This window comes from Ixodes scapularis, unplaced genomic scaffold, assembly GCF_016920785.2.
Source record: "Ixodes scapularis isolate PalLabHiFi unplaced genomic scaffold, ASM1692078v2 PGA_scaffold3__209_contigs__length_174095766, whole genome shotgun sequence".
Classification (NCBI taxonomy): Eukaryota; Metazoa; Arthropoda; class Arachnida; order Ixodida; family Ixodidae; genus Ixodes; species Ixodes scapularis.
In genome coordinates, this window is record NW_024609868.1 from 89,429,720 (window position 1) to 89,498,542 (window position 68,823).

Sequence of the window (68,823 nt, forward strand, 5' to 3'; positions counted from 1 at the left end):
CTTTCTTCGAGCGGAAGAAGAGTCCCGTCAATTGAGAAGTGTCGCAGAATCACCCATCACAGTCCGCCAGGTGAAAGATCTACAGAGGTCTGCTAGACAATGTTTCTGTTGCGGGAATACAAACCATGTCAAAGACAAGTGCCGGTTCAAGTCTGAGGATTGCAGAGCTTGTGGAACCAAGGGGCACATTGCCAAGATGTGCATGCAGGAAAGGACAGTCTGGCAAATCCAGATCAACAAGGAAAGGGACGGTACAAGCAATCGCCAGGGTTCAGTCTGTTTTCGATCAAGATGGCAAGTTTCTGGAATGTCAGACTAAAGGCAAGCGAGTGGAATTCCAAATAGACACGGGTTCACAAGTGGACATTACTGGACATTCAGACTTGGCGTCTCCTCAGAAAACCAAAGCTGAACGAACTCCGTACAAACTGCAAAGTTTCAGCAAGGAGGTCATCAAGGTCAAGGGCCAATGTGAGCTTCAGGTTGAATTTGAAGGCAAGAAGTACAGTCTACAGGCTATTTTTACTAACACAAGCCAAGTCAACTTGTTGGGGAGGATCTGGGTGGGAGCTCTGAAATCAGATCTCAACAACTTGTTTGTCACTCTTGTGAAAACAGAAAAGAGCCTCAAGACGCAGCCGACTAGGTACGCAGTACTATTCAGAAACGAACTTGGTCGATGCACGAAGATCAAGGCTCAACTTCACTTCAAGGAGAATGTCATCCCGAAGTTCATGCGGCCAAGACCACTACCGTTTGCATTGCGCGAAGGGGCAGAGTCTGACTTGAAGAGACAAGTAGCCAACGGCATATTGACTCCAGTGGAAACAGCACAGTGGGCCACTCCGATCGTCGTTGTCACGAAGACCAGTGGATCTGAGGGTATGCGGAGATTTCAGCGTGACTGTCAATCCTCAGTTGAACGTCGCGCAGTACCCGCTCCCACGACCCGAGGAACTTTTCTCGAAACTCAACAGAGGGCGGAAGTTCTTGAAACTGGATCTGTTGGAGGCATATCTTCAGATGGAGCTGGAGGAGGATACAAAGAAGTATCTCCTCATAAACACTCACCAGGGATTGTTTCAGTTTAACCGGATGCCTTTTGGCATATCATCAGCGCCTGCCACCTTCCAGCGAACAATGGAACAAGTAACCGCTGGCCCGGGAAGCGTGGCATGCTACCTGGATGATATAATCGTCACCGGAAAAACTGAGCAGCTGCACATCAAGAACATGGAGCTCATGTTCCTACGACTCAGACTATCGGTTCACACAAAAAAAAGAGAAATGTGCGTTCATGTCTCCAGAAGTGGAATATTTGGGTCAGATTCTGTCAGCGGAAGGAATACGTCCCTCTCAAGGGAAAGTTGGAGCCATACTGAACATGCCGGCACCGTCTAACCTACATGACCTACGGACATTTTTGGGCACGGTTCAGTACTACGCTAAGTATTTGCCAGGGTTAGCCGACCTGTGCGCACCGCTGAGTAATCTACTCAAGAATGTTCCTTGGCAATGAAGTTTGCCTTGCGTAGAAGCCTTCGAAGACATCAAGATGCGTCTAACGTCCATGGAGACGCTTGTTCACTTCGATCCAAGCGAGCCAATCTATTTGGCGGCTGATGCTTCATCAGTTGGCGTCGGAGCGGTCATCTTCCACAAGATAAAAGGAAAGGAACGCCCAATTGCACATGCATCGAAAACGCTAACTTCCGCAGAGAAACGATATGCCCAGATTGAGCGAGAAGCTCTAGCCATAATTTTTGGCGTAAAGAAGTTTCATCAGTATCTGTGGGGAAGAAGATTTGTCTTGTATACAGATCACAAACCACTGACAATGATTTTTGGTCCAGTAAAAGGAATCCCTGTGACGGCTGCCAACAGACTTCAACAGTGGGCATTGATCTTATAAGGGTACTGGTATGACATTAAGTATACTCCAACAACTCAGTTTGGAAACGCTGATGGCTTGTCACGACTACCTCAAGGACCCGATGCAGAGTTTGACGCGGAATTCCAACAGGGGGAGTCGCCGATGTTGTGAGCTTCATTTCTTCAGACATCATGGCATTTGTTGACGAAAATATGACCAAACTTCCAGTCAGGGCATCCGACATCGCGGCGGAGACTGCTAAAGACAAGACACTGTCGAAAGTCTACCGGTATGTCATGGAAGGATGGCCATCGGTTGAACGCGACGCAGAAATGCAACCGTACACGTCGAGACAGTCGGAACTCACTGTGGCAAATGGCTGCCTAGTTCGGGGCATGCGCACAGTGATCCCTCTTAGGTTTTGACGTAGTCTTCTGTATTTAATACATGGAGGACACCTTGGACAATCAAAAATGAAGATGTTTGCCTGTTCCTACGTGTGGTGGCCAAACATGGACAAAGACATTGAAGCGAAAAGTCGGGCCTGCGAAGCTTGTGCTTCAGTCCCTCACAGGAACGAAAATGTTCCCCTACACCAATGGGAAGTGCCAAAACGACCCTGGTACCGAATCCATACAGATTTCGCAGAATAAATGTAAACATTTCAGCGGAACTCCGCCTGGTTAGGTAAGTAATAAGGAAAGTACTACGTAGACTCTAACCAATTTCTTCAATGTGCCCGACGTTTCGAAGCCAGCTCGGCTCCTTGTTCACGGAAGACTGTATATGGGTCGTCGTTTTCTTCTCCTCTCTCTTAGCTTTGTTTTCTTCTTCTGTTTCTGTGTGTGGTCGTGAACACCTCACCTGTGAACAAGGAGCCGAGCTGGCTTCGAAACGTCGGGCACATTGAAGAAATTGGTTAGAGTCTACGTAGTACTTTTCTTATTTCGCAGAATACCAGAACACCATGTACTTGGTGGTGATCGACACGTACAGCAAGTGGCCTGAAGTCACTTTGATGCCGTCGACCAGAGCTGAGCGGACGGTGGAAGCATTCAAGGAAATCATCCTTGTTCACGGACTGCCGGAGCAGGTAGTCAGCCATAATGGACCACAGTATACTAGTGCCATTTTTAAGAATTTTCTAGAGGAACAAGGAATTCAACACATCTTAACACCACCGTACCACCCTCAGTCAAACGGCTTAGCCGAAAACTTTGTGAGGACATTGAAGTCTGCCTTGCGAAAATTGAAGGGAGAGGAAAAGGAAGGACTGAGACAGTTCCTCCCCAAGTATAGGGTGACACCACACTCTACGACGAGACAACCCCCATGCGAGATGCTAAACAAGCGACACTACAGAACGACGATGGATTTGATCAAATCAGGCCAGTCGTCCGATGGTTCTCGTGAGCGGGCTCGCCAAAAGAGCAACTACGACAAGAGAAGTCGCGACCGGACATTTCAAATAAATCAGAAAGTCTGGATGCAGGATAGGTTAAAGAAGAACCATTGGATCGAAGGTGTGGTCGTCAGCCAAGAAGGACGGGTTATGTTTGAAGTAGTGACGGAAGATCACAAGCGACACCGGGTACATGCAGATCAGACGAAGAAACGAATCTGCGAAGAAGACTGAACTGCATTGTATGCCCCAACGCCGGTGGACAACTTTTCCGCAGCTGAACCACCAAAAGCAGAGGCAGATGGATCGGACACAACTTTGCAACAATCAGCTGATGCTTCCGAGTCCACTGCGGTTCGTCGGTATCCGACCAGACTACGCAAAGCTCCTGATGTCTTCACATTCGCCTGAGGAGGGAGGAGTGTAGTAGCATAGAAGACGAGAAACACTTGAGACGTAGGACCGTGCTGGGCTCACATGAATCGAGGGATTCGGATCCTGGCACGTATGAAGAACGATCTTCGCAGTGCAGTTCTGGGGCCCAAAGTGCATTTATCCTGCCATACGGGTCCGTGTCCACTCCGCTACAGGTGATATGATTTGATGTTATCTTTGCCTTTATATATTAGTACTCTTATCTTGCTTAGTTTCCAATCATTGGGTACCTCCCCCTCTTTAATTATTTGGCCAGTCACCTGTATTAGCTTTAATTTGCTTGCTTTACCTGGGGCATCAAGCATCGAACATCAAGGCCATGTTCTAAAATTTACTCAATCCTACTCCAAGGTAAGGGTTTTGTACCTTGGCGTTCCAAAACCTACCCATGTCCTGCACTTTTCAGTCTGTGTTGTTACGTGACACGACCCGCCAGAACTCGGATCCCTTGGGTAAGATTTGGAACACAGCCCAAGATTCCTTGATGTCCGATGCTCATAGCAGTTGGAAGGCCGTCTTAGGTCTCGCTTTTGAACAACTGTTGACTTTGTATGTCACCTTCGTCCAGAGAAGTCAACCGTTTTAGAGCGCAGCTCTTAGGGGCCCGTTCCCGGCTTGAGCGGCGTCGCCGTCGGCGTCGGCGTAATCGCAACCCTCGTAACCCTCGTGAGGGTTACGAGGGTTAATCTCATGAGGGTTACCCTCACGAGGATCACGAGGGCCACGAGGGTTACTTACCCTCGTAACCCTCACGAGGGTTACGAGGGTTAGTTACCCTCAAAAGGGTTACCTTCACGAGGGTTACCCTCACGAGCGTTACTTACCCTTGTAACCCTCACGAGGGTTACGAGGGTTAGTAACCCTCGTGAGGGTAACCCTCATGGTTACAAGGGTAAGTAACCCTCGTGAGGGTAACCCTCGTGAAGGTAACCCTTTTGAGGGTTACGAGGGTTAGTAACCCTCGTGAGGGTAACCTTCACGAGGGTTACCCTCACGAGGGTCACGAGGGTTATGAGAGCTACCCTCACGAGGGTTACTCACCCTCGTAACCCTCACGAGGGTTACGAGGGTTAGTTACCCTCACGAGGGTCACGAGGGTTATGAGAGTTACCCTTACGAGGGTCACGAGTTACCCTCACGAGGGTCACGAGAGTTGCCCTCACAAGGGTTACTAGGGTTACCCTCACGAGGGTCACGATGGTTACCCAGGTCGTGACCCCCCATGGGGTCACGTGACCTGGGGATACCCCCCAAGGTCACGTGACCCCCCATTGACGTCATAGGCACTGATGACGTCGTCAGTGACGTCACTGATGACGTCACCGGCATCCGCATCGTCATCGTCATCATCACTGATGACGTCATTAGTGACGTCACTGATGACGTCACCGGCATCCGCATCGTCATCATCATCACTGATGGCGTCATCAGTGACGCTACTGATGACGTCATCGGTATCGTCACGTGGCCCCAGGTCACGTGACTCCCACAAGGTCACGTGACCCACAAGGTCACGTGACCCCCCCACCCCCCGAGGTCACTTGACCCACCCCCCAGTACCCTTCCCTCCTCCTCCTCAAGAGCTGCGCTCTAATTCGGCGTTACAGGGAGTTGTAAACGGCTTTCATTTTTATGTTTCCCTTTCAATATACAATTACCGTGCCGATTCCAGCCATATGTGCCTCACGACAGCTTTCTTCATCATTTCTTTGCTGTCTCCTTGTGCAGATTTGAAACCCATAAAGCCCACACAACGCGAGAGGGAGAGTGCATACAAGTGTCACTGCTTTTATTGCACAAGCCAACAGTCAAAATTTTGTATCAAGTAAAAATGCAACTGCCCATTTGCCTCCACTCAACCTTAGTAAAAAATTGTGACTGTACAATTTACAAGGAATTCCAGCTCTTTATTAGAACACCGAGCATAGCACTAGCTCTGTAAATTTAAAACCAACATTTGCAGACATCGACCGGCACCTAACATGTGCTTTTACACTGCAGTTAAAATATGTCTAAAACCTAAAGTTAAGAGACTGTCATAATTATGAGTCACAAATTATTCCAGCAGAATCGAGTGTAGCTGCTATGCTCTTCCTCACATCTGCCTCCCCTTGGTCAGTGATTTTGACTAGATGCTCGACAAGGAATTCATTTTTGCAAACCAGCCTAAAGGCATCCAGAGATCTCTGGTCAAAAGCAGTCTTAAGCACAAACTGAGCAGCACGGTTCAAGAGGCACCTGTTCCGAAGCACAATCTCTCGAATGGTGAAGAGTCCCTTGAAGTATGAAGTTGGGTTAGAAAAGTCAAACTTCACTAGAACATGATTGTTCCTGAGACACTTTGAGAGCTTTTTCTGACCTCCACAATTAAGGTACTGGTTCTCAAAACAAATAGTGTGAATTGTTCTGTTCACCTGCAGCATTTCACTCACAGCTTTGGTCATTCTTCTTGACATAGAAGTACAACTAAAAACAACTTCTTGAACAGTCATATTGTTTGTGAGACTGGCCAGAATCAATGGCGCAACACGGTCAACTTGAACTTCTGTACTTATTTTGAGTTTCTTCAAAGTTTTGGTGGAGCGCAGTAGGCCTGCTAGGCCCTCGGCCAATGCGACATTCAGTAAACTTCCGTTCTGCATGTAGAGTTCAGTTATGGTATTGTTCGTAGACAGAGCAAGAAACACGTCTAAAATGGACGCCTCTGAGGCATGTTCAGACCAGCTTAGATACAACTGGTGGCCTGAGCCTCTATCGTCCCTCAATTCTCGTGCAAGCTGCAGAAGCCCGTCAGTGTTCCAGGCCACCATAAGTCGTCTGCAAACGTTGTGTCCATTATTTGTTACTTGGCACGCAACCTCCTCAGGGATGGGAATAAAACCCAAACGAACTGACTCAACAACGTTGTTGAGCTTCAGTGCCTCCACAAACTTCTCGACAACGTTAATAGTGAAACCGTAGTTGTCCAGAACAAGCTTTTTCAAAGTTCTGTTTGTTTTTAGTGCCTCTGCAAGCCCTAGGGCACCATTTACACGAACGCTGCTCCACGAAAGGTCGAGTTCTTCTAGCATAATGCTATCTTTTAGCCATTTAGAGAGAAAAATGGCACCGGCATCATCCAGCTCTTGTAGAGAAAGTGTCAGCTTCTTCAGTACAGAGTTGCTTGCCAATGGCTCCAGCTCTTCACTTTCCATGAAAACCGAGCGGGACGGGTGTTGGCAAATGAGTGAAAGCTCCCGAACCGAGCTGTTCTTTTGAAGCGATGTAAGTATAACTTTTACCGCACTTGAGCACGTTCCAGTCACGGACAATTTTGCTATGGTCGTGTTCTTAGCCAGCACAGCGGCAAGACACTTGGCATTGCTAACTAGAAAATGCTCATAACCATCTATCACTAATGAGGTCAAGTAAGAACACTTGCCGACGGCACGCAGGATCACATCTCCGGCCCGCATAGACAGACCGTTGTAGAGAACCAGTGACTGCACCCGACTTTTCTTCAAGGCACAGGCTATGTCCCTTGCAGTCATGTGGTCCACAAGCAAGGATGAGAGGTGCAGCTTTTCGAGCCCGACCTTGTGGCTCAGTGCAGAAGCAAGAGCTACAGACGCACGCGTGGAAATGAACCGACACTTTATGTCGACCTCGACGAGCCCAGGTGCGAGCTCTATGGCCTTGCCGAGCATCGCGGGATTGGTCCGCACTAGGACCGACTCGCAAAGGCACACCCTCTTGATACATCTGTGATTCCTGAGCAGCCAACAAATGAGAAAGACGCAGTCCAAGAAGGTCCTGTCCGATAGGTCGTCGCATTCGTCGACAGCATCAATGTACGTCACGGCAAGCTTGCCTGGCTCGTACTCTTCGATTTCTGTGTGGACCGAAGTCAGGTGTTTGTTGAGGGTCAGCAGGGAGTCGACGACCCAGCAGCTTGTTCCGTCGTCCCTGCTTGAACAAGGTTTGAGAAGGTCTGCTCCCTGAGCCCTCAGTCTGTCTCTGAGGGATGTGATGCTCCTTAGCACACGGAAAGGGTCCAGGGACGCAATACTGTAAGCATACTTTTCAAGTTCGGCCTCAGAAATTAGATTGCAGTCATCCATGTCCACCGCACCTGTGAATGAGAAAAGCGGACGCCCATTGAACATGATGCATCGGGCCAGCAAACAAAATCAAATGTAAGTTATAGACCAACTTATGTTTACAAACAAACCGGAGCGCCAATAGCGGACGCCATTGGCGCCGCGTAGGCGCGATAGAGTGTGGGCAAGAAGCTCGCCATCGCCCATAACAAACCATTGAAATGCGATGTTGTCGGCACCAGCATGAGTCCCTATGCTCTTTTTCGCGTTAAAATTGTTGATTCTACATCTTCCTGAGCGGCCTCAACGAAATTACTGGAGCTCGTTAAACCACGAAACTTCGCGTAAATAATGTGACATGCGATGATTCCTTCCGTGTGGGCGCCGCAGAATGGACGCTAAAGCCTGATTCGCATGATGAAATTCCACTCTCAATTTTCAGTCGCGACATCGCTTGGGCTGCCAAAGCGTGAACTGTAGCTGAGATGATTGACGCCAATACTGAAAATCGCAAGCAGAATCAGACCAAGTGAATCAGAAAAAAACAAGTCGATGATGGTCACTGGTAACAATGATCAACATCTTCTTGTATCTACTGTTTACACTGAGCCTGCCTACTTCAACCAACCTTCAAACTTAAAAGTCTTTTGAGGCCTCACTTACTTCTTATCGCTTTTACCTGGCCAACATTTGGTTTACGGACTGGTGTCGTCTGAAAGAGCAGACGACAAGCAGAAATGTTTGAAGGAGCAGACGACAATTCAAACAATCAGGTGGCCGTCTGAACTTGACGACGCGCTGAACGTAGTCTGCAGGTGGTCCGGACAATTTGATGGTTTTCCCGCGCTCATGTCGGAACAAAACAAATAAATCTGATGACCACAAGTATCCGTGAATTCATCCCAAAGTGCTTCCCGCCCAAGCACTTGTGGTCCCACGGCGCCTGGTTTTCCCTTTTCACGGCACATATCCCGTTCTCGGCGAACCGAGCACATGAAAACTGACCTTCAAACCTTTGTCGACTCTTTTGGTACATCTGCAGTCGTGGCGTTTTGATAAGAAGGCAGGTTTTTGTCTAGTTTCTTCCAAAACAAAGCAGGAATGCATGTCTTGCATGGTGACTTCCGCCTGCAGACCCAGACTGGAAGTGCGCTCGACGCGCCGTAACGTAACAAAGTTAAATTTGCATATAAAAAAAAAAGTTTATATATTTATGGCTTCATTAAAGTAAAAACATTTTGTAAATATCTCAGAAGAAATCTCTGCAGTGACGTTGCATGATTAAAACGGTGTCTTTGATGGAAGACAGCTTCATTTACGTTGCTGTTATGGTGTCAACTGCTGCCATTAAGGATGTGGTTTAGATTGAGAACAGAGAGGGGCTAAGTTGCAAATGATGCAGCAAGATAACGAGTTGTTGTTGGGAACATACACACATCAAGGAAAGCAAGTGTTGGGAAAGTACAGCCATTCAATGAACTCTGAGATGGTGCATATTTTTCTTAGCTTAGTGCACAGAAGAAGTAAAAAAGGGCAATTGTTTGAAACAATAGAGACAACCAGTGAAACTTTTGGGTATTTCATATAAGAGTACAATAGTACAGACCAGCTTACACTGTTGACAGGCCAATGTCAACGAACCATGAAAGAAGGATAAGGTAAAAAAAAAAGTCAGAGGACACCTAAGCACTTCTTATGAGTTGTGAATGCGAAAGCATGAATGTCATTCTTCTGATCTATTAGTCCGTCTGCAGAGTAGTGGCGTGGCCGTGCCGCGCTGAGCTTGTCGTGCAGCCCCTCCAGAGTTTGCCCGAGCAGGCCATGCGGCCAGGCCCACACTGTCGCAGCTCTTACCCGCGGCCAGGCTGCTGTGTGCGCTGTGCCGGCATGGAGAGGCCTCCTCTGGTGGCAGCCCTTGGAACTACGCCGCATAAGAGCCAATAGGAGCCCCCTTCCTTCATGATGCGCACCAGCCAATGGGAGCCTATCCATCACATTTCTGCTACAGACGACAGGCTTCGCTCCATTGGGACAGGGGAAGGTGTCATTTGGCATGGCTTCAAAGTTGATGACGTCAGTTCACTTCATAAGACCAGTTATTGCTTTCGGATTAAAACAGAGTGTCTAGAGTTCCGTCCAGACGGAACAGTAGCAGACGCAGTAGAGTTCCTTGTCCAGATGAAACAATAGCAGGCCCAGCAGAGTTCCGCCCGACAGAACGCTAGCAGGTCCAGTAGGGCTCCGTCCAGATGGAACTACAACAAGCCTTGTAGAGCCCCGTTTGTATCGTCCCGAGGGCCCGGTCGAGAGTATTGTTCCTTTTCGTGTCCAAGCTAGAGGAACAATAACAATCTCTCAGCCAAGTTTTTGGGATGCCAAGGGTGTTTTTTTCCTGTGATTATTTACAGGGTGGAGCCACAATACCAGGTTATTATTATGCAAACATAATTACAAAATTATGTGCTGCAATCAAGGAAAAACGCAACGGGAAGGGGAGAACGAGAGTGCTTCTTCATTACGACAATGCACCCAGCCTCCAGGTTTTGCATTACAATGTGCTGTGTATTTGTAAGCCCTCAATAGATAAAGCCACCGACCCGCTCCGTAACGACTGCACCGAGGAAGGCTAAGAAACTCTTGTCAGAGGGCTTAATCGTGTGAACAGCTCGTTCTGCCAAGCCATTAGATGGTGAATGAAAAAGGGCAGTTCGGAAATACTTGATATCCCATTTCCCTGAACGAAGTCTTGGAAGGGCTGACCAGTGAGCGGACTTCCATTTCTCAGTGATGTGATTGGCCTAAGCCGTTTTGGAGCACCTTTTGGAGCAGCCAACACGGTGTTTTGGAGCAGCAAAAGTGGCCTTTGGAGCAGGTAAAACAGTGTTTTGGAGCAACAAAAGTTGCTTTTGGAGCAGCCAGAACAGTGTTTCGGAGCAGCAAAAGTGGTTTTTGGAGCAGATATTCTTACAAAAATAAAAATATTTGTTTTAAGTGCTGGACGAAGAAAGGGCACTTCACTCGCCGCAATAAACAAATTATGGTCAAGTTCAACCACCTGGGTGTCTTTCAACATGTAACTGAAATGCCAATGACATGACACATTTTGCAATGCTTCAGTTAAATTATACATGTATATGTACCGTTATTGATAAATAAGAACCAAACTGCACATATTAAAATTTAATTGAAAATGACCACATTATTAGTAAATAAGCTGGTCTATTAGTAAATATGCTAGTAGGTTGACTACCGTAGTTACATAATATAATAAATGGAAGCAGTCTCCGACTGATGAAACACGTAACTACTGCAGTGCAATGCGAAATTGTACACAAGACAAAGGTGCTTTTCTTTTTTCTTTTCGAAACTTTTTAGTAAAAGGCTGCTGCAAGCCTCGCTTTGCCTTTGACTAGTAATGAATTCCCACTTTCAATGTCTCCAAAGAGACATTGAGACATCCCAGAAGTGAACAGTGCTGTGGCCGTTGCCGAGCGATTCCGAGAAACCGCTTGCCACCGTTTAATTGGTTCCCGACGTGCCAGATTTTCGTCAAAAGTAAGCAAACATAAAACAATGGGTTGCAAGTGTCCCGGCTGGTGCCTCTGTTGTGCAGTCATGTTCGCATGCACATGAGGGCAACTTCGGCAGGCTTGCATTTGCACGTGCTTCGTCGCGCGAGCGGAGATGGCTGTTCGATCGAAACAGACACCATGCCACTCCGCTCCGTCGCCAACTGGTTCCCAAAATTGTATGAAAAATGTAATTGTCCAGCATACGACAAAAACCAGTCCAGCGGCAAGTGCTTGCCAGGCCGGCAGGCGAGGTACAAGCTAAACACACAGAGAAAAAGAACCTGAGCGAGTCAGGTCAAAACAATACATCGCGAGTCAGGGTCAAAAATGTACTTGGAGCGCTTTGTACAACGACTGAAGCACTGAAGCGTCAACACACGCCCACGTCTATCGTTGAAATTGTTTTTAAAAAGACGCGAGAAGAGACCACGGTGTAGACGAGACACATGAACGATGAGCGCGTGAAACGAGAGGTGGCGGGAAAAACTATACCGGATGGACGATTGATACAGGGTACTTCTTGTTGGGCGGCCACTTGCACAACCTAGCTCATGCATGCTAAGTTACGGTACTCAGTTTAGTTTTGGTTTTGAAAGACGACCAAAATTGATCTTTTGGCGCAGGCTTGGCGTAGTTTACCCATATTTTGGCAAAATGTAGCAGGATGTAGCAGGGTTCACCCCTTGGCGCAGTTTGGCGCAATTGGCACAGCAATCACATCACTGCTACATTTTCAATCACACTTTGGTAGTCCAAACCTTGCAAAAATGTCACATAGGTGTTTTAGGGTTTGCTCGGATGTGGCACCTGCCACGACAACGACTTCGAGCCATTTTGACTTCGCATGTACCAACAGCAGTAGCATCTCTCCGTCGAACGGTCCTGCATAGTCGAGATGCAGATGCTCCCAACATTCCTTTGGCCCAAGCCAGGGTACCGGTTCTGCTTTTGGTGGCATTAAGGAGTTCTGGAGGCACTGGGAACGTTGTTGTGAACAGCACTCTACTTCTGTATCCGTGTTCGACCACCACACAAGAGATCTCAAGCTCCGGCTTGCTCAACGGTTGCTCATTTTCATACCTCGGCAAATTCATTCATAAACTCGCTCACTCACCTTCATTCACATTCACGGCGTGAATCTGAATGGCTCTGAATGAATTCTTGAAATCGAAAAAATCATGATGTGATGGTGAATGACTTTGTGAATTTAAATGAATTCGTGATGTGATGGTGGATAACTTCGTGAATGTAAATGAAATCGTGATGTGATGGTGAATGAATTCGTGAATTTGAATGCATTCGTGATGTGATGGTGAATGAAGTCGTGAAGTCGTGATGTGATGGTGAATGACTTCGTGATTTTGAATGAATTTGTGATGTGATGGTGAATGAAGTCGTGATGTGATGGTGAATGACTTTGTGAATTTCAATGAATTCGTGATGTGATGTTGAATCAAGTCGTGATATGATGTTGAATGAAGTCGTGATGTGATGGTGAATGACTTCGTGAATTTGAATAAACTCATGATGTGTTGTGATTGTGAATGACTTCATAAACTGAAGAGAATTCATTGTGATGTGAATAACTCAATGAATTCGTGACGTGATGGTGAATGGCTCGTGAACACGATTGATTTGTGATGTGAGTGGCTCGTGAAGTTGACAAGTTTGTGATGGGAAGTAATACCGTGAACTTAATTCTCGACGTGATAGTGAATACGGTTATTAATTCAGAATAGGTGGAAAACATGTTACGCAGGTGCTTGTTTGCTTGCTGGTTGTTTTCATCCTTCACCGCAAACGACAGGAACCGATTTTACTTTAGCGGTTTGGGCATCAGTCTCGCTGCGTAGCCGTGCGCGCCTCAGCGCAGTGGCTCTGTGTCGAGCACTTTCAAAGTACCAGCTGTTTATAAGGGGAGTGCGGTGGCAGTGGCAATGAAGAGACGAAGACGAAGCCAACGTCACGAGCAGGCGCACCTGATCCGGCGCCGAGACCATATCAAGTGACCTGCCGGTTCCGCGTGGTGGCGCATGGAACACATTCACGTGACACAATCGCAGCGCGGCATTGGCTGGGTCGGCGCTCTATCAATGTGTATTGAGTTTTGCGCACTCGAAATACCCCACTTCCCCGACGAAGTCAGGTCCTGGTTTCAAGTGGCAGACATAAAAAGTTGCCACAGTCCTATTCCGCAGGAACTGCGAACTCGTGAAGGGCTACCAGCCGTGAAGTCAAATTTAGTCAGAATGAACCTGAATGAGTTCGTGAATTATGCGGAATTCGTGATGTGATGGCGAATTCCGGTGAATTCGTGTTGACCGTGATGGTGAATAACTTTGTGAAGTGATGGTGAATTCGGATGAATCCATGATGTGATGGTGAATTCAGATGAATTCGTGATGCGAGGGTGAATTCGGATGAATTCATGATGTCATGGTGAATTCGGATGACCTCGTGAAGTGATGGTGAATTTGGATGAATTCGTGAAGTGATGGGGAATTCGGATGAATTCATGATGGGATGGCGAATTCCGATAAATTCACGATGGTGAATTCCGATGAATTCGTGGTGATGGTGAATGACATCGTGAATTGGTGATGTGATAATGAATGACTCCGTGAATTTGGAGGCGGCGGTGATGTGATGGGGATGAATTCTTGGCGTGGTTGAACGCCGTGATGTGAAGGGGAAGAATTCTCGGCGGAGTTTGAAAGCCGTGATGTGAAGGGGATGAAGTTTTGGCGCGGTTGAACGCCGGGATGTGATGGGCCGTGACTTTGGGAGGTCGGAGTCCCTTGTGACGTGAATGCGAATGAATTTGGAGACGTGATTTTGTTCGCGATGTGATGGTGAATGAAGGGGCTCTAAAATGCCGACCTATGCATTTATTGCCGAGCACCTCATCCAAGCGGAGCATCTCCGGCAAAACAGGTGCTGGCTTATCCAGTGAAAGCAAGACTGGACCTCTGTATTCCCAGGAGGGCTGAAGAGGCAATTCTGGATCACTTGCCGACAGAATGTAGACAATGGGCCGAGCAAAAAAAAAGAAAAAGGGACTAAGCCACAAGAAAGGGGACAAGGTTGCAGTTCGCAATTTCGGCAAGAGACCTCGATGGTGGTTGGGCGAGGTGTACAACACCAGCGGAACATCCATTGCGACTGTATCAACTCTGCAAGGAAAAGTTCTCCGCCACAACGATCAAGTATTCCACACTTGACCACTTTGGCATCCCTGGGGAACAACTGCCACCTGACAAGGACCAAGGCTATGCAACGAGCGAACCAAGGACAGTGGAGACTGCAAGGACGCCCTGTAGAAGACAACCCACACAAACTGTTTGCAAGCCCCTAAGATTCACATAGTCTTCAATAAGGAGGTAGCCTTCATTAAGGGAGGAGTGCTCTGCATTTGTACACCCTCATTAGACAGCGCCACCGACCCCTTCCGTAACGACCGTGCCGAGGAAGGTTAAGAAACTCTCGTCAGAGGGGGCCGGCTTGGGAGCCGTGTGGATGGAAGGCTGCTGTCATTCCGGCCGCTTGTTATTATCAGGGATGGGCAAAATACATGCAAATATGTATCGAAATACAAGTACAAAATACTTTGTCAAAAGTGTATTTAATTACAAATCTAATTACATTTCCAAAAAAGCATTTAAGTACAAGATACAAATGCAACCAAATGTATTTGGTCTCCTCCAAATACTTTTCGAAATACATTCCTCAAAATTTGCGTCAGCGACTTCGGGCACCTGCAACGGGTTTCTGGGTATCTCATTTTAATTTTGCATCGCACATTTGGGAGCTAGTGTGCGAGACTCTAGTAACGTAATAGAAATATAATCACAAAAAAAAGTAATCAGCTTAGACGTAATAGGTGAAAAAACTACAGAGCTTCAAGCAGCTTTTTTTGTCGATTACATTTTGGTATAGATGCTTCACACACGCGCCAGATTGAGCCGCCATAGCCGCCCTTCTCTTGTCTTACCGAGATGCCGAGCCACTGAAGCGGGCGTTGACGGGTCTTCACAAGGGCCTATGCTGGGCACAAGAACACAGTAGCATCTAAAATGGCAATAACCTGTCCTGCTGTAGTAATGATGAAGTGAAGCGAACGGAATAAGAGGGAACAAAAACTGAAGGTCAGTTATGGCGGCACCCATGCACAGCTGCTGTAAAGCGTCTATAGACCAAAAAAGTACCGAGACTACCAAGACGCGCAGCACTAGCTAGAGAATTTTTTATTGTTGCAACTTGCGCCAGTTACGAAAATCTGGACGACCCGCGCATTTAGTATGTTCCAGGCAAAAATATGGATGGAAATTAGGCTGGAAAACATCACAAGTTGTCGCAGGCACTTATTTAGCCAGTCTGCCTGTGAACGTCAGTTTCGTCACTATTCTTGCCCTGGACTAGCACCGTAATCACAGTCACTAAACGCTTCTGCTTGACTGAGAGACACTGCATTCGGTGCAGAACGTAGTTTTCTTCCTGCTCTGGACACGTCTTAGGATGAGCAAAATGAGTCGTGACAGTAAATTTGAGGGATGTATTTTCGCCCACAAAATTGTATTTAATTACAATTGTATTTCAAATACCCATGTTTTAGTATTTAAATACACACGTCAAATACATTACCCAATTTGTAATTAAATACAAATTCAAAATACATAAAGTATTTGAAATACATATTTCAAATACTTGTATTTGAAATACTGCCCATCCATGTTATTAGTTAATAAAGTATTATGTTAAAACTCAGCCCCAAAGTACATAACAAAATGGTTTTTGTTCATAAATAAAGCTTTGAAAATGATATCCATCGCATTCACTGTATCTGGCTACCAGTAATAACAAACTTAAAAAAAAAATATTTAAGATACACCTGCCTGGGATGAGATTTTTAATGGTTATATTAGGTAATAACAAGTCTTGCATGCACATCACATTAGCCGCCATTGCTTCGTACCATGCTCCTGTTTCCGTACCTTCTGCAGCATACATTTGGCACCATCGAATTTGTATTTTCGGCAAGGTTGGCCGAGAAAAACAGATTTGATAGTGCGAAATGTATGCTACGCATGTTACGGAAACAGGAGCATGGTGCGGAGCAATGGAGGCTGGAACAGTGCCATATGACGTAACGTGCAAGGCTTGTATAGAAGCCGGAGATGCATGGTTTGCAGAAATTGGACAAATTGTTGTCCAGGAAGCACTATAAATGTTGTAGGATTGCCGAGACAAATAAATTTACCTTAAAAAAAAAATAAACCTAATTAGAATTAACATAGAAACACACTGATCTCTATGTCTATATGCTGGATCGCGTTTGCCCACTTTGCAAAAGCAGCCACTGGCAGCCATATTTTTGGTAGAGTTATATTACCTCGAGCCAATGTACAGATGGTGCAGCCACTATTATTCATCCATGGCAGACAGCGTTGTGGCAGTTGTGGTGGCAGGCTGCCATAAAAAATAGTCGTGGGTGATATTTCGTTCTTGACTGAAATCGTTCGACAAAACATATTATTGAAACCCGGTGTGAACGGCAGCCTGATCTTTAAGGACCCAGTGAAAGTTTCACGAAATCGCAGCACCAGGAAAAGGCAGCACAGCACGCATCGAATGTAGACGCCGGTACGGCATCTGCTTTCGATGCGAGCTGCGCTGCTTTCCCCCGGTACTGCACTTTCGTAGAACTTTCGTAGAACTTTCGCCGGGTCCTCAAAGATGTTTGTGCCGGGTTTCAAGAATCTGCTTCATCGAACTACCTCAATCAAGCATGAAATATCACCCACGGTACACTGCTAGACCCACGGCTATTTTTTTGGCAGCCTGCCGCCATAGCGATGTCCGCCATATGACTATGATGGCGGATGATATAACCCTACCAAAAAGATGGCTGACCGTGGCCGAATTCCCGTCCATAGGCGGAGCTGGTCAAACGCAATCCAGCAAATAGACATAGAGACCAGTGTAGGAACACTGCCAGTGGTTACTCCAGAAATGGGTCAGGGTTGGAGCACATAGGGATCAAACCTTGTGTACGCTGAACGGAGCTTCAGTGGCACATTTCTCTTCTGTCTGGGCGGAACTTAACTCTAGTGGCGACTGTCGTTCCATCTGGACAGAACTTAACTCTAGTGAAGACTGTCGTTCCGTCTGCACGTAACTCTAGCGGTGACTATCGTTTCCATCTGGACGGAACACTAGCGGTTCCATTTCAATGAAACTGGAACTCTAGTGGTGACAATTCTTCCGTCTAGGGAGCCTTCATGCACAAGAAGGCTCCCTAGTTGCGTCTGGACGGAACCCTTACACCCTAGCCACAGTAAAAAAAAAAAAAAACTGTATGTTATTCATGTGCTCCTGAGAACGCAAAGCCTGACGTTGCTTTGCGTTCTCCTGACCACGCTCAGACACCTAAATTAAAGGCTGTCTTCCGTTCACTACTCATGTTTTAAGGGACCATGGGACACGGCGGCAAAAGCTAGACAAATTGGGCAGTGTAACCTTCTCCTTTAGTGTCTGTACTTAAGAGCACCAGTAATTCAACAAAACAACATGCTGAAGACCAGACGTGATCACTGATTACCAAACTGAAGACGGTGTAAATGGAAAAGGAAAAACAGCTGTATGTACAAACGACTTCAAATAGTGTCAAGCCTCAGGCCTTCATGGCATGAACTTACCTTTCTCCGGTGCCGTGGTTTTCCTGAACGGAAATAAATAATACTAATACTAGGGTGGGCATCCCTTCTCACTTATGCCATTCCCAATCAAGTGATGTAACTGTATACTCTCGGTGGGAGATCGAGATGTCGCAATTTCTAAAAGTATACAAGCATGGTTTACGTACCAGCTGCGTCCACAGCTCTGCTCCAATCAGTTCAGGTGAACTTCTACTTCTTGTACCGAGATCTAACACACAAAAAGTCGCAAAACATTTTCCAAGCGCTCGTGAATAGAAGCTTTCGGTGAACGCTTCAACATGCAACGCAGCCGACGCAGCCCACTTCTCTGCGGTGCATGCCAGCCAACGTTACACTGGTTACACCGTTACCGCCGTTACCACCGTTACACTTTGATGTCTTTATAATTAAACAAAAAAACAGAAAATATTTAGCATAACAAACTTGCGTATTATTTAAAATATAGCAAGGTCTGCAGGATTCAACGCAGCTCCCGTCCCCTTATTATTCACCATTTTTATAGTTTAGATTTCTACACCTAGGAAGCGCAGAACACCGCCCGATTCGGAATGTTTTTTTTTTTGCTGTACTTATCCATTCAAATTGTAGAGAAAAAAACAAACAAAAACTTTTTAAAAACTCGCTTGTTCGGGCAAGGAGGTTAGAAGCACTAGGAAGGGGCACGTTGCAATATTGGTTTAAACGATTTTGTGCCCAGCGTGACCGCAGATCTGTCTGGCGATTGGTGCGCGTGACATATCACGTGCGAGATGGATGGTTGATTGTAAAGGGTTCCTTGCAAGCTTGCACGCGCTCCGTCCGGTAGGTTTTATCAGATCGAAGGCTAGAGCCTAGACGAAGGCTAGCTACGGTCACGTGATGTGGTGAGAGCAAGGAGGAAAATGAGAAAGAGGCGAGGCGTTTAGGGAGCATGGCTTGTGGAGGCTACGCGGCTGACGTCATGCCCTCTCCGACCCTTCTATTCTCCATGTGTTCGGGCGTTTTGCCAGGTTTTGCTAGTGAACCTGGTGAACCGCTCAGTGCGCTCAGTGTAGTGAACAGTGCAGTTGAGGGGGGTCCCTACAAGAAGATGGGGGGATGGGGATGGGGGTGGTGGTTTGGGGGGGGGGGGGGGGGGGGGAGGGGGAGGGGGAGGGGAGGGGAGGGGAGGGGGGAGGGTTTTGACGAGATGTAGATGCAGATAAAATAAACCACACTGCTGACTCTGCCCACACTGTACCTGCCTCCAACCCTCGAATTGCTAATCCACAAATGTCACATCCCTGAAAACAAGATATGATTTTAATTTCACTAATGCTGGGGCTGTGGAGAAGGGTCCCAGACCATCCGTTAAAATCAGGGGGGAGGGTCCGAGACCCCCTGAGACCCCCCAGACTTTAAGCCCTGCGTGTACGTACAATGGTATCAACTAGGGTGCCCGGCGGAAACATCTAGGCACCCTAGTGACCCTAGTACCAACAAGTTGTAACGGTTGTAACCCCTCAATGTTCTTACCACATTCTTACATTTCAAAACAAATCCACGATTTGCAAAAAAGCTGCTCTGCATGCGTGAGCGGAGTGTTTGGTTGGAAAACAAATGGGGCGTGCCGGCTATTCCTACGCTGCGACAGAGGTGCGGAAGCGAGTACGGCCGGGCGAGAGTTCGCGAGTCGCTTTGTTTGTCGTCATGCCGGCCCACTGTGTTGCGCTTGGTTGCACGAATTACTTCTACGGCAAAGTACGCCGAGTTTTTTAGATTTCCGTCGGCCAGGCTGTATCCTGCGGAGAAGCTTGGATAGCTGCCGTGAGAAGAAACACGGACGGCTCACGCTCACCATGGCAGCCGAATGAGCACTGCCGGATCTGCAGCGCGCATTTTGTCACGGGTACGTCGATTTTGCAGCACCCGGAAAAGAGAGAAAAGGCTGCACAAACGGACAGCTTGCGTGCACAAGCTTTACGCCCACGTGTTTGAAGGCAAACCAAATCTATACATCACAAAGCCTCCAACCACCTTCCAGCCTCGCACCCATGTTTCTGGCGTTGCGCGATAGGTGGCGCATACTATTTTGCAAATCGTGGATTGGGCTGTGTGTTTTTTAATATAGCCTAGAACTTGGTCTGCATCAACGAGCGACGAGTCTCTCAGCTGTAGATGGGAAATTTAGCCAGTGCAGAACAATGCTCATCCAGATCAAAACGGGCAGGGGTGGGGATTAAACTAAGGATCCCGGGTTCTGCAGCGTGAGCTTTCGCTCCACGTGCTTAGAGCTGGGGCCCTAATCTGGACACTTGGCGGAAAAGTCGGTGAGAACTCTGGCGGCTATGATTGGCCGGCATCAAGGTTAAGTGCGGCGTTGGCCAATCACGGCCGCCAGATTTCTTGAGACTTCCTCGCCAAATGTCCAGATTAGGACCCCTGGTGTGAGCTAGCTCACTCTGCCACTGATCCCTTTCAAACAAGGGTTTTGATGTAAAGTTATAGAAAAGTTCATGCTATGTAGGGCATTTTCTGTGTGTTTCTGGTTCTTATTAATTTCTTTGTTCGCATAACTGTGATGTCAAGGAAAACGAGCCAGTACCAGTAAAGACGCACAAAAAGAGAGGAACGCGATAGCATTATCGGGTCCCGTTCGCATCGCCAGCAATTGTGCCTTGAGTGGCCTAGTTAGTAGCGTGCTTGGCTCGCAACCGAAGGGTCGTGGGTTGGAATGCGGCAACCTTTAATCCGCGTTATATGAAATTTTAATCACTCATTCCACGCGTGCTGTCAACGTTTCACGTGAGCGTTGTTTGAAATTCCCGCGCAAGGTCATGAGGCTGACTTTATGACCCTAGAGCTCTGCAGAGTAGCGTAGAGCCGTATATTGGGAGTGTTTGGCCTGTGGGTGTGGCGACAAAGCCGCCGGAGAGGAGAAAAATGAAGGAAAAGGAGGAGAGCACCGAAGGAGCGAGAGAAATAAGGGAGCAAAGAGGACACGACCGCCATTTTGACGCAACGCTGTCGGCGCCGAGCACTGTTGAGGCTACACATCGTCCGCTACGGGCTTATTTCTTTTTCGCTTGGATCAAAGTTTACATTCAAACGTGGAGAAAGCTAATTCGTTAAATTTTTAAGCCACCAAGGAATAACACTATATCATTTGTTTGCCAGACCCTGCCAAATAATAGGAAAGAACCAAAATTTAAATGTCAATTTCATGCATTCCGCCGGGCGAATGAATGAAAAAGGCGGCCCTCTCCGCTCGGCTGGGAGCAGCAGCGAGTTCACGTGCACGCTCTCATGCCTCTCGCTCTGCGCCGTGTGCCGATTGGCTCACTTGGGAAGGGGGCGACGGCGAGAGATCATAGACTGGCCAAACTCTCCCCATAAACACCTTTCCAAAAAACGCTCCTAGGCCGCCGCCATATTGCTGATGCTGATGAGGCTGGTGCGACTCTCGTGCCCTCTATCAGCTAGATATTTTCTGCCACTCTCCTGGACTGTGAAGACCCGCTCAGCGTGGTTCTCTACCCACGTTTTTGCGGTTTTGCATTCAACATTTTCTCGCCCCTCTTAAAAGTTTCCACTTAATTTTTTTTATGCGTGCTCCGTGCCCTTTTTGTGTTATCTTTCATTGTAAGAAATAAGGCTGGTAAGTGCCAGCCATTCAAGCTTTTCTGCTTGACCTTCACGGGGAACGAAGGAGGTGAAGGACGTCGAACGACCCTCGACGCGATTTTGCGAACATTGCTCTCCCCCCTCCCAGAGATGATCCACGTCGTCATCTCAGTCATCTCCAAAAATAGTTGTCCGTGTTGGGGTGGGAAACGGGTCAGTCGCGTTCGTTCCTTTGGCTTGGTGCTGTTGCGAAAAAAGGAAGCCCTCCACGAAACGTGCCCCAAAACAAAGCGATCTTGGATTCCGTCCGATCGTCAAGATGTGACTGTTGTCGACTATGACAGCGTTATTTGAGATCTTTCTTCAAAAAATTATTTTCGGACAACGCCGCATCGTATGGTACATACAATATATTGTTCCAATGTTAACACTTTCTAAATTGTATGTCCGTGTTCTGTTCATCAGTAAACACATTATTTGTGAGCGTGAAAAATGCATGCCTTTTGGCTCTCTTCTGTTGCAATTTATTTTTGACAGCTAAGCGCTTTGTCGTTTGTCATGCGGAGAATCGTTCGCAGCCGTCAACACTTATCGTAAAATAACACACAAAAACTAGAGCTATACATTCAAGTCGCATTCATTCTGTCGCGCGCATACTCAACAAAAATAGTTTATAGGTTTTTTATTGTTTTTTTTTTTCTTCTTTCAAATGTGGTACAATGCTTTCTCTGACCTCGGGAAAATACATGCACTATGAAACACAAAATACAGCGGGAAAAGACGAGAATTCATCCACCAGCAGTGTTTGAAACTGCGCCTACGCAGGCTGTGCCTATCGAAATCACAGTCCACTTGGTTAGGGTTAGCAGGAATGCCGATGAGAGTCTAGCCTCAAACCCAGTGACTGGGCTCGAAATCGGTTTGCTGCCCCTGGGTTCGAGTGTTTCTTGGAAAGGTGTATACGGCTCTGGAGTAGCGCAATCTATAACGCCATCTCTCGGCAACTAGCAGCGAACGCCCGAGGGTTCCAACTCTGGTCACACATGCACGGGGAACGTGGGAAAATCGTTTTCTTAAATATTTTGGGGATGTACGGGACGACAATAGCTTTGACATAATAAAGGTACAGTTTACAATAATTTCCGCTAAGTTGTGTGCCATGTGAGAACGTATTTTTGTTTAAAAATTGCCCGAGCAGCATCATGCAGCAGACGACGTCACACCATTCACATGACCCCCTTCTGCCAACCCAAGAAGTCCATCTCCGCTGCGTAAAAAAAATTGTCTGCTTCAAACACCATTGCCTTGGAAATTAATTGCCTTCTCAAACTTTTCACACGCATCCAATATTATGAAAACTTTAATAAAGTTGTACTAGTTGAGCGTGTTGGTGCTCTTTAAACATTTAAAAAAGTGGAGACACATAAGGGACGATATCGTCCCTTACGTGTTTGATAAAGTGTTTAGTGCTTTACCAACTTCACATCAGACTTGTCTCAAAAAGTGTCAACTCGGCGTTTATTTTTAATCAGCCGTGTTGCGTCAATCTTCGTGCGTTCTACCATAGGGCGTGCGCCTTCTGGAACCCCGAGTACCACGTGACTCACGCCGAGCTGCTCTGTCAGCCGTGTTGTCGGCCAAACACGCGGATCAAAGGATTGTGTTACTCTGCTCCATAGGAGCTGTAAAGTGGTCTCCAAGACCCTATAAACCAATCAGAACTTTCCCGTCGCAACGCCACTGACGCTGGCTTTTCTACGACACGAGTTCCTTAACGCTATCGCGTTAGAAAGGAGACAGCACAACATAGCTGCACATTTATTTTCAAAACAGCCGTGTCCGCAGATTAAAAATTTTCCGGAAGCGCCGCTAGGGTTTTTTTTTCAAAATATTTTTACGTCGCTGTGTTGGCAATCCTTTCATATGAAATGGCCACAAATGTCAGAGGTGTCAAATTGATATCTCATAAAGTCTGGCTTTGACAAGCATTCTGGTCTAGCAACCAGAACAACCACGAGTTTTTTCAATGATGGATAAAAATAGGGATGTCGCGAACCGGTCGAGGTTCGAGTTCGACCAGATTCGACTTTTTTTTAACTTCTTGTGAAAAGTTTGACAAAAGTTTGACTGCTATGCGCATGAGCGACAGGCTGGCCCGTTGGCTTCAGGTTGGATGGTGATGGCTAAGGGATGAATTAAGGGGAGCACTCATTAGTTATTTCAGTTAATACAGTACAAAAAATAAAATTATTAACTTCTTCAGTGATTAGAATTAGTTTATTTTAAATGCAACTGTTCATGACGTTAAAATAACCTTTTGCATAACAAAAAAAAAAAAAAAAATTCTCCAAACCTAGACATGCCTGAATTAAGGTCTGGCCACACTGTCCCCAAAGTCGAATCCACTGATCTCGATGGTTGAATCGGTCAAATCCAGTATTGCCAGATTGGGCTATATATAGCCAAATTGGGCTACTTTTTTTTTCTAGTTGGCGTCAAAATTTCGTGGTTGGCTATGTGGCTATTTTGGGCTATTTCTAAGAATGCGGCGAATTTTTGTCGAACCTCAGCTTCGACGGCGAACTTTGAGGTTCGGTTTGTTAATTTCCGAACTTTTAATCAGTTTCGAAAAAAAATGTTTGTCTTTTGGCTAGTCGAGAGGAGAGAGAGGAAGGAGAAAGGCTTCAAACTTCGGTGTTTTTACAATGCGCAGTGAAGCAATGTTTGCAGAGTTCAAGCGGTCTCCCTGCAGCGCAGTGGAGCAAACCAAACAGATTGCACTATTACCACAGGCCCAATAGCGCGCCTTCAACCCGGACGCATATGGCTCCGCTCAGACGTAGACTGAACTCTCCGAATGCTGCTTTGGTGCCCATTGTGAGAATCCTTGGGCACCCAGGTTTGTAAAAATAAGAGGTCCGCAGTTTCACCGCTAAACAATTGACTACCTTCCAGTCGCTGCCCACCCCAAGAAAGGACAACACAATCAGAAATGGCGTGAACATGAATGGGTGACACTAATATTCTTCACAAAGAAGAAGATACGGGTGGGATATTGGCAAGGACCCGAGATATTGGGGTTCTGGTTTGAAACATCCAGTGTTCCGACTGTTCTCCTTCTGTATTTCGTCCTTTTACTGTATGATCATATCTCCCGGGCTTCACAATAAAGCTGTGTGTGTTTTGTACTTCTGAAAATCTATGAAGGAAGTGCCAGTTTTGCATGTATTTTCATCATTCTTTTTTTTATGAAAAATTCACAAGTAGCATAATACGCACAAAAGGTGGTGCATTTGAGGGTTGAAACAGAAATGGCAACGTGTATGTGCGAGTGTGAGAAATTGTCAATATAAGGCTTAAAAGTCATAGCGTTTAGCCTTGGTTATTTTAAGCTATATTTTTTTTACGGCTTTGGCTATATTTGGGCTATACCTCACAGTCGTTTGGCGTTTTTTTGTGGGACCAACTGGCAACACTGGTCAAATCTGGTTAAAAGTTTGAAGGTTCATCGAACCAGTCGAACCCCAAAAGTTTGACCTAAAAATCCAGGTCGACAAAAATTTGCGACACTCCTAGATAAAAATGACATACGAACAGTCACTATTTTTTTTTTTTTATTTGGGGGGAAAACCTGGGACAGAAATCAAGTTCAAGTTGAATGCTGTTCTTGGGAACTCATCACCTTTGTTTTCTACCGCAAATTTGTGGGTTTGCGAATTCAAGCGTGGTCGTAAGGACACAAGTGATGAACCATGAATTCAGGACGTCCAAAAACCGCTACCACACCAGAAATTGTGGATAAAATCCACAATATCTCTTCTGAACAAGTTTTTCATATTTTACACAATGAAATGGGATTAAAGAAACTTTCTGCAAGATGGGAGCCACATTTGCTCTATTAAAATCAAAAACTCATTCGTGCCCGAATGTCAGCCGACATTGTGCACGTGTTTCAGGCAAACCGAACAGATTTCAAGGGATGATTTGTAACTATAGACGAGACGTGGGTCCACCATTACACACGAGAAACAAAAAGTCAATCGGAACAATGAACTGGCCTTGGAGAATCGGCTTCAAAGGTAAAGACCATTCAGTCGGCTGGCAAGGTGATGATATCAGCCTTTTGGGATTGCTAAAGGAATTTTGCTTTTTGATTATCTTGAAAAGGGAGAAATGTCACTGGCCGACACTACATAACAATCCTGGACAAGTTGAAACAAGTAATTCAAGAATAACGCCTGGGGATGGTCAAGGAACAGCTGTTGTTTCACCACGACAGTGCACCTGCTCATTCAAAATGCATTCGCTCGGCAAATACTGACAGAACTAAAGCTCAAAATCCTTCCGCATTCACCGTATCCACCCAATTTGTCTCCCTCTTACTTCCACCTATTCCCAAAGCTCAAATCCTTACTGGCTGGAAGGACAGTTCTGTCGAATGAAGAGGTGAGGGAGGCAGTGAACGGTTATTTTGGGGATCTCAATGAAAGTTACTTCTGGGAGGGAATCGAAAAGCTGGAGAAACGTTGAACCCAGCATGTCGAGCTTCGGGGGGATTATGTCGAAAAACAAAGTATACCTTGAATCAGATTTATAGTTTTTTGTTTGTTTTTTCATTCCCGAAACTTTTTAATTTACTTTCGTAGTAACTATGCACCACCACCTCTCCTATTTCAGTACCAGTAATTGGAATGTGTTTTCTGCAAATCACAGAGTCTTTCTCATTGCTGATGTCTTGCTCATCGTCCGCATACTCCCAATCTTCATCACTACGTGGCGATTAGTCATTGCACAAAGCACTACGGACAATCCCACTCGCGATTGCAAGTGATTGCCGAGGCCACCGAAATGACTGACCGCACAGCACTCAAGCTGAGGTTGCAATGCATTTACGCCCCCAAGTGGCAAAGCTGATGACCTATGCCAGCCTTGGCTGTCAAGAGACTGGCAACGTCATGAGCACAGCACATTGCTAAACAGGAAACTTTTATAGCCCACTTATTTGTAAATTAACAAAGAAATTGCAGGCGATGACTGCCAGCTATCACACATTTTCTACTCATAGCCTAGGAGACTGAGCAATGCAATTATGAGTTGCAAACTACTAGTCCTGCAGATTCTAATGTGGCTGCTATGCTCCTCCTCACAAGCATCTGATTATTTTCTGGCCCATGATCTCGACTGGAAGCTTGACATGTTGAAAGGCATCTAGAGATCTTTGGTCTGAAACAGTTTTAAGTAGAAAGTGAGCAGTGCAATTCAAGAGACGCTTGTTCCAAAGCACAATCTCTGAAATGGTGAAATCTTTTTTAGCATCGGTTAGCACAATCCATATAAACCAAAAAATACATAGGATACTATAGACAACAAAGCTTTTGAAAGCTGTGTTGACTTTGTGTGCATTACTTTCATTTATGCATAATTCTGCATCCTCAGTGATTATTCTTACCTGGATCATCCAGAAAGAATGTACACTTCCAATATGCTACCACTCTGGTTTGTCTACTTCTTAAGGATTGCCTACTCTTGCAAAAAGCCTTCCACCAATGCGAAAGAATCGTCACTGAAAACTGTTTCAACCATAACCCGAACGAACGTCAGAAACGCTAAGGTACGACAAAATCCTTAGCAAGCAGTCCCACCCAAGCTGATCCAAGCTCACGCCACCCAGACCAGTCCGAACACACTCCAGCTTGTTGTTCACAACCCGCGTAATCTGGAAGAAGTGAGTCCGCAAGTATAAATCCCTGCACTTGATGCGCTGCTTGGCTTCCAGGTTGGTGTCGCCCTCAAGTTCCATCACTTTTTCCACCATGGCGTCACTTCCGCAGACTTTCTCAAAGGCAGCTGCCAGGTGCTTCTGGTTCCACCCCAAGACAAATTTCAGAGCCTTGTGAAAGAGGGTGAGGTTACGCCTAAGGGCGTCGCGTATGCGGAACGTAAACAGTTCCAGCTCACGATCCTCCCGGGTCTTCACTCTGAGCAAGGTACAGTTGCGATCTAAGCACTGTGCCAATGCCACTGTCACAGTAGCATTCGAGTCGTTTGCCTGGTGCTGAAAGCTTAGGCGAGTCAAAGCCCTGTTTCTGCTGAGAACAGACTTCAGAAGCTCTGCTTCGTCGCTGCCGAACATCCACCGCCGCACTTTCAGTGTGGAGAGACCCCGATTCCGCCGAAGACCTTTCAACAAGATCTGTGTGGATGACAGCTCTGTTGCAAAGTCAAGGTCTGCACTTTTCAATGTCTTTGTAGTGGCGAGTAATCTTTGCAAGTGCCTGGCAGTGTCATCATCAATGCACTGGAACAATCTGAGCGAAAGCTTGGTTAGTGATGGAGAACAGCAAAGCTGTGCAAACAGTCTTTGAAGATCTCTAGGGTCAACTTCATCTCTAGAGTGAAAAAGAATACTAGACATTCCAGAACCACTTTGCAAAGCCAGGGTCAATGATGAAATCTGATTGAATGAAAATGTGCATTGTACCCTTTTACAACAATTAGTTTTTGCAAGCACATGTGAAAGGTCAGTGCCTGTGGAGCAACGAATAGAACCTAGGACAAGTTTGTCGAGAGAGTTATTTCTGTCCAGTGCCCCCACGAGAACTATTGCATCAGTTGCTTCGAGAGTGCAATGAGGAAGTTCAAGTGTTTTTAAGTTTGAGTTATTCACCAGTACATCAGCAAAACAGGAAACACTGTCACAACTGAGAGAACCTTGTTCTAAAACTAATTCCTTCAGCCCCATGTTCCTCTGAACCAGATCGGCAAATGTGCATGGCACAGCGTTTTGATTGTTGCTGAAAACGACTCGCAGATACTGCAAGCTCGTGTTTGTTTCAAGTATGTCTTGCAGAACTAGCAGATCAGATCTGCTTAGGGCAAACCTTACAAGGTGCATTCTTTTCATAGCACTTTTCTTCAGTGACCTGATGACAGGGCTGACTTTGAATGTGGTTTCATCCAAGGTCTGTGTGAGTGAAAACTCCGTGATACCATCATGATCCTCTAAGAAGGCTCCCAGCACCGTGCCTTTCCCAGGTCGAAGGAAGTTGTCATCCAGATGAAGAACCTCCAAGGAAGTCACGCACTTTAAACTCTGAAGCAAGTTGGTGACACTATCGGGAAGCAGTACAATGTGGGTCAGTGACAGTACTCTCAGCGCCTTTGTTGTCTTAAGCACCTCTCTCAATGTGGCTAATGACATTTTCTGCAACCGCACACTCTTCAGCTCCAAAGTCTCTAGCAGTGGCATAGATCCTATAGATCTTATGAGGCATTTGGTAACACTGTCATCAAGGTGATAGGCACAAAGCTTGAGGTGCCGTAGGCCTTGATTTTCACGTAGGGCATCGCAAAATAGAGAGGGGTTGCTGGGAATAACCGTCTCCCTCAGCTCCAGTGTCTCGATACATTGGTGCTTTGCCAGAAGCCAATGGATAAGAACAGAAATGTGGCGGCTCTGCACATTCGAAACGTGGGGCCAAACATCACCATTCAAGGTCACTAGTGCCAGTCTTCCTGGGACAACTTCTTTAAGCTCTGCATCAACAAGCCATAGGAACTCATTCCAGACAGACAGGTTATTTACGAGTTGGCATGCCGAGGGTCTTTCATCTTTGCAAGTCAGGTCATAGTTGACCATGCTCTCACTGACGATGCTCTTTGTCTGACAGAGGCTCCGGCACAACCTCTTGGCAGGGGGAACTCCAGGGCAGCGTCTGTGCAGGTGAGATGCATAGTTGTAGAGTCTCTTCTGGCTTCCAGCCATGCAGGCTCAGAAGAGCATCTGGAGGCAAGAAAGAAAAAGCACATTAGAAGAGCCCCATCAAATAGATGGACCCTTTATTCTACACAGAGAGCGGCTAGCAAGCCACAAATTGGCAAGCTGCAGGAATACAGGTTTGGGAGTAAACGGATTTAGTTCCCCCTCTCTCTTCGCCTGACCGAGCAGAAGGGGAAGATGACACGTTGTATCAACTTTGAGGCAAACAATATTTAACAAACAGGACAAATGAAATTTTTTGGGAAGCTGTATTTATGTCATGGCATCCCAATGAGCCAACAAGATGCAGCAGACGTGTTTGTGGTAAAATGTTGCTTCTCATCTTCTAGTTGTCCATGGGCATCCACATAACTTTTTTCTGGGGCGGGAGGGGGGGGGGGGGGGGGGGGCGGGAGGGAGGGGAGGGGGAGGAAGTATGCAATTTTTTTTAGTTGGGTGCAGCCACGATTGGCCAAACGGGAACTATAATGTTTTATTAGGATCGAGGTCCTTTCGTTGTATTATTGTGCATTATCGACAGAAATAAGAGTAACGCAGGCTGCCAACTTTGACGGTGTAGTTTGCATGAACACGATGACTTCAAGCTTCCGCCGTGCTTGTTACACATACCATTGAGCTTGTCATTCACATTTGGTGATCCTAGTCATGCCATCACAAGTAGGAACCATAAAGCCGCAATCATACTGTTCACACATCATACAAAAAACATGGTATTCGTTGCAGGCGTTATGACAGAAGTATCTGTGGACATGCCTCGAGTGTTTTCGAAGCATGTTTGCTCCAGACATATATGTACGCTTCGCACATGCCTGCGCACAGTTTTTTTACAACAAATGTGACATGACAGTCATACAAGAAACACATTTCAGCCAGTGTTTGCAGACTGTCTTTTGAATGATGTATCAACAGTGTGACTGCAACCGAAGAATACATCACCGAGACATCTCGTCGTCAATATCCCCAGAGTCCCACAGGGGGTCAGGTAGTTACTAGTCACCAAAAAATACTTGCACCCCCATCAGGACATCCGTGGTTGTATTTTCTTGAACCCGCATTCATGCGAAAGGCGGATTGTTAGGTAGTTGCTATAAAAAAAATAGCTACCAAAAAATACTGCACACAGGTTGAATTTAAGTATACATTTATTCGCAGCCTCTGGGCATCAACTGCTTAGCAGCCATATTTTGTGCGATTATGAGCTTACAAAAATAAAGTACCTACTTTAAATGACATTGAACGAAGCAAAAGGTAAGCATTCAGAGTCAAGCATAGCTTCATGATCACAGATTCAAGGCAGCCAAACGTCCTGAAGCTCGAACGAGCAGATAAAAAACAAGCCCGCTTTGTATACTATACAATAGAGACAGGTATACTTGGACCCACAGCCCACATGATACCCAGAGAAGGAATGCTTCCCCCAACTGTCCTTTCATACTTTCAGTGCATATCCTATAAAAAAGTACTCATTTCAATGCGATTTGAGCCATGCCATTTTAGGACTAGAGTTAGAGAATGTGCAGTTTCTACAGAGTGCCAGGCAAAAGCAAACCAAATTGATTGAAAATTTATTATTGGACAGAAGGAGGGGCAAGGCTTCATGGGGAAGGAGTGACCACGAGGGCCAGGCACATGGCCCCAGCCACAGTTCTTGCAAAAATGTAACAATCCTTCAAAACATATAAGCAATAAAATAAAGAGCAGAAAAGAAACTGGCTAGGGCAAAACCAATTCCTATTTAAAGAGCCTAGAAGCTATAGTGAGCAGATTGAGACAGAGTTGGGAGCAAAATGGTCCGCCCCCCAAGATAAGGAAGAGGTTCAAGGATAAATATTTCAGGGCAAAACAATTTTTAAACTCAAATGAAAAGGAAAGGTGATTCATGTTGTAAGCTACTTCTGCTCAAAACGGCCCAGAAAAGCTTGTAGGGACCTAGCACATCCACAAGCATACTATTCCTTAGTTTACACAATCTAGGAAGATGCCCTTGATTACTCTTTCCTCAGCACAATGTTTTGCTACACTTCATCAAATGTCATGATTATTAACTCTACTTCAAGTTGGTTCTATTTGGTGCCCAACAGATATCAACGGGCTATTATTCCAAGCTGTGGTAGTTGCCACAAAATTAGCAATACCCCCCAAAAAAGATGTAGATTAGAAAAAAGACTCGCAGTGTAAGGCTTCCATTCTAACGGGCAGGCAAATGCATACACTAAACACACAAACATCAAGCCAGCAACAACCTTCGCTTTAGGGCAGTTCATTAACGAACTTCAGCCTAGTGCTTACCAATCATCATTCCTGTGTATTACACTAAAGCTAACAAATTATGACACTGTTTACTACACATTACAGTATACACAAGTTACCGTGTGCAGAGTCACATGTTTGGGGCTATATGGCATCACCTCACATGGAGTTTGAAGGGCTAAGGCAAATACAACTGTTGTATGTCCCAATTACAATGTGTGCACAACCAGTGGTAGGGTGAAGGTGCTTTTACAGTCATAAGCAGGACAGTTAATGTCACACAGATTGCTACTTAATTTAAAAGGCAGGTAGCCTGTTAAAATGTTAAATGAGGCAGTTCCAATAGGCATAAGCTTGTACCAGATTCTAAAAATATATAGACTGATGAACATTGGATATTCTGGCTCTTAACATAGGCCTATCTTTGAACCATCTATAAACCATCAAATAATTTTTATGAAGCATTATCTCAAGTCTTAACATTGCGAGACATATCAAATGCAGCAAAGAACTGACAACCTCTTATTCGGTAGTTATTCAGCAAAATATGTTCATACTTAACAAGATCGACAACAAAGGTGAGATTAACTCTCGGCATGCTCCATGAAAGTAGAATTAACCACCACTACAAAGTATATCCTTCAAAACGTCAAAGAGTGACCTTGGTACCCAGTTCACCAAAAACTACTCTAGATTTTGCATACTTCAAAAGGCTTGTATTCACAATAAACCAGCACAGCATAGCAGCAGTTTCATCTTCTCAGCAGGTAGCAGTGGTCCATCTTACTTCCCATAATGACACTTCACAAAGTTCTCCACAACACTAATCTTGTCTTTAGCTTCCTCGGCAGTCGTGTTTACAACACGTGCCAGTAGCTGCTGAAAGGACCGGAGGTGCCGGACTTGCCAAAAGAGGTCGGCTACCTCGGGGACATCAGAAGTAGGATCCAATGCAAACCTCACAGCTTGATTCAGTAGCGACAGATTTCTCCGGAGAATTGTGTGCACTGCTGACAAACCCTCCCAGGGAACCCCCGAGAACTCGTTTTTCACCTTGGTCACAACATAGTTATCGGCAAGAGCAGCTGCTAACTTGATCAAAGGCTTGTGATCACTCAACTCAAACTGCCCTGTATAGTCGTTTAACAGAAAGGTTTCAATGGTGTGGTTCTGTTTGAAGACATTTCCAAACAACTGTTCAGTGAGCTCATCAACATCAGGGCAGATGACCTGAAGATGTATGATGCTTTAGTTGACGGCCAGAGCTTCAGTCAGAGCCCTAACTGCCTCCTTCTGGGACGCCTTCAATGGCATGGTGAAGTGCTTCAAAGACGTTGTAGTGGAAAGGTACTCTGTTAGGGAACTCACAGCATCTTCACTGCACATCATTTCCAGCGGAATCTCGAGGGTTTCTACAGTCTTGTTCGCAAGAAGTGCATGAAACAACTCCTTCAGAACTTCGGTGGACACTTCGCAAAGTCCCTCCAAAGACACTTTCCGAATTTTGCTGGAGCACTGGATGGTCCGAGCAAGTTCAGAAACTCCAGCATCGTTCCAGACCGCAATGATCTTTTCAAAGGAGCTCAGCTTTCGGAACAGCTTCACAAGGCAATCGCTTTCAGTGTCCGACACCTGTATACCGAAACCCTCGAACATAGTCTCGAGTCCATCCAGCTCTGAATCCTCGCACAGCACATACCCCAGGTTGACTTCTTCTAATGTGGTATTACCCACCAATGACTTTGCTATTGCCATAGTTCCCAAGGTGTCAATGTAGTTCTGGGTTAGGTTTAGATTTTTGAGGGTATGATTGGCAGCGATGGCCTCGGCAAGAGCTCTAGCTCCCATACTTCCAATGTCGTTGCCCGAAAGATCCAGGTCCTCAATACAAGCATCGGTCTTCAGCACTTCTGCGAGAGATTGTGCTCCACCGTCACCAAATTCGCCACGGCATATGGTAAGCCTCTTTATGGATGTGTTTTCCCTCAAAGCCGAAGCTACGAGCCCACACCCTTCGTCATTGATATAGCAGTAAGAAAATGTAACCGACTCAAGTGTCTTGTTTTCTTTAAGAGCATCCGCCACGAGAGTAAAATGCTCTGGGTCCACAGTCTCCCATCCACCAAGTTTAAGGTCTCTGAGTGTGTCTGTTGTTCTCAGAAGATGCGCGATTCCCTTAGCGGCGGCATCGTCTAACTTCCTGCTGTTAAGAGACACACTGGAGAGACGTCTAAGGCCGGCAATTGATCTGAACAGCACATCTTGGTCTCGGCCGTCTGACACGTCATAATGAAGTTGCACAGACTCGAGCAATTCATTACGAGCCAAAACCTCAGCCAGCTGCTGGGCACCGAGAGTTGTGAGTTCCAGCTCGTACAGCACCACTCGCCGGAGGCTGGTTATGTTAGCAGCTGCTTCAAGAAGCTCGCAAGAAGGATAAGGAGCCATGTAAGAGTGCCTTACTTTCACAACCTCCAGGCCTTTGTTCTCCAAGAAAGCGAGTTTCACAAGAGGAAAGCAATGAACGAGTAAAAGATGTTCTTCCATTTTGAGCACCTTTATGCAGCGGTGCGTCTTGAGCAAGAAATAAAAAGCAAATGCACCTTCCTGAATATGCACGCTGTGGCCCGTCGTTTCTTCGAAGTGGGCGTTTAGGGAGTGCAGCGCGAAGCGTCCGGGTTCGTACTCGTACACTTCGAATCCAACAGGATGCAGAAGTTCATTCCATGATGTCACATCGTCTAGAAGGCGGCAGTCTTTCGTGTCAGTCGCGGAGCAAGGTCTGCTGAGAGCGTCTGCCATCTTGAGGTTGATCCTTTCGCGGATTTCCTCGACGAGTTGGGGATCATCCAACTTGGGGGACAACTCTGCCTCGTCCATTGTTACCTGCGAAGTTCGAGCGGGGTCCCCTGCGGGAGTTTCTATAGCGCTATCCGAGGGAACCATCGCAGTCTCAGGCCCGAGGTTTCAACAGCCAAAAAGCGGCGACGCGAACACACCCCGGCGTAGGCTGGAAGCGCCGATTAGATAAAACTGGAGGAATGAGTCAACGATAGCGCTGAGGGTTTGCTGCAACTTGTAAGATGCCACTCACCAAATTTTTCACCGTGAACGCTGGGATCGAAATTAGTACAACACCAGAACGTTTGAAAACGGCCGGAAAGTGCAAAAGCACACAGCCACTGTCGTCTATTAGTGATGGGACGAATCTTTAACCCGAATCGAGATTCGGAGTCGAATCTGAAGATTCGGAAAGATTCGGGAAAGTAGCCGAATCGAAGTGATTCGGAAAAGTTCGAAAAGGATGGATGGATGGATGGATGTTACTGGCTATACCCTTTGTAGCGGGTGGTAGCTTGCGCCACCTAGCCTAAGTCTAAAAAGACAAACATTTGATTTGATTTCCCGCGCCCTTCTAAGCCAATTTTCTACCCCCTAACTATCACCAGGTAGTGTGGGATATCACCAGGATGACCTTTGGGGGATCGGGCAAAAAAACTAAAAACATCACCCCCCGCCTCTTCCCCCCGGCGAGGGAGTCGCCAATTTTCCTCTGGTCAGACCTTGTCGGCGTTACCCCCGCACCGGACCCACTGGGAGACAGGGTTGAGACTTTGGGCCGGAGCCACGCGGGAGGGAGTCCCAATTTTCCTCTGTCCCGCCTGTCCCCAGCTGTGCTAGTTAGTTCTGTACCATTCAATTTTCCCTAGATAATTTCCACCAATCTTCTAATCTCCTCTTTGTGACTGCAATCCTCTTCTCCTCCGTCCCTCCATCGTCGCCAGCAAACCCCAGGGCCCCGGCCAGATCTGTTACCCCTTCAGGGAGTGCAGGACGAAGCCCCGTGCACTTTAATACCAAGTGCTCAAGTGTCTCACTCTCATTATGGCAAGCAGCACATAATGTGTCTATCTCCTGAAATTTAGCCCTATACGTCCTCGTCCTCAAAGCCCCCGTTCTCGCCTCGAACAGCAAAGAACTTCCTATTGAGTTGTCAAACACATTTTCCTTTCTTATGTCCTGCTTTCGTGACCTGTACACTGTTAGAGCTGATTTATCCTGCATTCTTTCTTCCCACATTTTCCTCTCTGCCTCTTTCACCCCTTTTTTCACTGAAGTAGTCTGTTCAGCCCCATCACCAGTGTGTAGGTATTTAAATGTAAGCTTTCGGGTTCGGTTTGTCCATTTTGTGTTTAAACTTTTCATGTACAAATATTTGAATACTTTCCGTGCCCACCGCGTATCATCCATTTCGGTCAACCTTTGTTCAAATTTCAACTTACTAACTGCCTCCCTGCTCTCAAAAGACGACCATCCCATGTCCCCCTGTACTCCCTCATTTGGTGTTTTTCCATGTGCTCCCAGTGCCAGCCTGCCTACGCTTCTTTGTCGAATTTCTAATCCTGATTGAACCTCTGATTTCATGCACAGCACTGCATTGCCAAAAGACAGCCCTGGCACCATCACTCCTTTCCATATACCTCTGACCACTTCATATCTATTATAGTTCCATAGCGCCTTGAGCTTCATAATTGATGAATTTCTTTTCCCTTTTCTAATTATATTCTCCTCATGTTCCTCTAGATATTTCGCTCCCTCATTGAGCCAGACTCCCAGATATTTGTATTTTCCTACTTGGTCTATTTCAATGTCCTGTATCCTCAGGGGTTCCCTCTTTTTGTCGTTAAACACCATTACTCCAGACTTTTCTCTACTAAAACTCATGCCCATTGTGTCCCCTTCCTCTCCACATATTCTAGCTAGTTCCTGTAACATATCCTGGTTATCTGCCATAAGTACTATGTCATCGGCATACATCAGTCCTGGTATTACCTGTAATACATTTCTCCCTCCTTCCATATAACTCACATCAAAACCTAAGTTGCTCTGCTCTAGTTTCTTTTCCATTTCCCTGAGATATATCATGAAAAGCAGAGGTGACAGTGGACAGCCCTGCCTGAGCCCTCTTTTTATCGCTGCGGGTTGTGTAGTTTCTGCCTCCCATGCTATAATTACCTTATTGTCTGTATACACCTGCTGAAGAAACCCAACCAAATATGCATCTAAGTTATATTCCCTCAGCTGACTCCAGAGTTTTTCCTGGCTCACATTATCGTACGCTCCCTTGATGTCCAAATAAGCCAACCACAAAGGAGTCTGGTTCTTCATTGCTATTTCTATACATTGTGTGGTGACGAATAAGTTATCTTCCAGTCTTCTATCTTTTCGGAATCCATTTTGGAGCTCACCCAGTATTTGATTTTCTTCTACCCATTCCTCCATTCTCCGCTTTACTATCTGCATAACTACTCTGTATAGAACTGAAGTTACCGTTATTGGGCGATACGACTTAATGTTGTCTTTGTTTCCTCGGCCTTTATATATTAGTCTCATTTTACTCAGTTTCCAATCCCTAGGCACCTCTCCTCCCATAATTATTTGATTTATTGTATGTCGTAACTTCAATTTGCTTGTTTTTCCTAGTGTCCTAATGAGTTCCATGGGTATGTCATCTGGGCCTGTCGCTGTACCTGCTGGAACCTTACTTTCTGCCTTATCCCATTCCCTTGCGGTCGTCTCCATTGTTACATAATTCTGCTCCTCCTCTATGCTGCTGCTGTCAGAGTTATCCACTATCCCCCTCTGCTCAAGCTGCGAGAAAGCCCCTTCGATTGTCTGCCTAATATATTCCCGTGCCTCTTCCCCCTCCACTCTTCTCCCTTCCTGTGTGGTTAGTACGTGTTGGAAACTATCTGTCTTTCTCCCTTGCGCTTTAATATGTTCCCAAAACCTTTTCGCTGCATTCCTATCTTTTTTATTTATTTCCATCATCCACTGCACTCCTGCACTCCCAATTTTGGTCTGTATTAAAGCTGATGCCTCCCTTTTTCGCTCTTGGAAGTTTTCCCATTTTGATTCTACCTCAGTTGGCAAGGCTCCCCTTTTCTTTGCCCACCTATGCTCCCTAGATGCCTCTTGGCGCTGCAATATGGCTGCTTTGACCTCCTTATCCCACCAGCTTTTTGGTTTGTGTTTTCGTTTTTGCTGTCCTCTTTGTTTAATTCGATGCTTCTCTAATTCTCTTTTAAAGATTCCTATTAGATCCTCATATGCCCATTCCCTTTCTGGTTGTTTCGATACTATGTTCTCAATGCTTTTCGATACTTTTTGTATTTGATCTTCACTCAGTTTAGGTTTACCCGCTCGTTCCTGGGCTTGCTGTTCTGGTTTGGATGCACCAAATTTAATCTTAATTCGTTTGTGGTCACTCCCTAAGCTTTTTGTTCCTTCCTCATCTATTTCCATACTTCCTAACCTGGCATACAGTTTGTGGGACATGAGGCAGTAGTCTATAGTTGAGTGCGAGTTGTTTCGTTCCCACGTTATTTTGCCGTCGCATTTTACTTGAGCATTCACTAATACTAGGTCAAGGGCATCACAGAAATCTTCTAGCAACTTTCCGGTTGTATCTGTAAATCCATCAAACTCTTCTAAATGGGCATTCATGTCTCCTATGATAATTATTTCCTGATTAAGGCCAATTTCTCTAATGTCCCTTGAAATACATGTAAAGTGTTTTGTATTTTCCTCCCTCGAGTCTTTTCCTGTTTTCAGGTAGGCAAATCCCAGAAGGGTGTTGAGGCCTGTTACTCTACCATTCAACCATAAGTGTTCTCTGCAGCCTTCCCTCTCTCTTTTCCAGTCCTGTCCTTTAACTAACATGCCCAGACCCCCGCCTTTGCGTTCACCTTCCCTCCGGTTGCATCCCATCCAGGAGTAGCCTGATATGTATGGTGGTTCCTCCTCATCTCTAAGGTGCGTTTCTGCTACCCCATATACTGTGAAATTTTCAGCCTCTAATTGTTCACCGATCTCCTCCCACTTTATTCTGTTTCTACCCCCCTGCATGTTTATGAACCCTATATTGAGCCGATTCTTTCTCTTATTTTTTCGGGGCTTCCTCCTGCTCTCCCTGCTGCTCCTGCGGTACTCACACCCAGTAACTTCTTCCGACTCTGGTACCGGTCCATCTTCTCCCGCTATGTTGCCATTTAGCCAAGGATGCTCTGTGCTTCTAGCTCTATATTCCCTCTCTTTCCTAACTCTACATTTTTTCTGTTTCATCCCCCCCTCCCCAGTCCCGGCCTCTAAGCTTCCGCCCTTAGGGACCTGTGTGTATTTAAAAAATACCTCACTGTGCATCCAATCCTCCGACCCACCCTCCTTCCGGTGTGCTCCCGGTAGTGAATGCCGTCCGCAACAAATGGACTGGCAGACGCTGGCTGGTACACCTCTCTGTTAATATCAATTACCTCGTACCCCAGCTCTCGCCCCAGTCCCTTTATGACCGCATTTGCCCTGACCACCTTCTTCTCAGTTTTTACAGTCTGCCCCTGAATCTCTGGAATCGTGCACATGACGATTTGGACTCCTTCAGCTGTCGCCTTCAGTTTCCGCACCCCGGCTTCGATTTGCCTCCCCAGGTTCTGTTCCCTTCCCTGTAAAACGTCATTCAGCCCAGCGTGTATCACCACCAGGTTCTCCCTGTCCATGCTGTCCCATATGTGGTTCTTTGCCCCCTCCATAACCTTTCCGATGCAGGCACCCGGGTACGCTTGCACTGTGACCCTCTCATCGTCCTTTACCTTCCAAGCGAGACCTGCCTTGAACCTGTTCACGTTCGAACTTCCAACCACAAGGACCCTCTTTTCCTCACTTGGGCCCGTTCCAGTCGAGCCCCCTGCCAGCTGCCCTTTCTGGTTCACCGCATTTGTCTCCCTATTCTTCTGGCTGTTCTGCGTCAGCGCCCCCGCGTAGCTTTGTCTAACGCTTCCGTCGTCGTCCCCATCCCCGTCGCCCATGCTGGTGGCCGACCGCGCCTCGTCATTTTGCTTCTCAGCCTGTCCGCCATTACCGTTCAGGGCGACCGTCTCTGTCCGACTCCCCTCTACGTTCTTCAGTCTCTCTTCCAGTGCCTGCCGCTCGTCTCTCTCCTTTCTCAGCTGGTCCTCCAGTTCCACAACGCGCGCTACTATTGTCGTGTTCTCGGTTTCCATCCTGTCTAGACGCGCCTGTAGGACGCACAACCTGCATAGGAAGTCTCCTGCCTCCGCTTCCTCAGCGCTCTCGAACCTAGTTTCCGACATACTAACCCAGATCAGACACTCCCCGCACTGTACCTGAACGTCCTTCGCCATTCTTCCCTACTCCCGGAGTCCCGGATCCCAGCCCAATTCGGCACTAATCTCGGACACGTCGTACACCACGTGTTCTGCTGCTCAAATCCAGCCAATCGCCCTCCTTTTTCCGCTATATATACTCGATAAATGGAATTGGCAGACCTCTACTGCCTCTACGCCGCTCTCCCCACGTGTCTTCTAAACAACGCCGCTATCTATCCCGCCAACCATTCAAACAAAGCCACGTGGCCCCGTCATGTGGCACCGTTGGTAGACTCCCGTGCCTACAAAAGACTAAACTTAACTAAACTAAAAACTATCCTATCCCCTGTCCCTACTGCTACCAAAAACTACCGTCCCTGGTCCATGCACACCTAAATAGAAGAAGAAAACAAAAAAGTACTTAGCTTCGGGAGCTTTCGAAAACACGTCCGCTGCCGATGCCGAAACAAAATTCGGAGCGTTGCCATGGTTGCCAGATCACATTGATGAGTGTTTCAACTTTTCGTGATATTAAATTCACTAAATCTGCAAAGCGCACAAAATATTGTTGTAATGTATTATTGTAGTAATAAATAAAATGTTCCGCTCTGTTTATATTATTTTGGATGTTTGTCGCGAACGGTAGCCAGACATCGCGGGAAAATTGGTTTCGGTTCCGTATTACGACCAAAATAGGCATGCTTGTGCACGTGGAATATCGAAATACAAGCGCATGTTTTCGTCGCTGCAAGAGATCGATGCGATACGTGCTGTTCGGTACAGACACATTTCGTGCCCATAATTAGGGTTATAGTGACACACACTACTCAAGTATGTTCGATTCGATTATCTCCAACGTGTGTCCACTATCGGAACACGGGAAACGACCTGGAACTCATTGCGCCGTACATCTTACTGGTTAATGACATCTGATTTAGTTACAGTGTTTGTTTCCGAACAATAAAGTTGCGTTGGACACACCTGTGTTGTGTATGTCTTTTATCAAATGCAACCCGAAACGTTTCACGGCCGACTTGCTGCTGAGAACGGAGAAACACCAACGGTGCCTGTACGTGGTCGAAGTTGGGACGAGCAACATTCATCTCGCTCTCGCGCCTTACAGGTACAGACATACGCAGCTCTAGGGAAGGAGGCGAATCATTTCTTTCCTGAATATATTTATTGTGCGTTGAGCCACATTATGTATAATACGTATCATTTCGCTACATTTTATCGGTCACCGCGAAACCGCACGGAAACCGAGACCGTGGATTGGCTAAGCCTACGTCAACAACACCGATCAGCTCAGCTGGACCTGGGCGCGGGCCAGGGTTTCGAATGACAGTACAGTACATACCACACGTTGAACTAAACAAGACGAAATCTGGTTGTATGCACTAACCGCACCTAAAAAAACACAACTGACCCTACAGGGTGTCACAAAAGAAAATTTACACGGTCTTTTTTACCGCAAAAATAAACTAGGCATGATCGCCGAACGCTCATTCTCCGCCCAAAGGTAGCTCTAGAGGTCACAACCAGATGCCAAAGTTTCAGCCCGATCCGATAACTTAATCAAAAGTTACGCGTCATTTCCTGAAAATTTCAATGGGAAAATGGCGGCCAACGGAGTTTTCGAACACATGGAGCTCGATGGCACCAGAAACCGAAAACAGGCAAAAATGGGCTCCATTTTCCCATTGAACTTTTCAGAAAATCACTTATAACTTTTGATTAAGTCATCGGATCGGGCTGAAACTTTGGCACCTGGTTGTGACCTCTAGCTCTACCTTTGGGCGGAAAATGAGCGTTCGGGGATGCCTAGTTTATTTTTGCGGTAAAAAAGACCGTGTAAATTTTCTTTTGTGACACCCTGTATTCGCGAGCTTTACTACAACGTTCACGCTGCTGTCCGCAAGCAGCGACAAATCTGCCGAATCTCCCGAATATTCGTCGTGGGAAGTTCGGAAATTTCCGAATCTGTCCGAATCCGAATCTCTGGTGATTCGTCCTATGGCGCTGGCAGGAGAGGAGGACAGCAAGGGGCCGCCGGCTTCCGCCGTCGTCGACAGCAGAAACCGCTGATCATCCGCACCAGACAGTTGAGCGACCTCAGCACCAGTGCGCACCGGGGCAGCGAGGTTCGCCCCATCGTTTTCAATCAAGTGCACCGGTGCGCACCGGACGTCCTCGATCAACGGAGCGCACCAAGAAAATCGACGGTGCGCCGGGGTGCAGTTTCATCAGGCATTGTGGACAGGAGCAGGGAATCGAGGGCGGGAATAGCAGACGCGCAGTTTATCGAGATGGCGACCTTGCGAAAACGAACACGCCTCGCAGATGCACTCGATGAATTCATCAGCTCTTCTGAGAGCGAGACGACGAGCTTCTTACCACGCCGCGATTACTGGCGATTGCTGCGGTGGCAAGGAGCTCCCGAAAGTTAAGAACTTCGTGGAAAGCGTTGTGACTCGTGAGGCGTTTCGATGACACCTAACGTACGGTTCTATCTGGTAGTATCCTTTCTTGAACTGACAATAATGGGCAAAATATACCTGTGGAACTATCATCCGCTTCGTGGTCCCATCGAGAATCACGTCCACGATGTTCGTTTGTGTGACCGCTAAATCCGCGAGTAAAAAACTAGGAGAAATTGACAGCAGACGGCCACCACGCGCGTATACGTATCTACAGTCTCCGGCGATATGAAAGACCCACTGGGAGCGCGTGGCCGAGGCGGTGACTGGCGGGGGCGCTGCGAGCGCTCCGGGCAGTTCCGTTCTGCTTCGAGGGGAGGACGCTCACTCGGGGCTCAGCTAAAGCGCGCGCTTATCAGTTTGTGCTGACTGCTGAGCCCCGAATGAGCGTCCTCCCCTCGAAGCAGAATGGAATTGCCCGGAGCGCTCATAGCGCCCCCGCCAGCCACTGCCTCGGCCACGCGCTCCCAGTGGGTCTTTCATATCGCCGGAGACTGTACTACGCAAGAAAGAAAGAACAAAACGCGAGGTGACACATGGTGGCGGTCGCCGCGGTGCACCGGCGCGGCCCAGTTTGCTGCACGACTGAGGAATGCTGTGCACTGTCCTGGTTTCAGGCCAGTTCGGAACCAGTTGATCAAAGATGCTATTACTCAATCTTATGTACAATCCCGTAAAAAAAAAAAAAAAAAAAAAAAAAAAAAAAAAAAAAAAAAAAAAAAAACGAGTTCGGATTGTAAAGGATTCACTCAAAGCATTGCGTTGAGTCTCAATTGAAGCTCAATAGGGTTTTTCTTTTGAGTTCCTATCAGTGGCGTAGCCAGGAATGTTTTTCGGGAAGTGGCTGAGGTGGCTGGGATGTCCATGACTTGGGGTGCGGAGAGGCGGAGGGGGGGGGGGGGGGGGGGGTGGCTGAAGCCTTATAAGCCCTTCCCCTGGCTACGCCCCTGGTTCCTATTGAACCGATAATTACATTTTTAGCAATTGCATTTCAACAGTCGAACATTTTCGAAGTAGACCTCCCCCCATTATTACCATTGTGCCCTCCGCGGCGGTTTTCTCTTCCGTCTGGTTTTCCCTGGGTGCCCTCCGATCGCTGAGATCAAATGCATCTTTCTGTCCTCAAAGCTCACCGCACCGCTATCACCAAGGCGTATTTAGAGCTGGCTCCAAAGAAGCGCATATATGGGTTTGACATTTCGCCGATGGCTTCCCTTCTCTACCGACCACCGCATCGACAACGCGGAAAACTAATCGGTGAGCGGGTCATTCGGGATTGCCCAAATCATTGACTTATTAAAAAAAAAAGAAGAAAAATAGGTTTTTAAATAGATGTTTAATACATCTTTATATATGTACATAAATTTGATATAGGTACACACCTTTTATGCCACTAAATATATTCCAAGTAAGTTATAAAGACAAAAAAAAAAATTGCACATTAAAATTTTACATATTTTTATAAGAGTAAAGGTATACGCACTATGTCGTGCACCCATACCTCGGCAAACCTCACTCATGGGGGCCCTCACTCACCCTCACTCACCCTCATCTTCACAGGTAAGGTGAGCTAGGGTGAGTAGTTTCTGAAGCAGGAAAATTCATGTGTGGGGGTAAGTGAGGGCCGTGAGGGCTGTGAGGACCGTGAGTGCGTGAGGGCGGTGAGTGAAAATACTTTGCCCCTCGTCAAGTATTTGGTGAGTGCGTGAGGACTGTGAGGGCCATGAGTGCGTGAGGGGCGTGAGGGCGGTGAGAGCCATGTGGGCGTGAGGGGTGTGAGGGCGGTGAGTGCGTGAGGGGCGTTGGTTGGTTGGTTGGCTGATTTGGTGTTTACGACGCAAAAGCTACTAAGGCCATAGAGGGCCAAAAACAAGACTATTGCTGGAAAAGGTTTAGGGAGAAAAAAGAGGCTTTAGTAGCCAGTGATTCGATAAAAGATGGTAATGGGGTACCAAAAGGTAAAAGGGTGATGGGCATGATCTGTAGTTAAAGAAAGCTACAATCGGTGTAGAAGGCCGATACTATCTAAAAGTTTGAAAACAGTGTGTGTCACAAGAGAATCATCATTTAAAGGACACATGCAAAGGAAAAAAAACTTTTTTTTTTAACAGCTTAGATGGAAAAAGGATGTCATAAAACAATATTACAACAAAGAAAAAAATTGTTAGAGCTATATTTACGGCGCTATGCAAATTTGTATTTGGCGCCCGTGGGCGCCGCGGAAAAGTGGCCCTTATTTATCACGTGACTGTCCCTTATTTATCACGTGGTGCTTGCGCTCCTTCAGAAGCTCTGTATGGCGTCTAAAAGTAACTTATTCATCTTTGCTTGAGGTATAACAAAAACTAAGATTAATAGGTAACTTTTAGAGCCCAAAGGAAACTCCTGAAAAAGCGCAAGCAGACATGATAGACCTGTGCACCGGACAGAAGACGGCGGCGGCGCCCCGAAGCAAGACGAACTTGTGCGGTGGCGGCGACGGCTCCGTGGAGAAACGCGTTGAAGCGGCGTTCGCACAACGCTCACCGTGCGGCGGCCGCGTGACTTTGCGGCGGCGGCGACGCAGCGCGGCGGCGCGCGGGCCTACCACGTGACCAGCGGCGGCTCCTGCGGGCGCCAACTACAAATTCGTATAGCGCCGTAAATACAGCTCTAAAATTTCTTTTCTTCGTTGTAAAATCGTTTTATGACATCCTTTTTCCATCTAAGCTGTTTAAAAAAAATATGTTTTTTTTCCTTTGCATGTGTCTTTTAAGAGCAGAGCTGGGTGTAGTGGGACTTGCTCTTGATACAGTTGCGAAAAATACAAAAGACGTTCTTCATGATAAGGAGGACATTCAACTAAAATATGTAGAATGCTTAAGACATTGTCACACTGTTCACAATAGGGGCATCTTCCCCAAGAAGGAGGTAGCCATGAGTCAGATGAGTGTGACCAATTCTGAGCTGGCAAAGGACAACCTCAAGAAAGCGTTCCTGGTGCCGTGCACTCTGCCATTCACTCAAAAGGGGTTTGATCATGTGCAACTTGTTGCTGATTTCTTGATCTCATTCAGCCTGCCATTTGCACTTAACATGACGCCTGAGAAGGCCTTTGTAGTCTGCATAAGGAATGTCGTGGAGATCAACTGTTCGCTTCACGCAAGTACTTGCTGCGCGATCTGCTACCTCATTGCCCGGAATGCCCACGTGGCTGGGAATCCAGCAAAATATAATTTCGTATCCCTGTCCAGAGGCAGCAACAACCTTGTTTCGCAGTTCAAGGAGTAAAAAGTGCTTGAGGGGTGTTAGTGAAGACAGTGCATGCAATGCACTGAGGGAGTCGGTGTATACGATGGAGCGAGAATGCTTTTTGTCGAGTATGAAACCTATGGTTAGAAGCAGACCATAGAGCTCTGCTGTAAAAATAGAAGCAGAGGAGTTGATTCGCCTAACAAGTTGAACTGTCGGGCCAATCATGGAACACCCAACAGCAGATTCCGTCTTTGTGCCATCTGTGTAAAAGCTTACATATTCGGCATACTGACTTTGCAGTGCAAAGCATTCCTGAAGAAACACACCATTGGGAGTATCAGCTTTCTTGTATCGCATAAGTGAAAGGTCACACTTAATGACAGGGTGCTCCCTAGGTGCTCCCGCAACAGTTGAATGCACTACAGGGGGCCTCTAATCGAGTCCCATGTTCTCACAGGCACCTTTCAATCTCAAAGAGAAGGGAGGCACAGTTGTGGCTTTGTTTTGAAACACCCTTTCAGAGCGCATGTCTTCCACAGCTATTCGCGCAGGGTGATCAGAGATGGACCTGACCCTCAGGGAATACATAAAGCCCAGTGGAAGTCTTCTCTTCTCAAGGGACAGCTCGTTGGCCTCTCCGTGCTTACTTGGGACAGGAGACGTGCGAAAGGCACCCGACTCCAATCGCAACCCAAGATGATGGATAGGGTCGAGCATTTTTAGAATGGAAGGCCTAGCTGAACCATAAACAATACTGCCATAGTCCAGTCGTGATCGCACTATCGAGCGATATATCCTCTAAAGGCACGTCCGGTCAGAACTTAGGATCGGTGGGACAGGACTTTAAGAATATTAAGTGATTTGTGAGCTTTTAATCTTAGATATTAATATGGGCACCAAAGGTTAGTTTGCTGTCAAATGGAAGACCCAGAAACTTGTGCTCAGGCTTCACAGAAACTACGGCATTGTTTAGTGCTAGAACAGGCTCTGGAAATAGTCTGCGTTTCCGACAAAAGCACACACAAACTGTTTTATCTGAGAAAAAATTAAACCCATTTTGATTGGCCCAGGTTGATAGCTTATTGATGGTTAGCTGAATTCGTCGCTCACACAGTGACAGATTGCAAGAGGACACAGAGATCTGAAGGTCGTCTACATAGAGTGAATATTGCACCGATGGGGGATAGCCAATGCAAGGGAGTTCATTTTGACAATAAACAAAGTGACACTAAGAACGCCTCCCTGAGGAACGCCATTTTCCTGGACAAACACTTTAGATAAAGTTGTTCCTCTATGGTACGAAGCATTCGACCACGGATACCCCCCCCCCCCCCTTCCCCCACCTATCATACAAGTTCCTCGTATTCGCGACTCCAGCGACCTATAGGGGGTGCCACCACCAAACAAACATGGCGGCTGAGTCCAGGTTGCGTCGGCTCGGCCGGGCTGCTTGAACGGGTGGCGCATTCAATTTAACAGATGTTCTTTTGTTTAATGCCAAATTTTATAGGTATCTGAACTGAGATGGTTACGTGGAGCCGGTGCACATAAACTTTCAAAGCATAGTTTTGTTTTCCCTTTGTTTTTTGCTCTTTTCATGTCAAACTTTCGTTTCGGAGATTTCGTTCAAAACCGAAACTATGGGCTCCGGAGAGATCGTACGTAATACTCTTTAATCAGTTTTGATCATCTAAGGAAAGCGGCGATGACCACAGAATTGTTCCACCAAGAGCAATTTTCAGCTAGCTCGCATGTCTCGACCATGCGACTTATCTGTCCACGAAATCGAGCTTTTGTGCGGTCAACAACACAAGCTGCAGGAAAATTACGAAAATTGAGCGAGCGCTTCTTGAGCTGAGGAGCATTTTAACCCGCTGGCGCCCCACTACGCAGCTGATACTCTTATTTGAATTCTGGTTTTAGTTGCAATCTAGAATTCATTTTGACGAGCGGGTTATATATTATCCCAAGCAGCACACATGGTCCTCCGGATATCCTCAGGATGTCCCAACGTTCCAGGGATGTCCTGTGGATGTGTATAGGACATCTGTGCTGCTAGGGATATTACGGACTATGTCCCACTAAAGCGATATTAGTATATTCTTCGGGTTGAAATATGAGCTTAGTTGACTAGCTATTAGATAAACTGCTGAATAATATTTGGCAGACAGAGAGATACTACTTAAACTCAGCCAAATGGTTCTAGCCGGTAGCACGGAGACAAATGCGGACGAACTGAAGAGAGTCTTCATCGGAGATTCACGCAGAACCTCTCTGCATTGAACTTGACCTCGAATTATGAGCGGAGAAAATGAGCATTTTCTGTGGCCGGTAAACCTCACCACCGGATGTTTTCAGCACCATACTTCCTGCTTTCTTTTTATATTGCAGAAAAGCAGGCTGGTAATGCTCCGAGCTGGAAATAAATTCAAAATGCTCGCCAAGGATGTTGCCCTGCTCTTCAAGATTGCTTGGGAATTTTTCATTTCTCGAAAGAAGTGGAATAGTGAAAGCATGATATGAGCCATTTACTTTATGAATCCTGTCCCATACTTCCTTGGGAGAAGTACTGCTATGGATAGAGGACGCATATTTTTGCCAGCTCTCGCGTTTCGCTTTCCGACGAATGTACCTTGCACGAGTTTTCATTTCTCGGAAAGATATCAGGTTATCCCGAGTTGGATAACGTCTTAGAACACTCCAAGCTTCTTTTTGCTGTTTGCGACTCTCTCTACATTCTTCATTTCACCATGGCTTCGGACGTCTAGGAAGCTGTCCAGACGAACGAGGGATAGAAAGTGACGCTGCAGTGAAAATCTGGGATGTTAAAAGTTGGTTGAGCTCATCAATCGAAAGCTGATCGAGGCGAGAATAGGCCAGGAGTGACGACTGCTTAAAAAGGCTCCAGTCTGCTTTTTCAAACTTCCAGCGTGAATGGCACGTAGGTGAAGACTGAGGAATGTCGTTTCATTTTAAAATAATTGGGAAGTGGTCACTTCCATGGGGATTTTGATCAACAGTCCATGAAAAATCAGGTAGCGGATTTGTATTGCCAATAGAAAGATCGATGCATGTAGATGACAAGGATGAAGGACTAAAATATGTAGGATGGTTAGTATTAAAAATGCATAGTGGATGTGAAAATAATATGGATTCGATTCTCTTTCCGCGTGTATCTGTATGATGACTTCCCCAAATGGTACTATGTGCGTTAAAATCACCGAGTAAAAGAAAGGGCTCTGGAAGCTGGCTTAAAAGGGAGTCGAGATCTTGTCGCTTCAGAGAAAGAGAAGGTAGAAAGTACACTGAACACAGAGTTATGGCTTTATGCAACAAGAGACGAACAGCGATAGCTTCGAGTGGCGTCTGAAGCGGAACCTCTGCACATGGAATATGTTTTGGAAGCACCACCGGAACGCCGTTACAGGAAATGGACGTGCTAGGGCGGTCTTTACGAAACACACTGTAGCGTCACAGAAAGTTAGAGTATATTCAAGTGTGTTTCCTGCAAGCATAAGGCCTTATACTCTTCTAAAAGGAAATCAACATCTGTAAGGTTAGTGAATAAGCCATGGCAGTTCCACCGAAGATTTACAAAGCCCATTTTAAAGGATAAAAGATTTCGTAAATGAATTTAAGCAATTCTGCATTTGCTACACCCTAAGGAGGAACCACCGGCTTTTTTCCTTTCTGTTTTGATTTAGCGGTTTGCCATTCCATGTCCTCCTGATCCGAGGAAGGACCTGAAGAGTCGGCTATGTCAACAGCTCCCACTGCATCCTGAACCTTGGACACACGGTTTGCCAGTTCCGGCCTGGTCGGAGACCTGAGCCATGAGTTTCCAGCCATGGCCGGACCCCGCCGAAGAAGGCTTCGACGTACCAGGCCGGGACCTTCCCGCATTCACACTTTCAGCGTCTTTTGACTTTGAGGGAGCAGCAGGTGGGCAGTGCTGCTCCGTAACAAGGCGGGCCGCCTCCGAGGAAGTGGAAAGACGGCCTCGCTCCCCATCTTGAGATGAACCACTGGCACGAGGCTGCCGGTCAGCCGGAGGTCGTGCCTGAATCGACTGGGGTGGCTGTGTGCTCCCAGCATTACCTGGGGCATCCTGCTTCCCCGCAGGTTGTTTCGGGGCCCGAAAGGGGCCTGCCAAGTCCTCAAGAGAGAATTGACTGGCCCTGGATTCTGTACGTGGTGCAGGGCCCCTGCGCACCGCGTCGGAGTTGGTGCCTTTGGAAATGAAGGAAAACCTTTGTTTTGCTTCAGGATACGACAAGTTCTCTTTGGCTCGTAAGCTAAGAATTTCTTTTCCTTGCCGCCACAGAGGGCAGGAGCGAAAGTAAGCAGGGTGAGGACCCCTGCAGTTAGCGCAGGCAACTGAACCTTCACAGACGTCGGCCACATGGTCCTACAAGGCGGTAAGTTGGGCTAGTTGGTTTAACATCGTCAAACGTGAAAACAGCGCAAAAAATTAAACAAAGGACAAGTGAAAGGAGTGCACGGACAAAGCGCTGACTGTCAACCAAAGTTTAATTTTCAGGCGAACCAGAAAAATGAATACAGAGCATAGGAAAGAACCAATAAAGACACAAAAAATTATACAAATCAACCGACAAGATTTCTACCACGTCATCACCCTCACACATGCCTGCCATTCTCTCTGATAAAATGGACCTCATCATCCCCCAAGTGCACCGACAGTGCGCTCACACATTGCCCTTCCCCTTTAGATAAAAATGAAAAATTCCTCTTCAATCTCCCTAACGGTCTTACTTTTATTGCACGCCAAGATCGTCAAGTCATGAAAAACAGGTACGCAGCCGCACCTACTGAAACGTACCGCTAAGTGGCCAGCGGGGGAGGAACGGAGAGAAAGGGAATGCTCCCTCGCCCTCTCGTTCACGCACCTCCCCGTTTGTCCAATGTATACCCTACCACATGTGAAGGGGATCTGATACACAACCCCCACTGCGCATGGTACAAAAGGAGTGCGGTGGTTGACATCACATTGCAAATCACTGTTCCTCCCTCGGTTGACAGCAGTGCACAGGCGTGACAGCTTCTGGGGTGCTGAAAACACCACTGGCACGTTAAACTTATGCGCCACTCGCTTGACCTGATGAGAGAGGGCGTGGAGATAGAGGACCACCACCGGTCTTGTTGTCGGTTTTTGTCTAGTCTTAGGACTGGGTCGGCCCCTGAACACCTTTATGAGGGTCCTAGCTCCCACACTTTGCACAGGTCTCCCTTTCCCGACAGCTGCGCGACCCGTGACCAAAACGCTGGCAACGGAAGCATGGCTGTGGGTTCGGGACGTACGGTCTGACACGGCAATTCAGTTAGCCAGCTTTGACGAGTGCAGGAGGTGTGTGACGTTCAAAAGTGAGGATAAGGTGTTTAGTTTTCATCTCTGCGCCATCACGCCTCGTCATAATGCGTTTGATCGCCACTACTCTAGATGCCCGCAGGCCTTCCAAGATCTCGTCTTCACTACTGGAAAGAAGATCGTCTTCCGAAATCACCCCTCGAATGGTGTTGAGGGTTCTGTGTGTGCTCACTGTTACCGGCACGTCACCTAGGGATGTCAATTTTAGAAGAATACTGCTCTGGGACTTTTTTGCAACTTCAACAAGCATATCACCAGAATTCAGTTTCTTCGCTTTGTAATCACCACCTATCTGACTGTCGAGAACTTTTGCTACAAGGAACGGTGACATCTTTGAGAGAGGATTGTCAGGGACCTCGGAGTGGATGACCATAAATCTTAAAAACGTTTCATCTTCTTAAAAAAAAAAATTGGGTTGTGTGTGTGTTTATACAGCCTAGAACTTGGTCTGCCTCACAGGGGCGACGAGTCTCCCAGCTGTAGATGAGCAATTTAGCCAGTGCGGTACAGCCGTTAGCCTGGGGTCTTTAACGTGCATCACGCAGTAGTGATACACGACCGCACGCCGGTACGATGCTCATCCAGATCGAAACGGGCACGGGTGGGGCTCGAAACCAGGATCCCTGGGTTCTGCAGCGCGAGCTTTCGCTCCACGGGCGTCGAGCTGGGTGTGCGCTAGACCACTCGGCCACCGACCCCCCCCCCCCCCCCCTCATCTTCTTTATCTTCCACTATTACTGTTTGTTCGGGACGATGCCTCTTAGCGGCACGTCCAGAATTGTGGGTTTTGGTTTGGGGGGTTGCCATAAGAGGCGAAGTTTGTTCGGAACCTGTGGTGTGCCGCCCACCACGGAGCCCAACATAGGAATAGATAACGCACCATAATAAAAAGGGCTTTGCTGGAGACGTTATGCTATTAGCACTGCCCAGGAACTATAACTGAGCGTGGTTCTGGACAAGGGGTCTGTCCCCACCCAAGGTTAGCCCTTGTTGCCAAAGGAGTTGAAGAACGAAAGAAGAGAAACGAGAATAGTGAAAAGAAGGAGAAGACAAGGGTGAAAGAAGGGAGGGGATAGTAGAAGATGTGGCGGCTAGACTGAATCATCCTGGCCGGGCCTTACCAGGACTCCCTCCCGTCTATGAGAAGCGGGGGCCGAAGTGGTGTATTGCCTCACCCGGGGGGCTCCGAAGGGTCCAAACCTGTCCCGGGCTCAGCTCAACCACCAGGATGCCCTTTTTCCCAGACACGGGAAAGCCACGCACAGCCAGACGTGGGCGGGCGAACCCGCATGGCTCGGGGCCCGTGGAGACGCCACTCTCCAAACACCCGCTTTCACAGGTGCCCCCTGCGGGAGTGAGGGGCGTGAAGCCATGAGTGCGTGAGGGGTGTGAGGAGTTTTGTGTTGTGCGCATAGCAATTTTTGGGTCAAGGTGCACGACGTAGTCCGTAAAGCTTCACTCTTTTTATAAATACATAGATGTATACGTAGTAATTAAAGGTTTTCTTTATTTGTATAAATCTGTGAGGGCCATGAGTGCATGAGGGGCGTGAGGGCGGTGAGTGGTGTGAGGGCTATGAGTGCGTGAGGACAGTGAGGGCGGGTAGTGCGTGAAGGGCGTGAAAGCCATGAGTGAGTGAGGGTCGTGAGGGCGGTGAGTGGCGTGAGGGCGGTGAGTGGCGTGAGGGCCATGAGTGCGTGAGGGGTGTGAGAGCCGTGAGGGCTATGAGTGCGTGACGGCCGTGAGGGCGGTGAGTGCGTGAGGTGCGTGAGAGCCATAAGTTCGTGAGGGGCATGAGGACCGTGAGTGCCTGAGGGGCGTGAGGGCCGTGAGGTTCAGTGAGGGTGAGTGTGACTGTGAGGATGAGGGTGAGTGAGGGGCTGAAGGTGAGTGTAGCTGCGAGGTTGAGTGAGGGCGAACTAAAATGCCGACCTTTGCGTGCACCTCGAACGGGAATGGCTATACGCACTACGCGGAGAGCTAATGCCATTTGGGTCAACCTTTTCGGACGGCGCATGTATCACTGGTGAGCGTGTTAACCCACCCCCCTGTCTGCATCCAGCCCGCTTCGCGGCGACAGTGTGCGGCTGCTAAATACAAAACTTGGCCCATTTGGCCCCCCGCTGTACACGCCGCGTCGCGGCGTCCAGCCAGCAACCCAAGCTCTGCTGGTTTGATTGCACCTCTGGAAAGGGAGTCCCATACAATTTAGTTCCCCAAGGTTTCGCCGACAACATTCATTTTTTTCAATGTTATTTGTAAAAAAGAAATGTCATAAATATCGCCAAATGTTCAACAAAACAAAATGTTAAAGAAAAAAAGGAAAAGAAAAAAAGAAAGCCCCCACTGCGGATCAAACCGGCGTCCGCTGCGTGTGAAGCAGACACCTTAACGCTGAGCTGCGCTACCTCTTCGGAAACTCCTCCTAACCATTCGCTCTATACGAGTTTCGTGTTGTGCGTATAGCAATTTCCGGTCAAGGTGCACGACGTAGCGCGTAAAGCTTTACTCTTTTCATAAATACATAGAGGTATACCTAGTAACTCAAGTTTTTTTATTTGTATAAATCTGTAAAATAAAAGTTTTTTTCTTCATCAGCAGAGATCAATACACCCGCAACTTGTCAAAATGGACGCAGCATGTGAACCCCAACTGGGAATGGGAGAACTATTTAAACTCCAACTGGGAATTCCTCCATCCGGTTAATTTATTAACTGGTCCCAGTTCAGCCCTACCCGTTCCCCAACTGGGCATGGTCAAACCCAGGCACGTAGCCAGGATATTTTTTCGGGGGCGTGGGGGGGGGGGGGGGGGGGCTACCATGAGAAAATACTGTATGAGGGGGAGGTGGGGGAGGAGGTCTCGTCAAAATGGAAAATTTCGGGGGGGGGGGGGGGGGCGGGCTTCAGCCTCCCCCCCCTGGCTATGTGCTTGCTCAAACCAGTTGACTCCCGATTGGGAATGGTTCAAGCCATTTGACCCCTCAGCTAGTCCCAATTATACTCCTATTGGTTCCGGCTGATTCCCGCTTGGGGCCAGCTAGTCCCAGTTGAAACCAGCTGACCAACCAGTCCCATTAGGCATTTTCGCATGGGTGCCTTGTAAAGTTTAAAGGCACAGCACCTTTTCTGTGAAATCTTCAAGGCAACGTCCTTAAGGGGCACTGACACATCAAAATTATATATATTTTTTTATTATTCGAAACGATTGAAAACGATGCCAGGACATTACCCCTAAAATTCGAAATTTGGGAATTCAGTATTTGTGAAGTAAAAAACAATTTCCAAATGCCGAATTCGAAGTTCCCGCGCGATCAGCGAGTGCTTGACGTCAAATATTGCGGAGTCCTGAGAGTCCGCTTTCTTTCACGACTCCCTGCTGTTGCCATGGCGACCCAAAGCGAGGACGAAAGGAGCAAGTGCCGGCGGACCGGTTTTGAGTGGTGTCGCCTGTTTTCCGTGGGAGGATACAAATCCAGGAGACGGCACTACAACGGACTCCGATTTTTGGTATTTCAAAAGGAAAGACCGTAGTGCGTTCGCAATTGCGTTAAAAAACATGTTTTACGATTTATGTTATTAAATGTTATAGAAATGTCGCCTACAAAGCTTCTAAATTTCATAATTCTTGACGCCACGAATCAAAAGAAGCGAGGAGGCGAGAGGCGGGAGAATCAAACGCCAAAAATAAAAAGGCGCGCGCGCGTGCGGGAAAATTTTTTTTCGTGATGCGGTTTTTTTTGCGTGTCTATGACTGCAACTTGCATCGTTTATACAGTAAAAAAATACGACCTTTGGGGTGTCAGTGCCCCCTTAACAATTTAAACGACTGAGGCGGCTCCAGCTGACAAGGTTGGGCTGACAGTCAGCTTTGGTGCTAATGTCAAGTACTGTGTGCAGGTCCTCGCTGTGTTCATGGGCCAGCAAATGCGGAACATCCTGGAGAAGATGGCCAGAGCCAGGATCTAGCAGGACCACAAGGAGACAATGCCAGGGTAAGAGTGCCAGTGGCATCATCTTTGTGTCACGGCGCAGGCACGTGGGTCAGAGCTACCGCAACTGGCTCTGCTTGTTCGAGTGGAGCCGGCTGCGATAACGCCAATCCATGTGCCAGGCCGCAGGTATGCAAAGGAGAGGGCGGAATAATGACTTCACCGGCACCCTTGCACATTGTTTCAGGTTCAGTTTAATGATGTGTATCAGGGTGCCATTTCTCGACCCTGTAGCACCTACTAGGAATTTGTTTTGGTCAAAATTTGACTGCACTGCTAGAACATATTGAAATTTAGCTTCAATTCCCCAAAAGCAATATGTGTCCTCTACTGTAAACTAAAAAGTTATATTTAATAATTTTAGTTTCTTAGCTAATTACCTAATTTCGCCTTTTTCCTAGAGGCCACCATGGCCGTGTGATGTTGACTCTAGATGTCTATGGGAATTTCTGCTCCTTAGCTATCTGCAAACATTTTTTCATTTTTTGAAAATTGAGATGACCGTTGTATTGATACCGTTTTAATTGATCCATTTATTGAGCTTGGTAGACGTTGGATGGTAAAATATCCACCATCACAATCAGTTGGCTAATTAGCTAAAATTTGTCAATTAACTTTTTTAATTACTGGCCCTACAACTACTTCTCAATTTTAGAACATGACATGGCCCTTTATTCTATTAGTGTTAACTATTCACTGTTGATGTATGATGCTTTTAATCTTTCTTCTTTCTTAAAAAAATAATTTAGGTCTCTCGGCAGAGGCTGACCGCCAGGGAGCGCGTTCTCAAGTGGCGGATAGAGAAATGTTATGTGCTAGGAAGTTGTGTAGGATGATGATTGGGGTTTAATGGTGCAACAAAAGCTTGGGCCATATTGTGCCAATGAAGTTAAACAAGGAACTTCCTAACACAGGATAAAGGCCCTGTCACACTGAGGCAACACGACGGCAACAGCAACACAACACGTTGTCCAACAGTCGGGCAACTTGTTGCTCGCTCCCCGTGCTGTCCGACAAAGCTGTCACACCGTGGCAACAGCACGACAACATGGACGACAACTAAAATGTTGCCTCAGTATGACAGCTTTCGGCAACAAAAACAGCAGCAACTTGTGTTGGAGAACGAGTGTTGCCCTGATCGCTGGCTGAGCGAATTTCGGGCCGGCAACACGACAACATAGATATCTTCGATGGTAGAGCTAGTCCCCTATCAATAAAGTCTTACTCAAACAAAGGCTTGGAAAACGTTATTTAACAATAATTAGGGCTGGCGTGCAGCTAAAATATTTTCGATTAATGTTTTTTGCTGCGCAGTTACGGAAAGCGATTTTCGAAATGGTCACAGCTATGGTCGTGAACGTTCAGACTGGTTTTGAAATTTTGATCTCCCGAAAGTCCAGCGCACATTACGGATAGTGAAATAAAATGGCATGCCTACTCACCCACTAATAAAGTATAATAAAAATAATCCAGAAAACCTAAGATTAAAAAGTCGAAGCATAAAACGACCACTCTGATCATGATTGTTGATGCTTGGAACTTGGAAACAGCCGCTACCAGACACCTGATTTGTTTTAAAAATACCCAGGGCGTTTTGGGCAAATGAAGCGATCACGTAGCAGCGGTAGGCCAGTAGACAGCGTTGAAAAATATTTATTTCACCGATTGTTATGAAGGCCGATGGTGTCGGTGTCGCAGTTTTGAAGCACTGTCAGTTCAGCTCAACACCACGCTACAAAAGACGCTTTGGGGTACTGCCGGTGCTAACGCAATTTTACAGTAGAAATAGAAATTGCATGAAAGAACCGGACAGAATCACTTCATACGGTGGCGTAAATCCCGAACATACATCAGCGATGTCCCTTTCCTCGGTTAGGGCTATTATGCTTTGTCAGCAAATGAAGAACATTTCGATAAAATAAAGAGCGAAAAATACTCCCTGTGTCAAGTTTTCTAATCACAGTCACTAGTTGATGTCGTACCGTGGTAATTCCCGGCCCTTCGAACGCACTAGCACTTTGTAGAGTCCCATTTCCAGCGATTCCGCGCCGCACACGAACGAAGGTAAACAATCAAGATGGCGGAGTGTTCCCCGTGTTGTCCTCGCCGTCAGCGCGGTGTGACAGGGTTGTCGGACAACAAATCGGGCAACACGGTTGCCGGGCGGCAGCAGCATGTTGCCCGACTGTTGCTGTTGCCTCGATGTGACAGGGTTGCTGGCAACACGACTTCCCCGTGTTGCCGGATAGAGTTGTCCAACTGTTGCCTCAGTGTGACAGGGCCTTAAGGATTCATGCCCACGGACCAACAGGCTTTTTCGTGTTAAAATGAACTTCTTGAAGAGTGTTGCGTGAAGCAGAGAACCAGGCCTACAAAGGGGCTTATGATTTTGTCAAGTATGAGGACTCCAGCAGGAGACTGCCTTTTAAGCTTACAATAATGGCTATGATTTATTGTCTCACTCTGTGGCACATGAGCCACCATGCAGGCTGATTTGCTGCAGTGTTTGCCTATGGGCTATTTCTCCGCTCTGTTTGCATATTGTTAACTCAGTCATTTTTGCTGATAGATTCAGCATCCATTATGGTGAAATAAAAAAAAAAGAAAGCTTAATTGGTTTCCCAATTGTGACATTTTTGATCCAAAAACCTTATAGAAGCATCTTTCCTGTGCCGAACAGGTTATGTTGCTACATCATCTCAGGGTGTCTACCAAGTTGTCTCTTCAGAATTCTCCAACTTTTCCAGCAGAGTTGTGTTAACCTGACCACATAGTTAGTCTCTGTAGAGATTGCATTTAGTTTGTGTCATGGAAACATCTGGAGAAATTATAGCAAAAAGTTCGTGGGCCTCACATCTGGTAACAAGAAGGCTCCAAAAACAAGGCAAGCTTGATGCCTCGAAGACTGATGGCGAATTCAACTGGTCATTTTGGAGCGCGCCGGGATCGACTTTTCTGGAGCGAGCCTATTTCCCTGGGTGATCGGGATCGAGACCGACGTGTTTCACTTGTCGTTTTGGATTAGCTCCCGCTCCAGATCTCGATCTGGATCCGAGAAAAGTCGCTCCCACGATTTCGGCGGATTCAACCGGAAGCCAGCCGGGACAGCGCTCGGCGCACACACGTGACTTCCTTTCTCGTGGGGGCATCTCGCCTGGTCTCGCCCATCTCGCCTCAGAAGAAGAAGCACGTCGCGGGCTGCGCTCATAGGTTGTCTCGAGATCAGAAGAATTTGTAATGGCCGCTTGCTTATCCCTTGGCTTGACAGCCGGTTCGTTTTCCAGGAAGGAGAAGAGAAGGTATTTGCCGCGCTACGGGCATTCCGGCAATCTTTGCTAGAAGTGCCTGAGCCATTCCTGCCGCTCGTGCGTCGAACACGTGTTAGCGCCGCGATTGCGAAAACGTCTTCGAAACGACCGCGGCGGCCGCGGAAAGGGGATTCCCGGGCAGTTGAATGACGGGAAGGCATCCGCCGATCCCGGAGCAGTGGTCATGTTCCACTGGGGATCCGTAGGCGGCGCGACCCCTTTTGGATGTGTGTGCTCCATTCTGGATCTGGTCAACTGATCCCGGCGCGCTCCAAAACGCCCAGTGGAATTCGCCATGAGAAGGTTGCTACTCGTGAAAATCGGTTCTGAAGAAACCAACAACTAACCAATACTGTACAGTCCGAGGATTCTTTCCGAGTCTGAAGTAAGACGGGGAAATCAGAATTTTCTTGTTAAAATGTGAAAACGTGGTTTTGCATTACAAATCATTTTGATGTCGTTTACTTTCATTTAGTGTTGTGCTAATTTGTCTTATACCTTAGTAATGACATTAACATACTGCATCTGATGTCAATCCTGCCCCAACAATAGCTAGTGCACATGGGCCCCTTTTTACCTTACTGATACTCCACTAAGAATGCCCGGCGCTTCTCCGCATGCACTGGAGCATTGCAAGAAAGCTAACCACGAAGCACAGGCGCTTCCCCGCGTGCACTGTAGCAATGCAGGAAAGCTAACCACGGGAGCACAGGCGCTTCTCCGCGTGCAGCGGAGGAATGCAAGAAAGCCAACCACGGGAGCACGGGCACTTCTCCGCATACACCGGAGCAATGCAAGAAAGCTAACCACGGGAGCGCTGGCGTTTTTCCAGAAGCACCGGCGCAACGCGGGAAAGGTTACCAAAAAGAGCGCTGGTGCTTTCCACATCCGCCGGTGCAATGTGAAAAGGCTTGCCGCGAGAGCACAGGCGCTTCTCCGCGTGCACTGGTGCAATAAGGAAACGCTTAACACGAGAGCACTGTCGCAAAGTATTAGGCTTGATACTAGAATTATATTGAGGACACCACAGTGTGGAGGGACGTGGTTGATTACTCTGACAGGCTGAAAGTGCACTGGATAGGCAATTGTTCACAGCATTTTGGAGAAAATATTTTTTACTACCGAAAGAAAATGAAAGACATTGGGCGCGTTCAGTAGCGGCTCCCTTAGCTCCGAACAGAGTTACTCCAGTCGGAGTCCTCATAGCGCCTACTAAATGACAAAAAAAAAGCAAAAAAAAAAAAAAAAAACGCGGTTTTCATTTTGCTTTTACGCAATTCCCGCTTCCTCCCTTGTGCCAGACAGTCTCCGAATAAACTGGAAGCAGACGATGGGCGAGCACGATCGCTTTTATTTGACGCCGGTATTGAAGAAGTCTTGACAAGGTCGTTGAAGAAAAAGCGGGTGACTGTACACATCAACACTGCTGTTCGAAGCGATGCAACGCCATCGAGCCCTTCGCTTGGCGGTGCAAAGGCAGCTACTGTTATAAAAACCGACAAAAACGTCATCAGCACACGCAAAATATAGAGCTCGGCGAATCTACGCCGACGGTTGCGATACTTTTATACGGCCATACGTTTGTTCTGCCCTTCGTAACAAACTTCCTATAAAATGTATTTGTATTCACACGGGAGGTTCGGCCGCGCTTGGCGATCAAGGTTTTGTCGGCCGAAGCGAGCGCCAGCCAATGTGCACCCCGATTTTGCTATGCAAACAAAACATTAATCGGGATCATGCTCTGCGTGAGTGTCCAACCGGCTTCCAAAGTCGCGTTCATACCCTGCCTCGCTCTGTTCAGCGCGGACAGGACTATCGTCGATATTCACCGAGTTTCCGTGCAACGGCGATCAAGGCACGGCATGAAATGAACGTTTACGCTGTTTATTAGCATATTCAAACCCAACAGAATACGGTCCAATGCATTTTCCGAAAGAGCCTTACCTGAAAAAAGAAATTCGAACGCGTTATTTGTCTTACCTTGAGCACTTTTCATTAACAAAATTGAGCAAACCGCACACCCGCGACAGAACTACAGTGTACTAGAATATTCTAGTACACTGTAACAGAACCGACGCAGCTTATCCCGCCATTTTTTTTTCTTTCAGCACCGAAAATCGTTACCAGTCAGGAAATGACGTCATTTTAGCTCATTTGACTCTACGTGCACCGTCTTCGGACTCGGTGATTCGTAGCTGGACTCCGAAGCCCCGGAGTTGCGTGCACCGGAAGTGACTTTTGGCCGTCCAGTGGGAGGAGTCACTAACTCCTTGAATCCGGGGCTGCTACGGAACGCGCCCGTTTACAACTTCCTCTAATGCCGAATTAGAGCGCTGCTCTTGAGGAGGAGAAGGGGAGGGTACCCCTCCTCATCCATACCCTCTCCTGTGCTCGTCTCCTGCACCTCTTCCCCTTCTTTCCTCATCCTCCTGCTCCTCCTTTGAGGTATTTTGATTTTGCGATATACCGTGCTAAACAATATGGGAAAGATATACAGGGTGTTTCACGAAAAGGGGACAAATTCGATATTGCGAAAACTATGCGTCGCAAGAAAAAAAAAAGCTTGGCTCCTTTTGGCCTTGGGCCAGGGGCCTATTTAGGAAAGTTATTAAACTCCGGGATAAGTAGATTGTTAATTATTTTTGCGTCATAAACTATTTTAATATTGTGTTTAAAGGGAAACTGAAGCGGTTCTATATTTGAAAAAAAAAAACACTTCAATGGCCTTCATTCTACCTCCAGGATCAGGAATATCGAGATTATTTTTCAATTTGGTGCACGGAGGCTTCATAAATAAATTTTTAAAGTACCCCCGAAGCCTTTCCTTCCCGGGGTGTGACGTCACACTAGGAGGTTTCGGAATCTCTGCTCTCGCGCATCTTCAGCACCTGTCAAAGCCATGCGCGCGCACTCTTGCTATTTTCAAAAATGTCAGAATGAGACGTCACGACTGCCGTCATTGCGGAAAAATATACCTGGCAAGCTTGCCATTGCACGCGCTGCCATAACGAGCGGCACGGGCTTGGCGACCCCAAAAATCCTATTATGACGTCACGACTAGTCGGAGGTTTTTCGCGTTTTCTCGCTTTTAGTTGCATCTTCAGGGAAAACGGATGTGATATTCGGATTCAGGGGATCAAAATACGCCAGAATTCGCCTCTAACTCGTTTTTTGTTTTCAAGAAGTGTTTCAGCTTCCCTTTAAGGGCATGGTTTCAATTAGAAAATTGCTCAGCATCATCGAAAAACAGTAAATCCACAAATTGCAGAACGATACAAGGCACGCGCAGCATTTTACGGCTTTCTGAAAAATTGCACATATTCGACGGGTTTGGAAGTTTCGGTTTACAATCGAAGCGCAACTCGGACCCGACGGCACAGCGCCCCGTGGAGAAATAGTGCAACCAACCGCGCAACGCAGCAGAGGTTGATTGCACTATTTCTCCACGGGGCGCAGTGCCATCGGGGCCGAGATGCGTTCCGATTGCAAACCGAGACTTTCAAACCCGTCGAATATGTGCAATTTTTCAGAAAGCCGTAAAATGTTCCGCGTGCCTTCTATCGTTTTGTAATTTGGTGATTTTTTTTTTGATGATGCTGAGAAATTTTCTAATTGAAATTATGCCCTTGAACACAAAATTAAAAAGGTAATTACGCAAAAATAATCCCGGACATTAATAATTTTTCTAAATAGGCCCCTGGCCCAGGACCAAAACCACACAAGCCATTGTTTGTTGCGACGCATAGTTTTCGTAATATCGAATTTGTCCATTCTTCGTGAAACACCCTATATATATATATATATATATATATATATTCTGGTATTCTCGCTCACCGCTTGTCTATAGAAAGGAAATATAGTTCTCACGTCTGGAAGCTCCACTCTGTCTAAGTTCTGCCTGTGCCAGGAAACAGGACAGCAGAATCAAGGCGGGAGAACAAGACAGCGTTAAATCAAAACTTTGACGAAGCACATGATACTCTCTATGTCATCCTACTTGTTGTCGGCTCTGTCGAAGACTGCTCTGCGTTTTTGATTTCCTCAGCTTTACTCTTTAGCGTACTCCCCCGAGAGGGCACTGCAGAACAGCGAGTTCACGTCCCTCGGGGACAATGGGTTGTTCTCCCGCATGACTGGTAGGAAGTTCTTAGTCGGGCACAAAATGTTTGGCGAGTACTGTAGGCGAGAAATACAGAGCTAGCGTGAGCAAGCCGTTGTCGTCCTCGGCGGCACATAATTTACCAACTTCGTCTGACGTGCCGCAGAGACTAATGGGTTGTTAAGAGTCGACGCCCAGCCTGGCCTCTCGGGTAGCATGGCTATATCGCTGGCGTCCAACCTTTCTTGCGAACAACGTCCCAGCCAGATTGTCGGGAAAACAGATCGGGAGAACTTAACAGGACGGAGGACAGATAACTAGTTTATTTACATGGGTATATCGTTTAACGTATTGGCAAAAGGAGCGCGCCGGATGGGCAGCCCCGAACAGGTCCTTATATAATAAAATCGGGGTTCTGAAGCTGCCGGGCCATTGGTCGGTTAGCGTCGCATTCCAAAGTTGGAATCGACGTCAGCCTCCTCCTCTCGGCCCCGATGTTCGGTCGTTGTTCTTCTCCGAATTGAGGGCGACTAGTAGGCGATTGTCTTGCATGCGGTAGACGCAGACACAACAGACTGCCCATCTGTTTAGGGTGGGATTCCGTCTGGCGTTCCCGTGGAATGCAGACGCCTCCGTGGAACGCAGACGCCGTAGACAGAACACACCGGCGGCAACATCGGTTCTGATGCCCTTGAGCCGAGGCTCGAGAGAAACGCTTCCCCGGTTTCGGTCGAACGTGCAAAAAGGGTTCGGATCGCACTCCAGCCGTCTCGACGTTCGCTTGGTCGTCGTCCGCACCAGAATGCAAGGTCGATCCTCCCAAACACTGTGCTGTACCCAAACAGGGTACAGCACAGACCCGTACCCATGTAGATGGCCACTTGGATAATGAGTACACCACGTTTTCATACGTGCCTCTGATTTATGAATGGTGATATCACTTGCCTGTATACAACGGGTAGCTGGCACCTCCCCTCCTCCTCCTGCCTCCTCTCCTTCTCCTCCTCCTTCCCCCCGTGCGTTGCATCATGGGACGTTTTCTATAATGCAATGCGCACGACCCTCGTGACATGGAAAACGTCCCATAATGCAACGCGCGGGTCTCACTCCTGACCCGCGCGTTGCATTATGGGACGTTTTCCATAATGCACCGCGCGGTTACTTCGACGGCGACGCCGCTCAAGGCGGAGACGGGCGCCTAAGAGCTGCGCTCTAAAATGCATGACCATATCAGTAAACCCGGTGGACCTTCCTTTAACCAGCAACGACATTAATGAATTTCGTTGCTGGTTGAAATAAGTGGTAATTGTCCGGAGTTAGTAGTATTCAATTCCTTCTGTGTCAAAAAGTTTGAAACCAACACTATTCTTATTTTCCTGCTAATCCTTAAATGTATTAAAAGTTAAATGCTTTTCAGAGGCTGCTGGCCCTGATAGCTAACAATTTCTTTGCTCGAGTTCTTCAGACAAGCATCACAGCTACCAGATGACTGAGTTCTACTTGCCTGGTAGAAAAGCTGTTTTTCTACTAGGCACGTGCCCCCTCAATTTTCTTTCTTGAATGGAATGGGATCGGGCCTGGGTGCCGTACTGCAAGAAACGAGGGAACCGGAGCCCATGTAGCACTGTCACAAGATGCAGGGAAATTTCTTTTATTGGAGTGACAATAACATTCATATTTGGGTCACAAATTCATTGCCTTGGTTGACACGGGAGCCGCAAATTCTTTCACATTGCACATGTAAGGTAATTACAACAGGTAACGAACACCTATTGCACATGGGTAATAGCAAATTGTTACAGCCTATGCGATATGCCAACAATGTTACTGCTTCTTGTAGGCTCGTCCGCCATATTGTGATATCAAAGTGTCGATAATGTAATTTTAGAGTTGGAGTCTGAAGATGTCCACCAATGCCTTTGTAAACTGAGCTACAGGCGAACTAGAGCTCAAGTGCTTCATGTTCTTTAACCAGACATTTTGTACGCTCCTATGTTTGCTTACTGTGCAATACCTCACCTCTCTAGGATTCAGTCATTATATAATGCCATCGCTCCACCTTATACTTATGTTGCAATGTACCGTCGCCATTTGGATAATCTTACACTTGTCTGTTGACTTTATGAGTGTTTAGGATTTTTCTTGTTTGCTGGTTTTTATGTTTGTGTTGGTGCACCACGGGGAAGACCTATGTCAGGGGCGGATGCAGGAATTTCCTGAGGGGGGGGGGGGGGGGGTCAGGTGTTGGTCAGCGTACCATATGTTTAGGAACCCCCTCCCCCTCTCCTTCCTTTTACGCCCTAAACTTTACACATGAAGAAATCAAGAGGGGGGTCAGGACATCCGAACCCCCCCTCTAAATATGCCCCTGCTATGTGAAAAACAGTTAGGGCGCGGGCGCGCTGGTGTATGTAGTTGTTTTTGGGCAGCCAAAAATAAAGATTATTATTTATAACCCTGTTGCTGACCCTCCTAATTCGACGGCCACAAATGCCAGCCCTTTTTTGCCTGCGCTACCCATTGTCACCGTAGCTCTGGCCACTCGTTTGTAGACATCTCTGAACTAGTCAAGCCTGTCGAATCGTTATTCGGAAAGAAAAGTGGTGTTGCATATTTCCTCGTGTCTCTGGGGTACAAGGCAGCGTTTGTCTTTGCCTGATCGACGCCTACACAGAGTCGCAAATACTTCCCTAGAAAGCCCTGGTCTCCAGTATAATCAAATATATAAAGAACACAACATTGCCACTCTTTTCGAGCATTTGTGCTACCCACTCATCTACACACTTCGGCAAGCATAAAAACAGCAATATTACAATACTAGGAGGTTAGCTATCAAAAATTAAACACAGCTTGGTAACTCTGCATGGGACATAGTCTGATTTGTTCGACTTGTAGATTCGGTGTCCATCGGGTCGATTCAAGAAAAGCAGACCATACCATATTTCACCTGCAGAGCGCAAAGTTATCTAAGAGCATATCAACGAACTGTTGGAAATAAACTAATTCAGCTTATCTTCATCCCTTGGCCATCCACCATTGCCCTCGTATCAAGAATATGGGGCTCAATGTCGCATGCTACAAATGAAATGATTGTCAGTGGCCATGCACTGACGCATGTATAGGCAGGGTGGACAATAATAATCAAGTTGATTTAAATCTTAATCGAAATCAATATTTAGATTACGATTTTAATCATACATGGGTAAATTACTTCCAAAATGTAATTAAATAATTACTTTACTCCAAAAGTAGTTTAATTACAGTTACAATTACTACTACTTGAAAAATAATTCATTGCAATTACAAATTACTACTAAAAACTAATGCAATTACTTTACAACTACATATTTCTGAAAGCAACCCTACTTGGGCCACATAACTTTAAACCAGTTGTTTAGAATGCAACGCATTTGTTCATTCTTTGCCCCAATGTTTTAGGAGGCTTAAGCATCGCTGTATAAACGACACATATTGTAATATACAATTTTGTTAAAGTAAGGGTAGAACCTGACAGTTTGGGCAATAAAGTTCTACGTTCTTACATTTTGAATAATATATATCAGTTCATATACTCGAAGACGCCAGATCGCTGGTAAAATTGCGTTGACACGCTATTGTTAGCCAGGCAAATAACGATGTAACAATTAGTGATATCTAAATATTTTAATAGAGTTAATACAAAACTAGAATACACACGCGCTGATACGAGCACATTCAAATACAAACGTTTCATGTTATCATAAATTATTTACATTAAGGCCACGGTCCCACTGAACGTGGCTGTTTAGGTACTTTTTGGCAGGTCATTACTCATCTCCTTATAAATACTGTTTTGTGGGATTGATGTCATTCGAAAGGTAATGCAATCCTCTTTCATTTGATATTATGTATGTGTTGGATTTTACTGTTCATGCGCGTTTGTAGCGTTGCGAATATGATGGCGCGGACCCTCACTTGCTCCGCTAGTTCATGTTTTATGAACGATCCATTAAAGATAGCACGGTTTCAATATAGCAGTTTTGTTAAGATGATGTCGAAGCAGAATGTAACGATACACTTTTTTGATATTTGCACTACTTTGTTTTTTTCATCCCTCCAAATATTGCCCTAAAATTGACATTTTTCAGCACAAATATGTTTTTATTGACAAGCGCTAGGGAAATGAAATTAGCTACAGATGTAGTGCTTATAATTGGTAATATGCAGAAAAAAAATTTAATGTTGTGTAAACATTTTTTGTTTAGATATTTTATATCAAACGTAGCACTTTTTGTGCTTTGCGTCATCGTACTTCAAATGCCGCTGAGGAAATATTTAAACTATGATAAAATATTTTATAACATTTAGAGCTACAATGGTTGCCCAAGAGGTGGACGATGGCTTTTTTTCATTTTCAAAGTCATAACGCTCCAGGAGCCCTTCAAACTTACCTGTTTTTGACGCCTATCTTTTTGGACATCAAACAGATTTATTGGCATCTAATAATATTTCTTGTTTGGAATAGACATACATTGCGATGTATTAAATTTTCATAATGATCTTGCTTTGGTTTCACAATAGGTGTAGAGCTTAGCTAATTTTAAAAACAATTAAAAACTGTTTGGGTGTTTTGTTGCGCTACCTGGCGGATGGCAGACAAAGTGCTGATTTCTAGTGTTCGAAAAATTTCCGGGGGCGGCGTTGGCGTCTGTATCATCATCAATCGCCGTACCTTTTTACCTTCACATTTAAAAAATATATTGGAATATTTACTATCAATAAATGAATGGTTTAAGTACTGGGTCAGGTTAAAAAATCTAAGAAAAATAATTACACACGCGTAGCGTGATATAATCTGTTAATTATTCGATATGATTGAAATCAATAAACAATAAAGACGAAGAGGAAAATAATACACCCGAGTTCGCTTCATGCCTAGAGTCACTGAATGAGCTTTAAGGTATCGGCACTCCGTTCCCCAGAATTGTTTTGGGCGCCGCCATTTTGGGTCCTGTTCAGTGCAAACGCAACTGCCGATCGTCATGATCCAAAAGCACGACTTCCTCAGCATTAGATGCGGTGCTAGGAAGCTGATGCAATATTGCAATGCTCTGTCGCGGGTAGTTTAAACATTTGTGGGGGACGGAAAAGCGTTTCCTGTGATTTTAAATAAAGCTTCAGGTAACTGGCAACCATGATTTTAAGCCACAATATGGCCAAGTGTCGTTACTCTGAACCGTAGCTAATTTACTGGCACAAGCGGGAACAATGAAGAAGAGGCAGGTGTCAAAAGGTAGTGGCTTGTGGAATCCACGGGGCTTACGTCTTGGCCCCTCCAGGTATTAGAAACCTCTTGAAAAAGAGCATGAATAGTGTCATTAAATAAGCTACGCGTCAGAGTAGCGACACTTGGCCATATTGTGGCTTAAAATCATGGTTGCCAGTTATTTGAAGCTTTATCTGAAATCACAAGAAACGCTTTTCCGTCTTCCACTTTAAACAGTGTGCGACAAAGCGAAGCAACATTAGATGAGCTTCCTAACACCGAATCTAATGCTGAGGATGTCGCACTTTTGAATCATGACGATCGGCTGTTGCGCCTGCTCTGCACAAGAGGAGGAAGCGCCCAGGTAGGAGAAACGCGGGTTTTATGTGCGACCGTTCTAACCGTCTCAAAAGAGAGAACGCGCGAGCTTGCGCTGGTTTAAAAAAAAAGGCATCCAAAGAAAAGAGGCGGCACGCTGTGCTCTTTGTTATTATGCGTCTAATTGCAAATTGTTGTGTGTATGTTTATACAGCCGGAAGTTAGTCCGCCTCAGTGGGCGTCTGACTCTCAGCTGTAGATAAGCAATTTAGCCAGTGCGGTACAACCGCAAACCTGGTGTCTTTAACGTGCACAACGCAGTAGTGATACACGACCACACGCCGGTAGGATGCTCTTCCAGATCGAAACGGGCAGGGGCGGGGTGGCTTCTGCAGCGCGAGCTTTCGCTCCAAGTGCTCCGAGCTGGTGTGCGCTAGACCATGCACTCGGCCACCGACCTTCCCCCCCCCCCCCCCCCCCTTGTGCGTCTAATTTATATACAGGTATAAATATTTGCAGATCGACGATGGACGTCGATCGTCTCGAGGTAATGTAACGTAATAACATTATATAAATAATAAACTTGTTGAAGGACTCAACGACTCAATTTTTTTAATTCTTGGATTGTAATATGGCCGTAGCCTATTGTACTTGCTGTTGATGAAGAGCAATATGAGGTGACGAGGTAATGATTAAATGACGAGGCTCTATAAGGACGACGACATTAGTGAGTGTCGAACCACAACGTACAGTGCCATACTTGTTTCAAGTATCGTGTACCCAAAGACTTTCTTCTCCCGCAAAAGAATATGGTAGAATCAATGAGGATGCTACTTTACAACTGTACGTGGAACAGGAAAACTGCACTGTGCAGAAGTGCGGCTTATTCGTTAATAAGAGGGACGGATTTCTAG

General features: G+C 46.6%; 4 protein-coding genes across 6 annotated transcripts; 1 reads left to right on the top strand and 3 right to left on the bottom strand.

Moving 5' to 3' along the window:
- The first annotated feature begins 2,313 nt into the window (after positions 1-2,313).
- Positions 2,314-3,509, top strand: LOC120850508 (uncharacterized protein K02A2.6-like). The gene is made up of 2 exons (XM_040223018.2): positions 2,314-2,517; positions 2,835-3,509. The coding sequence occupies exons 1-2, from the start codon at positions 2,347-2,349 to the stop codon at positions 3,507-3,509; spliced, it is 846 nt and encodes a 281-aa protein (XP_040078952.2). The 5' UTR covers positions 2,314-2,346.
- A 1,956-nt stretch (positions 3,510-5,465) lies between these two features.
- On the bottom strand, positions 5,466-18,560 carry LOC8027815 (protein NLRC3). Of its 3 annotated transcripts, none has more exons than XM_040223030.3 (2): positions 18,224-18,560; positions 5,466-7,821 (listed from the first exon to the last, which is right to left on the bottom strand). In XM_040223030.3, the coding sequence occupies exon 2, from the start codon at positions 7,808-7,810 to the stop codon at positions 5,753-5,755; it is 2,058 nt and encodes a 685-aa protein (XP_040078964.2). In that variant the 5' UTR covers positions 7,811-7,821; positions 18,224-18,560; the 3' UTR covers positions 5,466-5,752. The 3 variants fall into 3 exon arrangements, with proteins under 3 accessions (XP_040078964.2, XP_040354591.2, XP_029831171.3); XM_040498657.2 differs by lacking the exon at positions 18,224-18,560 and adding an exon at positions 18,057-18,092; XM_029975311.4 differs by lacking the exon at positions 18,224-18,560 and adding an exon at positions 16,751-17,235.
- Positions 18,561-25,264: 6,704 nt separating this feature from the next.
- LOC115315998 lies at positions 25,265-34,986 on the bottom strand. The gene is made up of 2 exons (XM_029975318.4): positions 34,784-34,986; positions 25,265-29,442 (listed from the first exon to the last, which is right to left on the bottom strand). The coding sequence occupies exon 2, from the start codon at positions 29,422-29,424 to the stop codon at positions 27,235-27,237; it is 2,190 nt and encodes a 729-aa protein (XP_029831178.3). The 5' UTR covers positions 29,425-29,442; positions 34,784-34,986; the 3' UTR covers positions 25,265-27,234.
- LOC115315999 (protein NLRC3) lies at positions 30,564-34,790 on the bottom strand. The gene is given in 1 exon segment (XM_029975319.4): positions 30,564-34,790. A coding segment is annotated over 1 exon segment (2,163 nt). The 5' UTR covers positions 34,636-34,790; the 3' UTR covers positions 30,564-32,472.
- Positions 34,987-68,823: the final 33,837 nt, after the last annotated feature.

Excerpts from the sequence above, each read along its gene's own strand:
- LOC120850508 (XM_040223018.2), top strand. The coding sequence starts at position 2,347 with ATGAAGATGTTTGCCTGTTCCTACGTGTGGTGGCCAAACATGGACAAA. Across the intron at positions 2,518-2,834 it reads ACCGAATCCATACAGATTTC|AACACCATGTACTTGGTGGT; the intron begins GCAGAATAAATG and ends GCAGAATACCAG.
- LOC8027815 (XM_029975311.4), bottom strand. The coding sequence starts at position 16,889 with ATGTTTTGTCGAACGATTTCAGTCAAGAACGAAATATCACCCACGACT. Across the intron at positions 7,822-16,750 it reads CATCTGTACATTGGCTCGAG|GTGCGGTGGACATGGATGAC; the intron begins GTAATATAACTC and ends TCTCATTCACAG.
- LOC115315998 (XM_029975318.4), bottom strand. The coding sequence starts at position 29,424 with ATGGCTGGAAGCCAGAAGAGACTCTACAACTATGCATCTCACCTGCAC.